Source organism: Malania oleifera, chromosome 12 (assembly GCF_029873635.1).
Source record: "Malania oleifera isolate guangnan ecotype guangnan chromosome 12, ASM2987363v1, whole genome shotgun sequence".
NCBI lineage: Eukaryota > Viridiplantae > Streptophyta > Magnoliopsida > Santalales > Ximeniaceae > Malania > Malania oleifera.
In genome coordinates, this window is record NC_080428.1 from 86,190,594 (window position 1) to 86,262,682 (window position 72,089).

Below are 72,089 nucleotides of genomic sequence, written 5' to 3' on the forward strand. Positions count from 1 at the left end.
TTTTTATGGAATGAATTTGGCATGCTCATTCTCTTGTGTTACAGCTCATCTTCTTCAAGGCGTTTCCATTTTCTTCATTTCCATATTTTCTCCGTTTTCATTTCAGCTTAACAAGTACTCCAAACAAGATAAAACCTCTGCATCAAACCCTATAGCAACCGATATCTTCAAGATTCCAAGAACAGTGGAAACATCTTCCCTCACAAGCTTCCTCCTCAGATATTTACAGTACATCAGTCTCAGAGCATCGATATACACTACAACGTCCTCACAATCCGCGATCTCCACAACGTAAGGTGAAGATCGCTGCTACTTCGAACACTTGTTGGAGGGCTTGGCTGCAAAGAATCTGCTCTAGGCAACGAGCATCTGACGGCGAATGTTGATGGACACAATAACACCGTTCTTTGAGCTCGGTGTAAGCTTCGTATCGCTCGAGGACGCGTCGTTGAACTAGTTCCCTGGACTTTGATTCGCCAACGTTTCAGAAATTCGTTAGAGGATGAATTGTTGCTTGTCTTGAGGAGACAATAACAAAGATTTGTTGGTGGAGGAAACGACGCCATTGTTTGGGGGGATCTAGGTTCTAAGGTGGTAATTGGGCTCATTATTCATCATCTTGAACAGGGTCGGGCTCGACCAAGTATTTTCCCCGACCGCCGGCGGCGGAGGCAACATGGGGTTCAGAAGCCCAGCGGAGAGGGCAAAATTGAATTTACTAAAGCCAAAAGGACAGGATTTTGCTCTATCTATGTTGTGTTGCTCCCCACTGGAGCTCTCATAGTGTTGATGTTTGAATTCATGGCCAGATGTTCCTCCCGGACCCTCCTGGTTGAGTTTCTGCTTGCCGAGGAGTTTTACAATCTCGACAAGAGCTCCCAACTGTCGAGTAATAGTGATAAGTAACTTCTGTTGATCTGCTTGAGTGATTTGCATCTCCTGCTGAAATTTCTGATGTTCTTCTTGTGATTTTTCAGGGCGACAATGGATTCCAACATCTAGTTCATGCGAGTTCCCTCACCAATGGTCGCAGGAGTTGTCTCTGATACCAATTGTAAGGAACCCGATAGTGTGATGTATAATTGAGGAATTATAGACAAGAAAATTGACTGAATGGAATGAATGAATGGAGATTTATTGGTTACAATTCAAAGAAAAAATGGAAATAGTGAAGGTACAAGTTGGTTGGTTCAGAGAGCCACTCTCCAGAGACAACAAAAAGATTCCCAATTTTCTATCCCTCCCCTCATTCCTGCTGGCCACTATACACCCTTAACAACTTCTAACAAACTGCTTCTAGAATACCCATATGGGCTTTTTTAAGTATCCCTAATGGACTTCTACTTGGGCCACCAGCCGACCCACTTCTACACACCCTAATAGCAAAAGATAAAATTGGTAATAAAAGATAAAATGGGCTTCTGCCCACAGCAAGATGAATCGGAGAATATAGGTTTTTACAGAAAAAGTATCATAGGAGTTCCAAGACAAGGAAACCTCTTTCTCTCAAAATATGGAATGGAACTTTGGAAGCCATTTATATGGGGGACTATGGCTGACCTAAAGGGGAAAGGAAGAGGATCCCTAGGTTGCTCGCTGCTTTGCAAATAACAAAGCAAGCAAAACTAGTTGTTGGATGTTTTCTCACTATTTGTTGTGCGTCAATACGTCATGTACAGTCTCAAATCCTTTGTTGTAGGTACCTGATTACTTCACACATATATCAATACTTTGCTTAAGCACATATATATATCAATCATGTATATGTCAAAGAACAAGAAGACCCCTAAATCCATATTTTTCGATCAATCTACAACCAGCACCATTAATCCATTATTTCTAATGAACCGTTAGATATCAATCCTGTTAATGACAATATCGAGATCAACATTTGCACCTTGTCTTCACCTCCGGAAATTTCCAACTATACAGTTTTCCTCTTTGATGACGCATTCCCTGGCATCATATTTTGCAAATGGGGTGACCAGCAGTGGACCGTGCAGGATTACAAAAAGCAGATTCGAGATATCATAGAGAGTTTATTAGATAAAATGTTCTTTGAGGTTGTTGTTGGGTTTGATTCTAAGTTATATGCCTCGACTTCTACCATGGGTATGATGGTAGTTATTGAGGTTGATTAGACAAACCACCTCAAGATGTCATCCTTGGGAGTGAAGTGTCCAAATCTCCCGTCAAATGTAACAATTGCAATGAACGATGAGATCCTTATGGTTTATAAGTGCTTTGGAGGGTGGCTCTTTCAAGAAGTCAGCATTATAACAACTCACATACTGGATTTTCCTCAAACGATGTGGGTAAGGGTGAAACGCTTAGAGGGCAGAATGCTACTTTTGGGCGATAAAGGTTCTGTTGAATTTGTTTCCTTTCGAGCAAAAGTCAACAATAATCCAAGGGAATACATATTTTTTACTTTGCATGAAGATAAAAGTTTTTATTCATACAACATGGGAGAAGCATGTGTTTCAGCTTACTTATCTCGCCCAGGTTTACCCACACCAGCCCTACTATTTGCCCATATGGATCATGCCTGATCAGAGGTAGAATTTAGTTTACCTTAGACATACATATGCACGTACTATTTATGGATTAAGTGAATGTTTTCTTTATATGGATGTTATCGTTGCAGAAAGGTAGAGGAAAAATATTGAAGGCTGAGTTCATGTCTTTCTTTAAATGTGGCTCAATGATTTTGACATTATTTCTTGCCATTTGGGCTGTGCACAGTCTTGCTATCCTCCCCCCCCCCCCCCCTTTTAATTTATATTTATATGGATATCCACTATTTGTCTGCTCATAGGAGTGCAGAAGACAAGTGTATGTATAACGTCGTGAAGGAAGAACACACCTCCAAGAAGTATAAGGGAGGCAACCATTGTGCAAAAATTTTGGGGCAAAGGAGAGACGCAAATATGGTAGATTGGAGTGCTCTTTGTGCTAATATTCTTTTGTGGTTGCATCGCATCTTAATCTATTTGATCACATGAACTTTTGAGCCACCTGCCAAGATTTTCGATTAGCTGTACCCCCAACAAATTGGATGACTGCCACTCCCATGTTAAGGGATCACATTCTATCACCATGGTTTATGTACTTCAAGAATGATGGCAAAATTTGCAATTTTATTGATCCAAGCCATGGTAATTATTAGCACTGCCTCTACTACACCGGAACAACTCTCAGTGGACACCTCTCCTGGCCATGTGCCAAGTCAGAATGATAAAGAATAATTTTAGTTATACACGTGGAAAGATTTCATTTGCTGTGGCTGAAATCTGTTGCAACAAATATTCTTTTTCTCCATTATATATTGTCGGTTGCTGTATTTGCACTGTGCAGAGAAATTGAATAATAATTTTCTTCATTTCATTTTGTTTTTGTTTTCATTTTCTGTTGTTTCATCATGGTATTAGAGCCTCTCCAGACTCACGTCTAACCGCTTCTCTTGCTGGTCTAATCTACTAGCATATGCTTCCATGGATGAATCTCCTGCCGCAGCAAAATCTTCCACCCAAAATGTCTCTCTTCCCTTCCCTACTAATTTGATTTCTATCAAATTAACCAATGACAATTATCTGTTGTGGAAGGCACAAATTGTTCCTTATCTCCGAGGCCAAAATCTATTCGGCTATGTTGATGGCACTATTCTTGCTCCACAACTGTTCGACGAAAGTTCTGAACCATCTTCCACCTTCTTGGCCTGGCAACAATAGGACCAAACCATCATGAGTGTACTCATTACTTCTCTCTTTGAACCCCTAATTGCTCATGTTCTGGAGGCCTCCTCTTCTTGAGAAGTATGAGCTATTCTTGAAGATTTATTTGTTTCAACATCTTAAGCCCGTGTTATGCAAGTTATGTTACTACTCACCACACTCAAAAAGGGTTCGGACTCCATTGCTGATTACTACCGACGTGCCAAAGTTCTGCACGATGCCCTTGCTCTGACTGGTAAAACATTATCATCCGTTGAGTTTATCACCTTTCTCTTGGCTGGCTTGGGCTCAAACTATGATTCAGTGGTCACGTCCATTACTACACGTGTGGATCCTCTTACTCCAGCTCAGGTCTACAGTCATCTTCTCACTCACAAGTCCAGATTAACTCATCAACTCACTAGTCTTACCGCAGCTCCTGAATTCTCGGCTAATGCCACTCTAAAACAATCTGGTGACGCAGCTCCTCGAGGACGTGGTTTTTCTCATGGCAAAGGCCGGTTCAGAGGGCGTGGTGGTCGTGGCAGAAATGGTGGTCATGGTTTTTTCCCCTCCTCATCCTTCTTTTCATCCAATTGGCCTACTTGTCAAGTCTGTCATAAGGACGGTCATACTGCCTCCACTTGCTATCACTGATTTGATTTCAGCTTTCAATCTCCCCCTCCACCCACCTGGTACCCAAATTCAGCTGTGACCCATTACTTCACCCATGATCTTTCTAATCTCTCCCTTACTTCTTCTCAGTACAAAGGCGATGAACAAGTACGTGTAGGCGATGGTACTCCTCTACCTATACAACATGTTGGCAGCTCATTCATCTCCTCCACTCACGACAATCTTCTTCTCTCCAAACTCTATCATGTTCCTTTAATCTCTAGGAATTTAATTTCTGTTCGCCAGTTGTGTGAAGATAATTCTGTTTATTTTGAATTTCACTCCTTTTTTTTCTGTGTAAGGATTCCCGAACTCAGCAAGTTCCTCTCCGCGGCCCTATTAAAGATGGCATGTATGCTCTTCCACAATCCTCTCCTTCTCCACAAGCTTTTGTTGGTGAACGTGTCTCTTCAGCTCAGTGGCATCTTCGACTTGGTCATCCTTCCATGCAACTTGTTCACAAAATAATCTCTCAAGTTTCTCTGCCTGTCGGGTCTTCCATCTCCTCGGGTTTATGTTCCTCGTGTTGCAAGGCCAAACTCCATCAACTCCCATATGGCCGGTCCTCCTATTGCTCTCTTGCGCCTCTACATCTTTTGTTTTCTAATGTCTAGGGTCTTGCTCTCGTGCTCTCGTGTGGTGGTTTTAAATATTATCTTTCTTTTGTTGATGACTTCAGTAGGTTTACCTGGATTTTTCCATTACGATGTAAATCTTATGTAGTTTCGATTTTTATTTCATTCAAGCGTCATGTAAAAACACTTTTTAATGCAAAAATGTGTTCCTTACAATCAGACTGGGGTGGGGAATTTCTATCTCTTAATAAAGTGTTGCAGTCTTTTGGTATTTGTCATCGCATTTCCTGCCCGCATGCTCACTCACAAAATGGTTCAGTTAAAAGGAAACACAGACACATTGTAGAAACAGGTCTTGCTCTCCTTGCTCATTCTTCGTTACCTCCTTCTTACTGGTCTGATGCCTCTGTCACTGCGGTTTTCTTAATTAACCGCCTTCCCACTCCCACCTTACATCACAAATCACCTTTTGAGGTTCTTTTTAATCAAAAACCAAATTATTTGTTTCTTAAAACTTTTGGTTGCTTATGCTGGCCTAATCTTAGGCCATTTAATAATCGTAAATTGAATTTTAGGTCTCTCTTGTGTGTTTTTCTTGGCTATAGTTCTTCTCACCATAGCTATATGTGTTTCCATGTCTCTACTACCAGAATGTATATTTCCAGGGATGTTCTCTTGGATGAAACCAACTTCCCCTTCTCTGCTTCCCTGTCCAGTTCACCTTTCGCCTCTCCCTCTCGGCCCAGCCCATCCCAAGTTCAATTAACCGCTTTATATCCTTCTCCATCTCATGGGCCTTTTCCTTCTTTTAATCAACTCTCTCCTCGACCCAGCCCATCTTCCCGCTCCGATACTTCCTTGTCTCCGTCTCACGCTTCACCTCACGGCCCATGACCTCATCCTCCCATCGTCTTATCCGCCTCCCCTCCTTCTTCCAGCTCATCTCCTCATTCTACTAGGGCACCCTTCTCTTCATCTTCTCACGCATCCCCTTCTTCCTCAGCAATCCCTTCCAACTTTATCCATCCCATGCAAACCAAAGGCAAAGGAAACATATCTTGCCCTAAAATACAGACTGATGGCACCGTTTCTTGGCCTCGGCCTCGCGCTCATGCCACTTCCACCGCTGCTCCCGACGAACCCTCCTCCATTGCTCAAGCCTCCAAATTTCCAAAATGGAGACATGTGATGCAGCTAGAATTTGATGCACTAATGTCCACTAACACTTGGTCGCTGGTTCCTCCCGATCCTAATCAAAACATTGTTGGCTGTCGCTGGATTTTTAAAACCAAACACCTGTCCAATGGTTCCATCGATCGGCGAAAGGCGAGACTGGTTGTTAAGGGCTATAGTCAACTTGAAGGTTTCTATTACAATGAAACATTTAGTCCTGTGATCAAACCAACTTCCATGAGGTTAGTTTTGTCCATTGTCGTATCTTCTGGTTGGTCGATTCATCAGTTGGATGTTCAGAATGCCTTTTTGCATGGGACTCTTGATGAAGATGTTTTTATGACTCAACCACCTGAGTTTGTCCACCCCCAATTTCCCAACTACGTCTGCAAACTCAATAGAGCTTTATATGGCCTTAAACAAGCTCCATGGACCTAGTATGCTCGTCTCAGCACTCAATTACTAGAGTTGGATTTTACTATTTCAAAATCAGACACCTCCTTATTCATTTATCGACATCAATCTGAGGTGGTCTATTTTCTGGTCTATGTGGATGATATATTGCTTACTGGTTCTAGTTCGAGTCTTATAGCTCATCTTATCTCTGTTTTACGTGCTGATTTTCCTCTCAAGATCTGAGTGATTTACATTATTTCTTGGGTCTTGAATGTCGCCAGGATTCTACCAGACTAATGATTTCTCAAAGGAAATACATTTTGGATTTGCTCAAGAAGATGAAAATGTTAAACTGGAAACCTCTTGGCAGCCCTATGTCCCCTTCCACTAAGTTGTCTCATTTTGACTCCACCTCTGTGGAAGATCCTACCTTATATCAGTGTAGTGGGCAGTTTGCAGTACTTGCTCTTTACGAGGCCAGACCTCGCATTCTCTGTCAACCATGTTTGTTAGTTCATGCATGCTCCGTGTTTATCTCATTGGCAGAATGTTAAGCGTATTTTACGCTGCTTAAAACACACACTTCATTATGGTTTATTTTTGCAATCATCTTCTACTTCTTCCTTGGCAGCTTACTCCGATGCCGACTAAGCAGGGTGTCCTGATGACAGGAAATCAACTGGTGGCTTTTGAATATTTTTTGCAAAAACTTGGTCTCATGGAGCTCCAAGAAACAATCTACTATAGCCAGACCGAGCACGGAGGCGGAATATAAAGCCCTTGCTCATGCCACGTGTGAACAATTGTAGCTTCAATCTCTCCTTTCTGAGTTAGGAATCTTCTTATCAAAACCTCCTATTCTTTACTGTGATAATCTGGGGGCAACTTACCTATCCATGAATCCTGTGCTACATTCTCGTACCAAACATGTGGATATTGACTATCATTTTGTACGAGATCGGATTCAGGCCAAAGCTCTACAAGTTTCTTTTCTCTCAAGCAAGGATCAGCTAGCTGATATTTTTACCAAGCCCTTGTCTATATCCATATTTTCCACTCTTTGTTCGAGCCTCACTATTATTCCAGACATGCTTGGCTCGCAGGGGCGTATTAGCATTGCCTCTACTACACCGGAACAGCTCTCAATGGACACCTCACCCAGCCATGTGTCAAGTCATAATGATAAAGAATAATTTTAGTTATACACGTGGAAAGCTTTCATTTGATGTGGCTGAAATCTGTTGCAACAAATATTCTGTTTCTCCATTGTATGTTGCTGGTTGTTGTATTTGCACTGTGTAGAGAAATTGAATAATATTTTTCTTCATTTTATTTTGTTTATGTTTTCATTTTCTACTGTTTCATCAGTAATACTTAAAAAGAACATGCCCGAATTGTTACCAGACGCTGGAATTTTTTGTTCCAATGATGGTTGGATACTAATGTCTAAAAATAAAAACACGGTGTCCGTATTCTCTTTCAATCCATTTACCGGGGAGCAAGGCAAGCATGCAGAGATTCCCAATGACAGTGTAAGGAATCTGCTTTACAACTTTGCCAACTTCTTCTGATTGTATAACTCTTGCTATTTCTGGTATAAACCGAAGCCTAGATTTTAACTTCTTTCTCTCAAGGGACACGTAAGGGCATCATGCTCACCCAATTCATAGGCCTAATTTTACTTCAATCTGCAACCCCTTTTCCTGGATAGGACTCTCTTTTTCGAATTTGGATGGGGATGTAAGAGTTGGACTTAAATGCAGAGAATGTGGGGCATTGGGTTCTTGCAAAACTTGAGAAGTACCTTTGTTCCTTTTCCTATGCATATTTGGTGGAATGTGATAGAGAACTCTTGTCTATCTTTGTAGGTCACATGGGACAAAGGGTGAAGGTCATCAAGTTAAATCAGCCTGCAAGAGTTTGGGTGAAGGTTCGAAGCTTGGGCAACAATATGGTATTTCTTAGCTGGTCATCTATTTCTGCTGAGGCTAGAACCCCAAGAATGAAGAATAAGATCTACTTCCTTCGATTTTACGATCAGCCTCAAAACATTAATTTTTATTCTCTAGAAACAAAAAGGTATCACTCTCACGATTGTCAGTTTTCTCTGGAGAATTTATGTGGCACCACAGAACAAAAGAATTGTTGTTGGACCGAACCAAAGGGGTTTTAGGTTTTATTAATGGAAAGTACTAAAGTTTCATCAGCTTGTTGACCAACATCTCTTTATTGTTTGCTTCTATTGGTTTTCATTTTTTCCCAATGTAATCCATTGAATCGGCCAATCACCAATGACGAATGTAATTCCTTTATCATGTTTCTAATATCGAGCTAGACATGAAATATGTATTTGTCGTCAGGTATGAAATTCTTTGGTGATTCTGCTGAATTCATGCAAGGACTATTTAACGATATTAGAGAAATACTTGTGAAGAAGGATTCGTCTATGTAGGATTGAAATCACTAGTCGTACCATGTGATATTAACCATTAGATCAAATAAGGTAGTGCAAGACCCACATTAAAGCATGACCTCATTTGATTGGGTTCTAAATCCTAGGTGCAAAAAAAGGAAGGAAAAAAAATAAGAGTGCATGGACATGTCTCTTCCTATCTAAGTGGCATGTCTATACAAAATTAACTTGTTTCTAAATTGAATATTTCAAAAAAAATTCTAGCAATGTTCAAGGTTGATCTTCTCCTAATAGCTGTAGATATGCAGGAATTTTATACATCAATAAATATTTTGATAGGCCTGCTAGACTGAACTCCGCCTGTGATGTACTTAATGTCCTAACTTTTTCATACACAACTAGTCCCAAGCCCAAGTAAAGGATGAGGGTTGCGTTAGGTAGTTGACGCCTAGCGTAAAATTTGTCAAATTACTATACCTAAGATCTATTATGCAAGCTGAAGGAGAAATTGAAGATGATGTAATACATAAAGTTAAAACAGGTTGAATAAAATGGAGAAGTATTTCAAGTGTGCTATGTAATCGTAGAATACCCTTAAAATTGAAAGGGAAGTTTTATAGGACAGTTATAAGACCAGTTATATTATATGGATTGGAATATTGGGTGACTAAGAAACATAATATCCAAAAAGTAAAAGTTGTCGTGATGAAAATGCTTAGATGGATGAGTGGTAATACATTGAAAGATAAATTAAGAAATGAACATATTTGTGGTAAGTTAGGTGTAATTCCTATAAAAAATAAGGGAGGGACGACTTAGATGATATGGACACTAACAACATAGGCCACATAGTGCACCTGTGAAAAAGAGTGACCTAGTTACTGTGAAGGGCACTAAAAGGGGTAGTAATAGATCTAAAATAACTTGAAAGGAAATAATAAGTAAAGATTTAATATCCTTAAATCTATCAAAAGAAATGGTCCATGATCACATAAATTGGCGGAAAAAGATTCATATAACCGACCCCACTTAGTGGGACTAAGACTCGGTTTTGTTATTATTGTTGTTGTTGCCTGCTAGACTGAGCTAGTCTGAAGACTTCGTACCAAGGTGACATGCCTTGGGCCTAAAGGATGTGCGCTAGTTGGTCCGAAGCTTATTCGGCCTGCAATGGCCTAAGTTGAACTAGGCCTTCTAGGCTTCTTAATTAAGTCAGAGCCCAAGTGTACTGGGTTTCTAAATATTAAGATAAAATTAATATAGAATTTGTCATGTTTAAATAACACAATTTTTGTTTATTACCAAAATAATCCACTTACTTTGACTCAATATTGAAAGAGCTACTAATTTCTAACATGTTGCAATTCAAAAATTTGCTAAACTTTTACTTGGCATTTAAAAATGTAATAAATATCTTTAAATTGCTAAGTTAATCCCAATTATAATCTTATTAAACTAATATACGGTTTTAAAATTATGTTAATAATATAATTAAATAAATTAATATTTTAAATACAATTCTAATTTAATTAATATTTATGTTAATTAATGTTTTTAATATTTTATATTTATGAAATTTAAAAATAATATTTTTTCAATTTTATGACTTATTTTTATAATGTTTTTATAATTCTTCATTAATTTATAATCAATAAATTAATATTGATTGGTGAGTGGGGGAAGGGAGACAGAGAAAGAGAAGTTGAGAATAGAGGTGAGGTACAGGGGGAAAGGTCTGCTATGAATTGCTGACAAGTGCTTCACAGTATTGTTGGAGAAAGGCGTGACCACCGCGCAAGACCATCAAAGGAGCCATGATCCGTCTCAGATCCTCCAAATGCAAGTTAGAGAAGAAGAGGCCCATGACCGCGCGCCACAGCATGAGGAAGAGGAGAGCCCGCAGCAGTGGCTTGTGGCTCGAGGAGGAGGAGGAGAGAGCTCCAGAAGGGAAGGAGAGATTTTCTAAATTTATAAATATCCAACTACATCAAGCAAATTTATATTTTAAAGTGACAAGTGCTTGTGCAATAAGCGTTGCCAAATGGTTATGTCCACTCTTTACATGCCAAACAAGCGAATTTTTCTCCCCATTCCCAGCCTTCCAAACAATCCCTCGAGTACTTCAGTCAATTAGTCAATTGGACTATTTCCCTTGTTGATGCCTGTCTGCAACTTGTGAGAATAACATTCCAAACTAGATTGATATGGGGTGCACAGACGTGCATGTGCTTGTTTAATGCAACACTAAACACTCTAAGAACATATGACAATTCAACTTTCAGGAGTAATCGGATTCAAATCAAAGGTGGAGAAAATGGTTACAAAACAAATCAATCCAGAGATAAATAACAACAAATTGTCGCAGAAATCAGGGAACTGAGATTTTTGTCTGTGTACCTCTTAACATATTTTCTTTACTTGCTAAAAATATTATAGATGAATATATAGGTGTGTGTGTGTGTGTGTGTATGTACATAGGTACGTGCATATATGTGTACGTAAAACCTATGGCTACACCCAAAAAAAACTCCATCTTGTCTAAGAATCACAAAAATATTAGCTTTCCTACAGTGTAATTCCTCAATATGTGCCCATAGCATAAGAAATTTTAGCATTTTTGCCTCAGGCTTCATTCTCTTCATAGTTTAATCCATTCGAGAGGAAATTTGAAGCCCTGACAAGATAGGTGAAACTGCCAATGTACCAAATAAATGGCATAGTACCAAATACAGAGACTTGAACTGACTCCTATCGTCTTGGCTACTGAAGTGTCAATTATTCAATTGATGCTGGGAACAAGTAAGAATTCCTCTGAACCTGCAGGCTGCTGCAAGTTTCACAACAATTTCAGACTTTAAACATAAGAGGCCAAAAAATACAGGCGGCAAAGATAGTCTACTTTTCCAGTGCACAATGCAGCTGCTTGTAGCAGGGACTGCGAAAGTACAGAGAACTAGAGAATGAAATACAATGAAGCATTTAAAGCATATACATGTGATCTATTATTATCTCTTGGCCATAATTTGAAATGCTGGGCACTGCTACACGTGGAGGGGCAGGCTCCTCTTACAATTTCCCTAAAATGCGAGGCTGAGTTGTTACCCTAAGAACATAATTCAAGTTTATTTGAAATAAGACCTAGACATATAATTATCTTTGGCCAACCCACTTATCTGGACAATGAGCATTGTTGGTTTGGGCTTGAATCTTAAGAATTTATTAGATGGAGTTCTCCCATCCTGTCATTTAAGTAGACGGCATAATGGAAGTTGCCACAGCTTGTGAAGGGCTTACATACACGTTCTTAATCCCATGACCAAATAAAATTAAGATAAACAACATGTGTGGTTTCCTGCAATATTGTCTAAATCATCCATGAGACAACAAATTAATAAATACTATAACAACACAACAACAACACACCAAGCCTTAAGTCCCACTAGGTGAGATCGGCTATATGAATCCTTTTTCGCCAATTTATACAATCATAGACCATTTCTTTTGACAGATTCAGGGATACTAAATCCTTACTCACTATCTCCTTCCAAATTATTTTAAGTCTACCCCTACCCTTTCTACTGCCTCCCACAGTAACTAACTCACTCTTCCTCACTAGTGCACTATGTGGCCTACGTTGCAAGTGTCTATACCATCTGAGTCATCCCTCCCCTATCTTATCCTCTATAGGAGCAACACCTAACTTACTGCGAATATGTTATCTTTCAATGTTATACCACTCATCTATCTAGCATTCTCATCTCAGCAACTTTTACTTTTTGAATAATTACTATCTTAATTGAAAATTGCGTAATGGTAAAATTATTCAAGAATAAAGAGAGCAAATAAGAGGGGAATTTGGGAATAGAGAACAGTGTTACCTGCACCCATGAGTGTCACACCACAATCACAAGGTTTGGGAGTCCTCCAAAACTTCATAGGCATAGTTTTGCCTCTCTGGGTGAGGACAACCTTGGTAAGAATTATTGATAGAGCAAATTTTAAACTAAAATCTTATTTCGTCCTCACAAACACAAACAGCCATGATAAATAACTATAATCACCATCCTAAAATGTCTCCTTCGTTGGGCTATAAATTCTAAAAGAAATAATGGTACAAATAGCTAATCATCCAAGCCTTCTAATTCACTTCTGCCTAAATCACTACTCGCCACCCCACTCTTAGAACCGTCATTCTTAACACCCAAAATTTTCTAAAAAAATTTCAATAAGGTAAGAACATTTTGAACTAAGAAGCACTTATACCAAAACGAGACACAAACACAACATGATATTGACAACAATTCGGCAAATTTCAACGGCAAGGATATGCTAATTAAGAAATGTCAAAATATAATTTACGCATGAATTTTTCTTTTAAATGAAAAATATTAAGGTAATCGAAACATATGCATCATTCATGCACATTCTACAAATAAATTTTCATGTACACACAACAATTGTACATTCAGTAGTTACATTCACATTAAAAGCATTGGTCCAAAAACAAAAATCAACATAGAAACAATTTACTTCTTAACTAAAATGCAAAAATCATTAAAAAGAAAAAAAAAAGAGCAAAACCCCCATTTGCTGCATGCTTTTAATAGAAAAGCTCGCTGCTCCAGCAAGTTCTATTGTCTTCACCAGTCTGGCAGTGCAGCAGAAGCTTGGGAGATCCAGTGGTGAAAGGTACCAAGGGGCTAGGGGTCAAACTCTAGCCTTTGCATCACTCAATTCTCTTATTTTTTTGGTTCTGTTATATACAGGGATGGTATTAAAGGGAGAACAAAACGCATGATTTTAAGCCCCAACCATGTCCCAAACTGGCCAGTCATGTCTCAAACGTCAATTCGATTAATTTCCGGCATGTGTTGGGCGCATGTCCATGTCGGAGTATCTCGAGCCTTCTACAATTATTGTCGTTTCCTAGTTTTTGAAATTTCCAAGAAAAAAATGAGTGTCATCGGCAAACTGAAGAAGGGACACAACAACTTCCTGCCTCTACCTTAAGGCCCCAGATCATCCTACTGAACAAATCTACAACTAATGTAAATAAAATAGGGAAAATTTATTTCTTAGAATTTGTTTAAAACTCTTTTGTTAATAGTTAGTACTTCAAGAATGATCTTATTGTAATTATTGAAAATATTTTTTAATTTAAATAAAATTTAAGGGTATTTAATTTTATAAAAAAAATAGTGTACAAAATGATTTATGTCAGAAAAATGAATTCTAAACATTAAAATACCATATCAACAATTTGACATAACTGGAAAATGAGAAAATTTACCAACAAAATTAGAAGCTAGTAATATAGATGAACATGTTATCCTTTCTTCAATACGTCAATTTTGAATTTTGTAATTTTACTCATGAGCCTAATATATTTGTATTATATATATTTATACATACATACATACATACATACATACATATATATATATATATATATATATAAAGGAGAGCATTGGCACAACAGTAGAGTTGTTGCCATGTGACCTGGTGATCACGGTTCGAGGCATGGAAACAGCCTCCTACGAAAAAAAAAAGGTAAGACTGTGTACTATAGAACTGTCATGGTCCATCCCTTTCCCAGACATCACAGGTGGGAGTTTCATGCATCAGGCTGCTCTTTCTGTCCTACTAGGTTAGAGAAAATAATTCTAAAACAATGAAAGAGTAATAAATTGTTGGAGAAATAAGTTAATAAGATTTATTGAACCCCACAAATATACACCAAAGCCAACATTGGCATGATCAAAGTTCCTCCTATGCCATTCTACAAATGGATAGTTTATTGCAACTACAAGAATCGCCCTGATGTAGAATAGCAGGGGAATACATGGAAAAGAGAGACAAATACGAGAGAGAGAGAGAGAGAGAGAAGAAGAGGAAAAGTGAAGAGGAAGAAGGAAAGTAGAAAATGATTCAGATGGATAACTGTCTAAGAATTATGCATATACAAAGTACAAAGTACTCACACAACCAATAATAAAATAAAACAAAATCTACAGAAGTATCTAAAATATTCAAAAAAAAAAAAAAAACCCAAATCCTGAAGTGAAAACTAATAAAAGAAAAATCCTTATTTTTCAAATTTTCAAAAAAATATATGATTACCTAAGCTAATTTGCAAATAATCCTCTATCACAGACTTAAAGAGTTCACCCCACCTCCCCATAAAAACCTTCAAGAGGTGATCCTTCAAACCTTTTCAATTTTTCCTAACATCAAACTAACTGTTAAGACCCTTGAGTAGTTTGACATTGCCAAGGCACACTGATGTGGTTGGGAATATCCTTGCTGGAAAATAATTAGCAGCATTTTGCAAATATTCCTGCGTAGCTTCCTAACAACATGTGCCAAAGACGAGACACTGACATATATTACTCAACAACAGTTGAGGTGTGGTTTAACAAACTTATACAAGGAAGCTACCTTCAGATAAAATGTCCCAAAGAACCAACAACCAGCCACAACACAACCCTAACCCATAAATTGGAGACACCACCACCACCATGCCTGCCACCAAAAGAATTGGAGTTTATATGCTAACACACTGTTTGGCACCAGGGTAAACAGTATAGTAGTTAAAACAACGAAAAGTTTTGAGGGAGGGGACAAGGAATGGAAAGGTTTCTCTTCTTCATTCACTTGCCATTGGGAAGGAAATTAAATAAGATGGAATTCAATATTGACAATTATTCTTTTCATACTGACCTAAGATGACGGGCAGTAAAATATAGAAAATTATTCCTGTGTTAAACCTTCTTTTCTGCTCAACACTACCCAAATTAAGACAGACTGTAAAAATATATGTATTTATTCCAAATCCATCCTAACCCTTCCTTTAGGAATTGTTTGGACTCACTCATTAAAAGTGATGGACTAGAAAAGTATTGAAAGTCATAACTAGTGTTTGATTGTGTATAAAATTATAAACTAAATCACAAGTACTCAAAAAAAATTAGTGTTAGGATCTTCCCGTTTATTACAATGGTTGAATGAATTTATATTATTATGATAGGAATAACATTAGTATATTTCAACATTTAGTTGACATATTATGATGCATAACGAAATAATATACGATTTTTAATCTATGCTAATAATACAATTAAATAAATTAATATTTTAAATATAATTTTAATTTAATTAATATTTATGTTAATTAATCTTTTTAATATTTTATATTTATGAAATTTTAAAATAATATTTTTCAATTTTATGACTTAGTTTTATAATGTTTTTATAATTCTTCATTAATTTCTCATCAATAAATTAATATTCATTGGTGAGTGGGGGAAGGGAGACAAAGAAAGAGAAGTTGAATAGACGTGAGGTACAGGGGGAAAGGTCTGCTATGCATTGCTGACAAGTGCTTCACAGGACTGTTGGAGAAGGCATGAGCACTGCGCAAGACCATCAAAGGAGTCACGATCCGTCTCAGATCCAAATACAAGTTCACATCCCAAAAGAAAGGGTAAAGAAGAAGAGGCCCATGACCGTGCGCCACAGCATGAGGAAGAGGAGAGAGCCCGCAGCAGTGGCTTGTGGCTCTTCGAGGAGGAGGAGAGAGCTCCAGAAGGGAAGGGAGAGATTTTCTAAATTTACAATCATCCAACTACATCAAGCAAATTTATATTTTTAAGTGATAAGTGCTTGTGCAATGAGTGTTGCCAAATGGTATCTTATGTCCACTCTTTACATGCCAAACAAGCGAATTTTTCTCCACATTCCCATCCTTCCAAACAATCCATTGAGTACTTCAAAAGTTTTTATTGTTCTACAGTCTAAATCTCTACCAATCATCAGTCAATTAGTCAATTGGACTATTCCCTTGTTGATGCCTGCCTACATCTTGAGAGAATAACATTCTAAACTAGATTGATATGGGGTGCACAGACATACATGTGCTTGTTTAATGCAACACTAAACGCACAGAACATATAACAATTTAATTTTGAGGAGTGAAAGGATTCAAATCAAAGGTTGAGCTATTTTGATGACCAGTCCTCCTACGGTGGAGAAAATAGTTACAAAACAAATCAATCCAGAGATAAATAACAACAATTTGTTGCAGAAATCAGGGAACTGAGATTTTTGTCTGTGTCCCTCTTAATATATTTTCTTTACTTGCTAAAAAAATATAGATGAATATATAGGTATATATAGGTATATGTGTATGTATATGTACATAGGTAAATACATATATGCATATGTAAAAACCTATGGCTACACCCAATAAAAATCTCCCATGTTGTCAAAGAATCACAAAAATGTTTGCTTTCCTACAGTGTATTTCCTCAATGTGTGCCCATAGCATAAGAAATTTTAGCATTTTTGGCTTCATTCTCTTCATAGTTTAATCCATTAGAAAGGAAATTTGAAGCAAAAGGGAGGATAGGTGAAACTGCCAATGTACCAAATAAATGGCATAGTAAACAAAATCTAACCATCGATAATGAGGCTTGAATTGACTCCAATCTTCTTGGCTACTGAAGTGTCAATTATTCAATGGAACAGGTAAGAATTCCTCTGATCCTGCACAACAATTTCTGACTTTAAATATAAGAGGCCAAAAATACAGGCGGCAAAGATAATCTACTTTTCCAGCGCACAATGCAACTGTTTGTAGCAGGGACTGAGAAAGTACACAGTACGTAGAACTAAAGAGTGAAAATAAAGCATTTAAAGCATATACATGTGATCTATCATTATCTCTTGGCCATAAAATGAGAGGCTTGAGTTTTTACCCTAAGAATATAATTCAAGTTTATTTGAAATAAGACCTAGACATATAATTATCTTGGGCCAACCCACTTATCTGGACAATGAGCATTGTTGGTTTGGGCTTAAATCTTAAGAAATTATTAGATGGGAGTTCTCCCATCCTGTCATTTAAGTAGGGCATAATGGAAGTTTCCACAGCTTGTGACGGGGCTTACATACACATTCCTAATCCCATGACCAAATAAAATTAAGATAAACAACATGTGTGGTTGCCTGCAATATTGTCTAAATAATCCATGAGACAACAAATTTATAAATACTATCTTAATTGAAAATCATATAATGGTAAATTATTCAAGAATAACGAGAGCAATTAAGAGGGGAGTTTGGGAATAGAAAACAGTGTTACCTGCACCCATGAGTTTCACGCCACAATCACAAGGTTTGGGAGTCCTCCAAAACTTCATATGCATAGTTTTGCCTTTCTGGGAGAGGACAACCTTGGTAAGAATTATTGATAGAGCAAATTTTAAACTTAAAATCTTATTTGGTCCTCCCAAACACAAACAGCCCTCATAAATAACTATAGTCACCATCCTAAAATGTCTCCTTGGTTGGGCTATAAATTCTAAAAGAAATAATGGTACAAATAGCTAATCATCCAAGCCTTCTAATTCACTTCTGCCTAAATTACTACTCACCACCCCACTCTTAGAACCGTCGTTCTTCACTCCCAAAATTTTCTCAAAAATTTTCAATAAGGTAAGAACATTTCGAACTAAGAAGCACTTATACCAAAACATAACACAAACACAACATGATATTGATGCAAATATTCGGCAATTTTGAACAGCAAGGATACGCTAATTAAGTAGTGTAAAAATATAATTCAGGCATGGATTTTTCTTTTAAATGAAAAATATTAAGGTAATTTTAATTTAAAACGAAACATATGCATCATTCACACATTCTACAAATAAATTTTCATGTACACACAACAATTGTACATTCAGTAGCTACATTCACATTAAAAGCATTGGTCCAAAAACAAAAAACATCATAGAAACAATTTACTTTTTAACTAAAATGCAAAACTCATTAAAAAAAAAAAAAGAGAGAGAGAGGAAAGCCCGCATTTGGTGCATGCTTTCGATAGAAAGCCTCGCCGCTCCAGCAAGTTCTATTGTCTTTGCTAATCTGGCAGTGCAGCAGAAGCTTGGGAGATCCAGTGGAGAGAGGCTGCAACGGACTAGAGGTCAAAACTCTAGCCTTTGCGTCTCTCAATTCTCTTATTTTTTTGGTTCTGTTATACACAGGGATGGTATTAAAGGGAGAAAAAAACGCATGATTTAAGGCCCCAACCATGTCCTGAAGTGTCCAGCCATGTCTCAAACGTCAATTTGATCAATTTCCGACAGGTGTTGGGCGCATATCCGTGTCCGAGTAACTCCAACCTTCTAGAATTATTGTTGCTTCCTAGTTTTTGAAATTTTCAAGAAAAAGGAAGAATGAATTGGCAAACTGAAGACGGGACACAACTTCTTCCTGCCTACCTTAAGGCCCCAAATCATCCTACTCAACAAATCTACAACTAAAGTAAACAAAAAAAGGGAAATTTATTTCTTAGAATTTGTTTAAAATTCATTTGTTAATAGTCAATACTTCAAGGGTATTTAATTTTATCAAAAATAGTGTACATAATGATTTATGTCAGAAAAATGAATTCTAAACATTAAAATACCATATCAACAATTTAACATAACTGGGAAATGAGAAAATTTACCAACAAAATTAAAAACTAGTAATATCGATGAACATGTTGCTATCCTTTCTTTAATACGTCAATTTTGAATTTTGTAATTTTACTTGCAAGCCTAATATATTTGTATTATATAAATTTATACATACATACATACATATGTGTATATATATGAAGGAGAGCATTGACTCAACGGTAGATTTGTTGCCATGTGACCTAGTGGTCACGGTTCAAGGCATGGAAACAGCCTCCTACAAAAAGCAAGGTAAGGCTGCGTACTATAAAACCGTCATGGTCCATCCCTTTCCCAGACATATCAAGTGGGAGTTTCATGCATCCGGCTGCTATTTCTGTCCTACTATGTTAGAGAAAACAGTTTTAAAACAATGAAAGAATAAAAAATTGTTGGAGAAATAAGTTAAATAAGATTTCTTCAACCCCACAAATATACAACAAAGCCAACATTGGCACGATCAAAGTTCATCCTATGCCATTCTACAAATGGATAGTTTATTGCAGCCACAAGAATGACCCTGATGTAGAATAGCAGGGGAATACATGGAAAAGAGAGAGAAATACGAGAGAGAGAGAAAGAGAAGAAGAGGAAAAGTGAAGAGGAAGAAGGAAAGTTAAAAAAGATTCAGATAGATAACTGTCTAAGAATTATGCAATTTCAAAGTACAAAGTACTCATACAATCAATAATAAAATAAAACAAATTACTACAGAAGTATCTCAAAATATTAAAAAAAAAACCCAAATCCTGAAGTGAAAACTAATAAAAGAAAAATCCTTTTTTTCAAATTTTCAAAAAAAAAAATATGATTGCCTAAGCTAATTTGCAAATAATCCTCCATCACAGACTTAAAGAGTTCAACCCCCCCCCCCCCCCTCCCTCCTCCTCCCCATAAAAACCTTCAAGAGGTGATCCTTTAACCTTTTCAATTTTTCCTAATATCAAACTAACTGTTAGACCCTTGAGTAGCTTGACATTGCCAAGGCACACTGATGTAGTTGGGAATATCCTTGCTGGAAAATAACTAAGAAGAGTTGGGTCAAGGAATTGTGGGGTTAAGTTACTGTATTTGGGGGTTGTTGGTAATATTTGTGTACAGTAGAGGAATATTTGTAGTGTGATGTAGTTTTAGGGGGTTAAGTGTAATTTCATGTAAAGAGGCTTTCTTATAAATATTGTATGAAAGCCATGGTGTAGTTAGTTGTTGATGAATTTGAATTGTTAATTGAACATGAGTTCCCCCCTAGTATCTCCTCTCTGCTCCCTTCCCCTTCCCTTTCCCCTTCCTTCTTCTCTTCTAATTTCTCCATGGCTGCAGAACCTTGATGCTGCCCCTGCATCATTTGGTATCAGATCCCAACCACGATCTCCATTCTTCCATTTCATTCCACTCATTCTCCCTAACTCTTCTCCTCTTCTCTTCCTCTTCTTCCTCCTCTTCTTCTTCTTTGTTTCTGATCTCCTGTTCTGTCCATAATTCCCTCCTGCTCCGCAACAGTCTGCCCTCTTCTTCTTGTCTGTTTCTCTTTTCCTTCTCTTCTTCTTCTTCTCCTCCTCCTCTTAATTCTAACCCATAATCCTCTCACCTCTCTTATTTCTGAATTCTGTGGCTGTCTCTTGGCAGTTTTTGGCAGTTTCTGTCCACCAACTCCTCCAACCGCCCATTTTCTTCTTTTCTCTCCCATGACTCAACTCTCATTCTCATTTCTGAATTCTGTGGCTGTCTCTTGGCAGTTTCTATCCAGCAACTCCTCCAACCTCCCATCTTGTTTTCTCTGCAGTTTTTTAACTCTCTCTCTCTCTCTCTCTCTCTCTCTCTATATATATATATATATATATATAATTATATTTTTGAATTTCAGTTATAAAAAAAAAATTGAAAAGCAGTTCTGCAGTTTCTGAACCTTTCATAAATTCCAATCGTGTCCCAAAATCTCGAACACCACTTTCTAGCGACCATCCTGCAACACCACCCAGACCACCAAAAACAGAACCACCCGAAACCCTTCCCCTCAAAATGTTACCGCTGTCCGACGAGGACCACCACACGCTGGCCAAAACTTCTGCAGCCATTGGCACTTCGAAAACTCTCAATCTCCTGTGCTTTTCTCATAACACCACCACCACCAAAGACTCCTCATCACCTGATCTCCCCTTGACCCAAGTTTCATTGCCAGAGGTACCTCACTGGTGGTGCATGCGCCAACAACTTACAACAAACAACAAAACCAAGCCTTAATTCCACTAGGTGGGGTCGGCTATATGAATCATTTTCCGCCGATTTATGCGATCATGGACCATTTTTTTTTATAGATACAAGGATATTAAATCCTTACTCACTATCTCCTGCCAAGTTATTTTAGGTCTACCCCTACCCCTTCTACTGCCCCCCACAGTAACTAAGTCACTTTTCCTCACAGGTGCACTATGTGGCCTACGTTGCAGGTGTCCATACCATTTGAGTCGTCCATCCCTTATCTTATCTTTTATAGGAACTACACCTAACTTATCACGAATATGTTCATTTTTTAATTTATCTTTCAATGTTATACCACTCATCCATCTAAGGATTCCTATCTCGGCAACTTTTATTTTTTGAATATTATGTTTCTTCGTCGCCCAACATTCCGTTCCATATAGCATAACTGGTCTTATGACTGTCCTATAAAACTTCCATTTCAATTTTAAGGGTATTCTACGATCACAAAGCACACTTGAAGCATTTCTCCATTTTACCCAACCTGCTTTAACTCTATGCATTACATCATCTTCAATTTCTCCTTCAGCTTGCATAATAGATCCAAAGTATCGAAATCTACAAGTGCTATTTATTTCTTCATCATTAATTTTAACTTTGTCTCCAATATTCCTCCTATCATTACTAAAATTACATTTCATATATTCTGTTTTATTTCTACTTATCCTAAAACCTCTAGATTCTAAAACTTCTCTCCATAATTCTAACTCAACCTCTATTACGTCCCTAATTTCGTCAATTAATATAATATCATCTGCAAACAACATACACCATGGAACCTCCATTTGAATACTCTTAGTCAATTGGTCCATCACTAAAGCAAAAAGATAAGGACTCAAAGAAGATCCTTGATGTACACCTATGATAATTACAAATTCTCTATTTTCTCCATTTATAATCCTTATACTAGTCATTACTTCATCGTACATATCCTTAATGACATCGGTATACCTACAACATACACCATTTTTTTTCTAAAACCCATCATAGAACTTCCCTAAGTATCCTATTATATGCTTTCTCAAGGTCAATAAATATCATATTCAAGTCTCTCTTCTTTTCCCTAAACTTTTTAATTAATCTTCTTAAAAGATAAATAGCTTCTATGGTAGATCTCCCAAACATAAAATCAAATTGATTTTCTAAGATCTTCGTTTCTAATCTTAATCTTTGTTCAACTACTTTTTCCCATAGTTTTATCGTATGACTCATAAGCATTTATTATTTTAAGGATAATTATTTTTGTATATCTCCTTTACAAGTTTAACTCCGCCTGTGATGCACTTAATGTCCTAATTTTTTCACATACAACCGATCTCATGCCCAGGTTAAGGAGGAGAGTTGCGTTAGGTAGCTGACAACCAGCGTAAAATTTGTCAGATAACTATAATATGAATCCTTGGAATGAAAAATTAACTATTTTTTTTATTATAAAAATCCCTAATGCTTAATTATTTAATTTTATATTATTATTTTTATTTTATAATAGTGAACTTTATTAGTGTTAATATTATTTTTATTGTTGTTATTAGAATTTTTTTTTTTTTTATACTAACTATTATCCTAAAATAATAATAATTAATTTTTTCTTTTATTATTATTGTTCTTTTTGTTATTATTACTTTTATAGTAATAAATATTATTGCCATTGTAATTATTATTGGTTATTATTTTTATTATTATCTTAATAATAATTATTATCCTTAAAATAATAATTATTTTTTTCTTTATTGTTATGATTATTGTTCTTTTTGTTATAGTTTTTTTATAGTAATAAATATGATTGTCATTGTAATTATAAGTTGTTACTATTTTTTTTACCATTTTTAGAATAATAATTGTCCTTAAAATAATAATAATTCTGTTTTTTGTATTTTTTTTATTGTTTTTGTTGTTATTATTATTATTTAATAGTAATAAATGTTATTATTTTTAGTTGTTATCGTTATTGTAATTATTATTAGTTGTTATTGTTTTTATAATAGTAATAACAATTAATATTATTATTTTTTGTTGTTTTTGTTTGATTATTATTTTTATTACTTCATAATGGTGATTATTATAAGTGTAAAAATAAAATTATTATTATTTTAAATTTTTTATTATTATTGTTCTTGTTATTATTTTATTTTTTTATTATTGTTATTGTAATTATAGTTAGTTATTGAAATCTACAAGTGCTATTTATTTCTTCATCATCAAGTTTAACTTTGTGTCCAATATTCCTCCTATCAGTACTAAAATTACATTTCATATATTCCATCTTATTTCTACTTATCCTAAAGCCTCTAGATTCCAAAGTTTCTCTCCATAATTCTAACTCGGCCTCTACTCCATCCCTAGTTTCGTCAATTAATACAATATCATCTGCAAACAATATACACCATGGAACCTCCTTTTGAATACTCTTAGTCAATGGGTCCATCACTAAAGCAAAAAGATGAGGACTCAAAGCAGATCCTTGATGTACACCTATGGTAATTGGAAATTCTCTAATTTCTCCATCTATAGTCCTTGCACTAATCATTACTCCATCGTACATATCCTTATTGACATCGGTATACCTACTACATACACCTTTTTTTCCTAAAACCCACCATAGAACTTCCTTAGATATCCTGTCGTATGCTTTCTCAAGGTCAATAAATATCATATGCAAGTCCCTCGTCTTTTCCCTAAACTTTTTCATTAATCTTCTTAAAAGATAAATAGCTTTTATGGTATATTTCCCAGGCATAAAACCAAATTGATTTTCTGAGACCTTCATTTCTAGCTTTAATCTTTGTCCAACAACTTGAGACCAGGAAACTTCCACAATTTTCTGCAATTTCCAGTCTCATGAAGAACTGCCCAGCCCCGATATTTTGGGTTTTATCCACCAAATTTTGATCTGCAAGGAGATAATTTTGCTGGTGGACGCAACATATTGCAAACAAGGGTGATAATTTGGCATGAAACCCTACAAATTGTCACTGGCAGCATTAAAAATCAGGTTTTGTTGCTGTAATTTGTGAGTTTTCTTCCTGAATTTGTTTCATTTCAGCGGGACGATCAATATCAAGGTGAATTAAAGACAGTTTTTTTTTTTTTTTTTTGAGAAATTGGGAGTAAGGCTTGTGGGAAATTGTGTTAAAGGGTTGTAATATATAGCTGCAGCATATGTATATGCATAATTCAGCAACATCGTGACAAATTATAGGAAAAAAGAATGTCATTTGCCAAACTTTGGGCGCAATTTCAAGCTTTTCAACACCTTTCTCAAATGCGGAAAAAAGGTTTGCAAAATCATCATTGATGGAAGATGTCCAATGAATGTGGTTTCCATAAATGGAGTCTTTCATATGCAGCTTCATCTGGAACCTCACCCAAAGCCTTACGTGATATCTTGGGTTGATAACTCTAATGTACATGTTTATGAAAGATGTTTGGTTCCCATCCAAATGGGTCAATATTTGGTTAATGTTTGGTGTGATATCCTACCTATGAAGATTGGCCATTAACTTCTTGGTTGAATGATTTAGGTGTGACTCAAGGACATGAGAACACATGTCTTTCATTATAATGGGAAGAAAATGATTTCAAAGTCCGCTCTACCAATGAACCAAGACAAAGAATCAGTCATAAATACTCAGCTTGAAGACAATACAAGGAAGGAAATTAATGTGATTGAAGACATCCAAAGTCCTTCAAACAGTCCTATTGTAGAGTTTGTCATCCCCAATGAATTCATTGATGCTGATTCTCAAGTCAAGTTTATGGTGCTGCCAATGGAATGTGGTTTCTTGCCTCACTCAAGTGTTGGCTTTCGAAAAGTCCACGTTTGCTTCTCCCCTTTGATCCTCCAAAATTTCAAAATTTGTGGCTGAATTTTTTCTAACTGGGGGAGAGTTGATGTAGGGCAAGAAGTAAGACCTTAGGAATATCCTTGCTGGAAAATAATTAAGAAGAGTTGGGGCAAGAAATTGTGGGGTTAAGTTACTAGTTTATAATGTGTCTTCAGTATTAATTAGTAAAGGATTGTGTGTATTTGGGGGTATATTTGTATTGTGATGTAGTTTTAGGGGTTTAGTGTAATTTCATGTAAAGAGGCTTTCTTATAAATAGTGTATGAAAGTCATGCTGTAGTTAGTTTTTGATGAATTTGAATTGTTAACTCAACGTGAGTTCCCCCCTAGTATCTACTCTCTCCTCCCTTCCCCTTCCTTCCTCTCTTCTAATTTCTCCATGGCTGCAAAACCTTGGTGCTGCCCCTACATCACACACGACATGGACAAATAATGTGCCAAGCCAGTAGATTTAGCTAGTCATGGGTTGTCTTGACACTTGGTGGTTGGTTAATCTCTGTTGCTAATAAAAAGGTTGGGGGGGGGGGGGGGCGGCATAGATGTTAAGTTGCCTGGTTTACATGGTCAAGTATGGGCATGCCATGATCCTTCACAAGATTGTTTATGGTGGCTGGTTTCAGCTGTCATGGTTTGATGGTTAACTTGGTTATGTTTTCAAGTGCCTCATTGACATATGTTATTGATGGGATGTAGAACAAGTCATGTTTAAAAGGGAAACCATGCTTGACAAGTATTGACTTGTGGGAGTGTACAGTGTCAATGTCAATGTTTTCAGTGTTGACATGTTGACCTGACGAGGCAATTACTTTGCAGCTTATAATTGGATTACTAGCAGATAGGCTTGGTTAGTGGGTAAATTCATGGGTTGACATCTGGGCATGTTTTTAGTCATTTGCTTCTAAGCATAACTTGTTTTAGCCTTGTCGAAAAATGCTGGTTACGTGTAGCACAATTTAAGTAATTTGTCAACCACAGACCCTAGGCAGTTGGGAGTCTCAGTTGTGTATCTAACATGTGGGTGGCATGGGGCATAGAGGATGGACGTTTTGTGTGTTCCTACAAACGTTAGAGTGTATGTTTCTTGTATTTGAATAAGAGAAAAGGCTGGGAGGTGTTGCTCCTGTAAATATTGTAGTCTCGTGAATGTTGTTTCAATTGCTATAAACTTGCAGGACTTGACCAACGAATCTATGTATGTGTGTGACATTGGCTTAACCAAGTGTCACTTGGTGCCATCGCAGTGTCACGTTGCGTGGTGTGAACTTAGGCCCTATGAGTCAATGACACTAACTATTGGCCTTACAAGACTTAAAATCTTGTTTTGATGATAACAAATCAGAGGAACTTAACATATTTGGTTAAGTGATGATATTTCAAGATGCAAGTATGTGAATATAAGGTCAAGTATGCACAAGGATTATTGAAAGCTTATACTCCAAAGAAAAAAGATCTCATAAAGCTATACTTCATCAACAAGGTGATCAAAAGAAAGCTCAAGAGGTCCAAGATGTTCAAAACATGTGGAAGCTTAAAGAATATTGAAACTTAAGTCTAAGAGGATTTAAAACAAAGATATACCTGAAGACTTCAAGCTTTTAAGTCTTTAGGAAGTCTTATGTAAGTACTTCATTATAAATATCATTTTGAATGCTTTGAAGCTCATTAGGGGTTGATATGGACTTAGAGACCTTACTTTGGAAACCCCGGAAAATGTTTTTTAAATGTATCAAAGCAAGATTGCTAAGGATTTTGGAAACAAACCTCAAAAGCAGATTTTATAACTGTTCAGGCGACTAACCTGTGTTTGTTTAGACGACTGAAGATTTTCCTGAATTGATTTTGAACAGACAGTGAAGGATCAAGCGACTGACCCCTGAATCCTCAGACGCCTGACCCTGTTTTAAACTGAAAATTTGCATTGTGTTCAAAAGGATCAGGCGACTGACCCCGAAAGGCTGAGGCGACTAACCCTCGAACGGCTAGTTTTTAAAGCAGCTTACTTGTGCGCCAAACTTCGTATAAACTTGAGAAACACTCCAAGTAACTTGTGCAACACAAATTTGATACTTTTTGAGCCTATAAATATATGGTTTCTCAAATCAAATCAATACCAAGAATTGAAAATCAGTTTTCAAAGCTATATTGCTCACTCTCTCTCAAAGCCCTCTTGCACACATACTCTTGCTAAGAATTTTCTGAGATAAACTGAGTCTCTAATCACTGATCTGAAAGTTAATCTTCTGAGGTTTAATACAAATCAAAAGAAGAATCCCAGTGACATACTTCTTTGAACTTCAATTCTCTTTGATATTTACTTTGAAGTATTAGTTGTGCTATATTTGTACTAAACAACTTTATCTGAGAGCATCTCTTGTACACAAGAATTGTTTCTTGTTTCTCTTGTAGTTTTTGACGCTTCAAGGTTGGTTAGATCGTTGTACCGAGCGTGGCGTATCATTTGGAGAGGGGGCTCCACCCTAATTGAAGAAGAGATTGTAACGGTTTGTTCTGCCTGTAAAGGAACGTTATAGTGAATCCTTAGGTGGTATTGCCTAAGGCGAGGACGTAGGCTGGGTATAAGCCGAACCTCGTAAAAAACTCGGTCTCACTCTCTACCATTACTCTTTAATTTTTCTGCATATATAAATTGTATGGTTGTGTATCTAAGTGCAAAAAGCTGAAATATTGAGATTGAGAAAAACTTTTAATCTAAGGAAGTACGTTGATTGATCTTTTGCAGAAACATTAAAGGGAGTACGTTGATCAATCGTTTTTGGAAACCTTGGTTAAAAAGAAGTGCATATGATCCATAAATATAGGACTATAATCAAACTCTACGCTGGGTTTTGCAAACACTGAATCAAGGAAGTGCTGCTGCAACTTTTGTATTGGTTAAGTATCTTGTGTTTGATTGATTGGTTGATTGGTTGACTGATTGTCATTGTTGAAAGTATTTGGTTCGTGTTGATATTAAGTATGAATTGTGGTTGGTTTAATTAAGCATTAAAAATCAAATCATTCTTGTGTGTTCGCTAAGTTTACAAAAGGTTGGGAATTTGTAAAAAGATTTAAAAGAAACTTTTAAAAAACTCAATTCAACCCCCCTTCTTGGGACTACACCTTAGTTTTCACTAACCCACATGGAAAAAGATTTAAGATTCTTGACACGATTAAAACTAGTGATTGTGCAAGTGAGAAAGCCCTAATAAGATCTTAACTCTTCACCTTTTTTTGAATAAAATAAATAAATAAATATATATTCTTAAGATAAAAGGAGCAATTACAAGGGATGGAAGACAAGAAGTCTACCAAAAGAATTGAAAATCAAAAACCTAGAGAGAGAGAGAGAGAGAGAGAGAAAGAAACAAGATACTATTAAAATAGCAAAGTCCACCAATCTTGCTGCACATCAATCAACTTAATCCTAAACTTTGTGTTATATGCAAGCAAACTCAAAATGTTTGGCATTGCCTCATTGCTTTTGGGGTAGAGAGCCTTTTTCTTTTTTTTGAAACGCTGAGAGTTGGGCAAGTCCAGCTTGGGATATTGATGCAGCACAGCAACACAGAGAAAGAAAAGAAATAAGGGACAGAAAAGAGAGGAAGGAGGAAGAAGAAAGAAGAAGACCGAATAGGAGGGGAGGAGGAAGGAACAGAGGCAGAGGGGTGCTTGAAAGAAGGGAAGACCAATCTAAATTCAAAGCTGGTATTTGTCACATACACTACAAGTACCGAGTATCTATACCCCACAATGACCTAAAACACACAATTACAAATTAATCCCAACATAACAAAAAATTGCACAACTGAAACAAAAGATCTACTTGATGCATGTTGTCTTAAAGCCGCACTGAATAAGCATGCCGAAAAGGTGACCTAAATGATGAAGGCGGTCCTACAAATATGACTCTTTTGAACCATTTGGGTTTACAGTGAAAGAAATGCAAAATATTATGAGAGTTGTGTTGCATTTGGTAATCTTCAAAAATGATTTTTTTACTTCTAATCTATTGCAGGAGAGAGAGAGAGAGAGAGGAATTCTTTGCTTATTCCTGGACCCAGCTAATGCTTGGAAACAGGATCATGCTGCAGCACAAGCTCTAAAATGTGGAATGTATAAGGGAATTAATGTCATATACTTATACCAATATATAGGGAATTAATGTAATGCACTTGTAAATTTAGTAGAGAATATTCCGATGCTTATAAATCTAGAAGAGATTTTCTTTTGTGAAATAGATTTATAATGACTGCAAATAAAATTATAATGCAATAATTCTCCACTTTAACTAATAAACAAATATGTCATGTGAAAAATGTCGAGTTAAATCTTTAGATTGTTAGATTTAGAGTTAATATGCCACGTTTCAGAATGTTGTAGCGATTCATGGTTTGTTAGGGTACTGGTGTTCTCTGATAACAATGGGTTCGGGGATGGAGAACTCTATTCCTTCACTTTTGTCTGTGCTCTACTTTCTTAATAATTTATTTTTTCACTAACTAAAAAAATTAATGCAGACGAATGTGTGTGTTGCCAAAGTGACGCACCAAAGGGTGAGATTACTCTGAAACCACCATCCTCTTAGAGCATCAATTTGCTATAAATTTATCATATACCATATTATCGGTTTTGAACTCGCAAGAATAATCTGATCATCCAATAATTGGCAAGACTAAAGTTTGTTTTTCCAAACAGGAATAAATGATCGTTTTCTAGGTAATTATGAGTTGTGAGGTCTCCAGTTACAGCAGCATGTTGAATTAAATAATGAATGAACCAAAAATTCTTCGATAAGTTCGACTTGTAGTGGTTAGCCATTCCAATGAGTTTTTACATAGATTACGCCAAAAAAATTTACAGACAAAGCATCAACATTCATCAGAGCGCGAAAAACAATAAAATATATAAACGAATCATCGGTATTTACTATTTAGTACCTGGGATCCAGAATTACCACGTACACACAGTTGAAGGAACAGCGGTATCTCTGAAGATCGTCAGCTGTTGGGGAGTCCCTCTGGGATCGCCGACGGTGTTTCATGGTACGGCTCCGACTTGGTAGGGATCCTCTCCAACGTAGTACTGAGCGGGCGGAGGAGGGGAGTAAGTGCCGGGTAGGCCGCGGCATAGGGAATTTCCACCGCTAGTTCCTGATCAGTCTTCGACACCTCTCAGATAATATGTGCCAACAATGATCGACGATTTGACCGATAAAGAATTAGGGTTTTCTGCAACTCTGACGATCGATTACCAGAAATCATTATGAGCAGATCGAGATGGACGGGGCGAGGGGAATGAACAAACCTCAAATGAAATCCTGACTTCGACCCTGCTCGTACCAGAGAAAGGAAAGCCCGACAGGAGAGCACAGCCAAATAAAAACCATTCTCTGAGTCTCTCTTGCATTTGAGTCAGGTCCGGAGGCGCGCGACTGTCCGGTGAAATTTTCTCGCGATATTGGTCGTGGGGAAGGGAGATGACCAGAGTAGAATGTGTGTCGGGTCCGTTCTGGCCCAAAATTGCATCCGTTTGCGAGCTTAGTTTGCGCCACCTAAAAAATAAAAAGTAATAGATTTTAAATTTTAATTTTTATATTGGAATGAATTTGAATAAATTTTAATATAATTTTATATTATATTTTATTTAAATCTAATAATAGAATTAAATAATTCTTTGGAAACATTAAAAAAAGAAAAGGCGATTTGAACACGCGTAACATTACACCATATAAGCTCATTACAAAAGTACAATCCAAAATCGGACGTGGTTGACGGTAGTGGATACCCGGACGTATCCAAAAAAAAAAAAAAAAAGTACAATCCAAAATTCCCCAATTCTACACCCGCGAAACTTTTAAAATAAAAATCAAAAGCTGAATCTATCAAAACACAGTTACACAGATGGTTTTTAACATTACTAATGCACGCATATACAGCTAGCCAACCACGGGGGTCACACAACTCCCACATGCTGCTCTGATTTCAGACAGATTTTGAGACGCTTTCTCAAAATTAACGAAACCCATGAACCAGAAGTCATGCCCATCAACGGTCACGATCTGCATGTACTTCTCTGATGATGGACTCTCTTTCATGATCACAGGGTTGATCGCGGCTATCTCTGGCCACTGTATACTCACCTGCACCACACCCAACCACTATTCAATTCAATATCCCACACTTTTAACAGTTAAAATTTTAATTATTTAATTTTGATAAAATACCTTGTAATAGCTCCAGGCCTCCTGCCCCGACGGAGCGGTGAAGCATAAGGGTCGATCGCTGCAGAAAGCGACGCGATGGGTGGAGAGATACAGAGTTCCGGCCACCGGCCCGGTCGTGGTGGAGAGATAACAGGCGAACGTCTTCTTCAGCTTCTCCTCCGGGTAGATCTCGAAGGTCTGCTTGAACAGCGACTCGAACCCTCCCTCCGATATAGCTTTCGCCGTCAAGTTCACCTTCCCCCACGCCGCTTCCGATACCGAAGGTCCCGTTCTCACTGAAATTTCACGCATCACACATCGCAAATACAAATCGATCAATCCCCAGGAAGAAAAATTTTGAAAAATTGACAATGAAAGTGAGTTGTGATAAAAAGTAAATTTGGGAAATGTTTTGAGTTGTGAAATGAAAGAGATTTAAATTGGGGATTTACGGTTGTGCCAGACGTTGCGGGCAATGGTCTCCGCCTTTCTGCTCCAGGAATTGAAGACGTCGATGACGGGTTTAAGGGGGTTTTTGGGCTTCTCAACGGGAGAGTACAGGAGGTAGGGGTGCTGGTGCTGGAACTGCTGCTGGTGATCGCCGGCGTTCCACGTGGCGGCCTTCTGGTTGTCCGGGTGGGTGGCGGGCACAGCCGGCGCCCCCATCACGTGGGTGCCCCATTTCTTCATCTCCTCCTCCGTCGGCGGGTAGGGGTAGAACCCGGCAAGCGGTGCCTCCGTGGGTTTCGGAGATGGCGACGTGGAAGATGGTTGGTGGGGCTGTGATTCCTCCGACGTGCCGGCCATGACTGATTTATATATATATACTGGAAAATCGAAGGAAGCTGAGATCGAAGAAAGAGAAGGCGCTGAAGATGTAGTATGAAGGAAGAGATTTGGATTGATCTATATATATATATAAAAGATGATTTAGTTTAGAGATGTACGGATCAAATTAAGGAATGTACACAAGGAGACGCGTCTTGCTTACTTAGTGAAGAAGCATCTCTGGGAAGGAGACACGCAGCGCAGATGGGGAGATTGACCCGCGAGCTTATCTGGAAAGAGCCAGAGATTTTCATTTTAAATTATTTATTATTTATTATAGTGTGATATTTTTTGTTAAAGGGAATGGGAAATTAATATTCAATCCTTTACTGTTGCTTTATTAACAAATTGTTGTTTGGCTGCCTGCAGCAAGTCTTTTTTTCTATAATTGTTTTTGTAATGTAAATGCATCTTTAAGACTTTTTATTTTTTTTCTTAAAATATATTAAACTTGAAAATTACGTAATGGGTGCTGTCAGTATTGTGTATTAATTTGAAATATTTTTAAATAGAAAGAACTTAGGTTATCAATCAAAATATCTATAATTTTTTTTCTTTCATTTTAACAAAAAAATTATAAAAACCCATTTTACTTTTTAAAAATTTTAGTATTTGTATAACAATAGTTGAAAAATGACAATCTTTTAACAGATCTTACATTGAATTCATTTCAATTTGGAGAATGAAATATTTTTAAATCCAAAGAAGTTACCTTGTTCATTTTTTAAAATATTTTAATTTATTATTTTTAACTTTCACCTAATTATCTAATTTTTAAATATTTTTTAAAAAAAGTTGAAAGTGATTTAATGTTAAAAATTTTTATTTTTTTAAAAATTAAAAATAATTATTCTTCATAAGTAAATAGGTTCCAAGTTTAATTATATAAAAATTAAACTCAACTTCCACCTATTCATTTATCCCACTCGACAATTATACAATTTTTTTAGAGAGAGAGATGATACGAATCTTTTACAATTATTAGGAAATTAGTTATGTTGAAAATTTTTATATTTGTGTGTGATTTTCATGATCACATAGTATGCGTGTGCCTACATATATATAATTTATTAGATATTTAAGCTTTTGTTTTACTTATTAGTGTGTGTATATAAAGGTGTATTGACCAAAGTCATGTACCTTATTTATTAGTGTAAGATATAATGATCAAAGTCATGTATAGATACATGACTTTTGTAGTGCCCCAAACCCGATTGGATTTAGGATGTTATTTTCTATAATTATTTTACAACAGAAGTAAATAAAACCTCAAATACATTTATACCAGTGTACTAAATAACCTCATTACAATAGTATCTCCAAAATTGACATCCTTAAAAATTTCAAAATATAAAAACATAACCAACTGGTGCTACATTAATATTTATTTTAAATAACTCTTTTTAATCCCACACATGCGTTTGTTATGTCTGATTTCTGGTATACTATTCAGAATTATTTGTAAAATAATATTGGAGTGAGACGACGTTCAGTAAGTAAGAAATATTATATCAGTGTGTAGCTAAGTTTAACTTTACTGTATCATAATTTCGTAACAAATATCATTTAAAACTATAACTTCAAAACTGCATTTGAAAAATCTATAAATCATTTATAAACTTCCGCATAACATTATTTTCATCAAATTATAGCTGTAAAATTCATAATCGTATACTTTAACTATCAACTGTAAACTGTACTGTTGACCCAATGGGTCATACCCTGTTTTGATTATGACAAATACTCTAGTATTTAACGTTTGCCAAGTTTATGTGCAGGACCATATTAGGAATATTGTATTGATGGCACATGGAGGAAAATGAAAGCCCATAATTTTTTAATTGTTGTAATCTATATTTCATTTCACTGGGTCTGTAATAGTAATTAGGTATATCAGTCTGTAATAATCTCTGCATATCATGCATATAGGATTTGTAAGTTCAAAATGACCATAGGGACCAAATGACCTTATGGCACCCTTCGGTCGACCTCCGATCTACCGACGTCGGATTTTTGGGACTATCTCAAAACAGCCTCAGTAAGACCCTAGTATAATTTTAGGTCCCAACACTTATGCATATATATCATGCAAAATTGAGGAGTATTAAAAATGCATTAAAATTGAATTTTATAAGGAAATTGAGAGAGCTCGGGTGACCGAACCCTTGGAGTTCAAAACTCCTTGAGCACCCGAACTATTGAAAAGTCAACAGTTGACTTGGGCTCTTGGGCGACCAAACCATTTTGTGTGTACCGTCCACGGGCGCTTGAACCCTTTGAAAGGGACATTCCACCTACTCGGGCAACCGATCCATTCAGTTCAAAAAGAGCCCCAGGCGACCAAACACACTAGTTTAGGTGACTAACCCTATGCCCAAGCACCCGAAGTTACGAACCAATACTACTGACTTTGATTCGGGCTGTCAAACCATGACACGGGCGATCGAACTCATTTAAATTACTTTGATTACTGTGTCTGTTTAGGTGACCGAACCTCAGCTCAGCCACCCGAACCTCGACGGGTTAAAAATATTTTAACTCAGGTTAAATTTATTAAATGGGGTTAATATTTTCTAAGTATTTTTAAAATTTTCTAATAATACCCAATAGGTCCCAAACGGTTATATTTTTTACCTTATCTATAAATATGAGTTCATTTTTGAGGATTAATATGAGATTAGCCAAAATAATTAGTAAAAATCTTCTCTATCTCAAAATCTCATTTTGCCCAAAATACTCTAAAATATTTATTCCCTTGGTATATCTTGATCTTGTGTTTATTATATAGTGCTAATACTCCCATTTGATTGGTTGATTGTAATATTATTTTTGGGAAGTTTGGCTTAGTTTTATCACACAGATTTCAATATTATAAATCTTGTGTTAGCATAAACTAGTAAACTTATGATATTTGCATTATTATTACAAGTGTCCAATAGTTTGGTTTTCTGTTGTGCAAAGAATTTTTAAACAAGTAAAATATTTTCAAACTAGTATTGTGCTTATTTCATTGAGGAAAATCTTCTTGAACTAGTTTGATTATCATATTCATATATTTGAAATATTGATTTGCTAGTGAACTGTGCTTTGCTTAGATTCCAAGATACTGTTTGTTTTGAACACTCTTGAGCATATCATTGATTATATCATATTGAGTGTTGTTAGCACAACTATTTGCATCACTGAGCTTACATTACCTATATTATTGATGTGCATGTGATTGCGTATATTGGGTACATATCTGTTTTACATGAAAGCATAATCACTGTACCATTTTAGTGAACATATTGTTGTATTTCCAGGCGTGGCCTGAGAGGGCGGTAATCCAGTTCGATAAGGATTGTGTAAAGGTTGGGGTCAACCCTGTGAATTTGACCTAGGGCCTTCTCCGCCCCGCAAGGAGAGTTTGTAAAGGTTGAGATCAGTTCTGTGCTAATTGACCTGACTGTATTAGGTGCCACTCCACTCATTAAGTGAGCATTAGTGGAATCATTGGGTTTGCGAGTTAGAGGTGGGGACGTAGGCACAGTTGGTCGAACCCCAATAACATATCGTGTGTCTATTTATATTTCCGCACTTTATTTTTCCGCACGTGTATGTTATTGTGTAAATGATGCGCATGATTTAAATTCCACATATTATACTTATCGGCGCATTTGAGTAGACTAGCCCTAGGTTGTGAATATACTGTTGCTGAACTAGTTGAACCTAGAGGAGAAATTTTTAAACACCCAATTCACACCCTTCCCCTCTTGGGAATACACCAAATCTAACATGTACCCATAATACTTGTATAAATACGTACTTTCTTTTTTACTTACTTTGTAAAAATATCTCTTAGGCCTTCTAACTGTGGACCATATTCTCATATATAAATATATATAAATACTTTCTTTTTATACTTGTTTTGAAAAAATCTTTCTTTACTTTGATACCACAATTGAAACTTTCCATTTGGGGTCTCATGCCTGTGGCAACAACGAGCACTTATCAGAACACTCACTATGAGTGGAGGGTGACTGCCCCAAACCAGGAAGCCCCGGGGCGGAGAGTCTTATTTCGCCACAATCATTCATAAGTGAGAGTTCCCAGGGATAAAGAGACATTAGTTGTCCCTTTGCTCTAATACCAACATATTTTAATTTAAAACATCCCTTAAGTCTGCTAACTGTAAGTTATATTTGCCCCCCATGACTGAGTTGTGCCATTTGAAAACTAAACTTAGCTGGCTTGTCGACCAAACTAAATCAAATTTTAACTTTGGGTGATATTTCCCTATTAAGTCATGGTTTGACCCAAGTGTGCACTCCGAAAAAATCCACCACCATATATAACAACTCTGTAAATAGTGTGAATGCACTCTGACCACTGTAAACTTTAAACTATAATATCGAGCATCTGTAATTATATGATCTCTGAGCTATAAGAGTTTTTGAAAACATTTTATTATAATTTATACAATAAAATAATATCATGAAAATCTCATTATAAAACATGCAACGTAATAAAAATAAGCTCATGCCACATGATTTTCATGGTAAAAGTATTTATTTTTAATACAATATCATAATTCTGAAAATTACCCAAGAGAAATTAAATTATTTCTTTAAAAAAAATTTGAGAATATTTAACATAATCAAACGTACTTATAAATAAACTCGGGTATGAATTTTATAAAAAAATTGACATAATCAAGCTTACTTACCTTAATCTCCTTGGGAATTGAAGACTTTTTAGTAATTCCTTAACCTATCACAAGATAACCACAAATCCTTGATTTAGAAAATAAATTATAATTTCACTTTGAATTCCCTCAAAGGTCTAATTATAAATTCGATTGTATTTAATAAACTCTTATCCAGCAAATTATGAGGCTTTTCTCGAAATGATATTATTTTTATGCTTAGAATTTAGAGACAAATTTTGTATCCATACCACATCGTTGGTAACTAACTTCAATTTTATTGAAATTGACATTTAGTTTTGCTAATTGAATGGGGCATCCCAAAATTTAGAACTTACTTTGAAAAATCAAAAAGTCATCTTATCAATCTTCAAAAATCACCAAATTAAATCCATAAATTCCTATCTATGTTATGTACATTCCTAAAAAATTTCGTGATGAGATTCAAAGTATAAGTTATAAAATAAATTCGGAACCTATGTGTAGCACCCCGAACCCAGTGGGGCCCGGAGTGCTAATATTCCATAAATAACCTTATAATGCTCTGATACAACAATTGTAACGCCCCTGAAATTAATCCACAAATAATCATAATAATGACATCATCAATGCTATTTATGATACCACACACACCAAATCCTCAGACCCAATGGGGTCCAAAGTAATATCATCACATAATTAATTTAAACAAACAAACAACGGAAACAAAATATACTTTTACAACCATGCATCTAAGAGTACTACCTCTCAACCTTAATATCAACATCTCCCCAAAAACATATTATAGTCTCGAATAACCAAAACAACTAGATATAAACAAAATATAGTCCCAACACTACTCACTCTCAGCTAGCTTGTCACACCCCGAACTCGCTAGGTGGGGCTCGGGGTGTGATGAGACCATTCATCGTCTTTGATACCATTCACGCAACGAAATAATTAAACAATCTCAAATAAAATACCATAGTTCTAATTTATACAACCTCAAAAAGAAGTATAACAAATTCTCCATATTACATCACCAGAAAAATGTCAAAATATAAACTGAACATATATTTGTTCTTACAACCACCCAAACTTTCCAAAAAGAAACTAACCATGCCCTCTCTCTGAGCTTTCTAAGCTCGATCACCTGAAGGACCTGAAAAGATAATAATTCGCTGGGGTGAGACACCTCTCAATAAGGAAGAAATAAACTATAGCAGTGTGTGGTAGAAGAGTTTTAATATATATATATATACAAAATAAACTCATCAATTATTCAACAACAACTGACAAGGCGCATATAGACTGTAGTCACTCAAACAATCCAATATTTATAGCAAAAGTTCCCTAGAATTAGGAAGATTACACGTCCATACATGTACCTTCCCTCTGCTCTGATACAGTTTGTAACCGTACCCTTTGATTCGGGTATGGCTACAATTGATACCGATCAGGGCACTCACCTTTCACAATAAGCCCTCGAGCAGAGAGATTTACTTTTAGAAATGCACGTGTTCACATACACCACCACACAACCACACAGAATTACAATACATTCCATTGATCTTAGTACGTGGCCCACTCAGGGCAACTTCATACCTCGTAGTATGTGGCCCACATAGGACTTCTGTGTACAGCCCTGTACATGGCCCACATAGGACTACTGCGTACTACCCAGTATGTGGCTCACATAGGACGACTACATACTATCATAGTATGTGACCCACATGAGACTACTGTGTACTATCTTAGTAGGTGGCCCACATAGGATAGTTGCGTACTTCACTATACGTGGCCCACGTAGGACAGTTAAGTATTTCACTGCACGTATACACTCACGACAAACAGTATTCACACAAACAGGTAGCATTCACAACCGAACAATATTCACCACCAAACAGTGTTCACAACCAAGCAGTATTCACAACCAGACAGTATCCACAACCAAACAGTATCCACAACCAAATAGCACTAACAAGCAGACAGTATTCACAACCAAACAATATTTAAAACCAGTTAATTATAAAAGAATATTTTAATGTTATACGATTTTTCCCAAATATAACTTATATTCAAAATCATCATTTTTTTTCAAATGCCTAAACCATTCATAAAATCATACTATAATTATACGTCTTATATACTTGAAATTAACCAGTTCAAATTTAATAAAAATCCTGGTATAATTTTATTCCCCTTACCCGTTCCTCAAAATTCTGCCTAAATCAAACGGAAAACGGAACCTTGTGTTCCAAAAATCTTAACTTAATCAGTTCAACCCTAGAATATTTATCATTTAACATCTTTTAAGTCCACACACTCCCAATAATTAATTTAATATTAAAAATATCCTACTTACCCTAATTTTGAAGTGGTGCCCAAGAACTCCAAATCAAGTTTCTGCTCCGGTTAGCTTGGAGAGAATCACCCTAGGTGTAACGCCCCAACCCGGGTCTGCCAGGGAGCATTGCGACTCTCCTCCTTCACCTGGACCAGACAACAGGGGGGCGGGCCTTATCAGACTAATGACTGGCCCCACAAACCAACACGTGTTCTTTTCAATATGTTTTGTCCTCACTCACACACTTCCTGAGAAAACTTCTCAGGTGGTCACCCATCCCAAGATTGCTCCAAGCCAAGCACGCTTAACTATGGAGCTCTTATGGGAAAGCTCATGAAAAGAAAGGTGCACCTTGTTGATATGGATAGTAACATCTAATCTTTTTAAGTCTTTTCATCCATGGGGTATCACATTCTCCCCAACTTATAGAACGCAACGTGCTCGTTGCGAACCCACATTTCCAAACTCAAGCGATGTGAATCTCATCACACTTCCGGCTGGGTGTTGGCTCTAATACCATTTGTAACGCCCCAACCCGGCTCTGCCAGGGAGCACTACGACTCTCCTCTTTCACTTGGACCAAACAACAGGGGGGCGGGCCTTATCGGACTAATGACTGGCCCCACAAACCAACACGTGTCCTTTTCAGTGTGTTTTGTCCTCACTCACACACTTCTTGAGAAAACTTCCTAGGTGGTCACCCATCCCAAGATTGCTCCAAGCCAAGCACGCTTAACTATGGAGCTCTTATGGGAAAGCTCCCGAAAAGAAAGGTGCGTCTTGTTGATATGGGTAGTAACATCTTATCTTTTTAAGTCTTTTCATCCATGGGGTATCACACTAGGAACTTTGTGGTGGTTCCGATCGTTGAATCGGGCTAAATCTGGGGCAGAATCGAAGAGAGAAGGGCAAGGAACCGTAGCCCTAGAAAGAGAGTTAGAGAGAAGAGAGAATTCTACGTTGAAATGGATCTAGGGCCTCTTTATAGGTTGGCGTTCATCGACGAGTCTAAAAGGTTCATCGACGAACCCAAGAAGAACATTTGTCCTCCCTTACAAAATTTTATCCTCGAAATTCGTTAATCAACATATATTCTATCACGCATTTCACACATTTCAATCTATTCTAGCATATGAACAATTGCATTACCCAAAATCAAATGAAACTTATTATTTATTCTAAACATAAACACATTACCTGCGCCTCTAGCAGTGTCTGTCTTAGCTAGGGCAAGTATGTAGACACGTGCTGATCCGCCGCGTGGCACCAAATTATTCCTTCGATTCTGATCTGGAGCGAGTGCGTTGCTTAGTGGTCCCTGATTTTGACCCAGCGGCTCATGACAATCTCGAGCTATGTGGTTGTACTTGCCACACCGGTAACACATAGGACCCCTACCCATGCATTCTCCCCAATGCCTCCGATTATACCTCGCACAGTAAGAGGTTGTTGAGTTACCCCAATGGCCTTGATCACTCCTAACTAGCTTCTAACCCCCAGTATCTCTCTCTCCCCTCCATGGACCTTGTCTGACTTTAGCATGGGAGCTGAGAGACATTGGTCTCTTCCTCTACTCTAACATCCCTTCAATTCCCTGCAGGCTCGAATCTGCAACGGTGGCTTTATCCACCAGTTCTAAAAATTTTTGTATTTGTAAGCATGTCACACGCATACTGCTGCATAGTGAGATGCCTTTGTTTCAAGTTGAAGAATTTCTCTGCCTTCGCATTCTTGGTGGTGGCGGGGAAATACCGGTCGTAAAAGACCTCCTTGAAATGCTTCCATGTCATAATAATAGGTACATCCCGCTGCTTTTCCAACAACTTCACTGCAAGCCACCACCGCTCAGCCTCTCATGTCAGTTTAAAAGTGACGTAGAGAACCTTCTCTTAGTGCAATCCAGTACTGTCAATATATTTTCCATCTCCTACACCCAATTCTAAGCTATGATTGGGCCAATATCTCCCTCAAAATAACAGGGTTTCAAGCAAGTGAATTGATCGATCGAACAACCCTGGTTCACAGGTGGGCAGCTCGATCCCTCAGGGTCCCGCCTCATCTCTTCCCTAACCTGCTAAGCTATACCTCGCAGCAGTATGGAGGTTTCAATCTCATCTCCACTGGAAGCCCCAAACTCATTCTCCTTTCCAGCATCCACGCCTTTACCTCTGGGATCCATCCTGAAGATATGACAAAGGTAAGTTTGAAATCTCTACATCTTAACATAACTGGCACAGTTATAAAACAAGAAACCCGATTAATATTCAAATCCTTAATTAAACAACCAACGCCCAATTAACCTTAATCATCTTAACCTTCAAGTTCCAATTCCAAGTTTTAGTCTCCTTGCTTGGAAACATCACTGTCGATGGATTTACCATGGTTTTCTAAAATCATTGACTGATTCAAAAAATCACAAAAGTCTGTCAAGGGAGTTCTGTATCCAGGCTACGAAACAAAACTCAAATTTCTATCAATACCTTAATCTACCCGTGTTTACCCTTATCCTAACTAGAACCTTTACTATGGTATTAATCCTCCTAAAGTCTACAGAATCTATAATCTAAAGCTCTGATACCACTTGTCACCACCCGAACCCGCCAAGTGGGGCCCGGGGTGTGATGAGACCATTCACCATCTCTGATACCATTCACGCAGTAAAATAATTAAATAACCTCGATAAAATACTAGAGTTCTAATTTATACAATCCCAAAAAGGAGTATAGCAAATTATCCATATTACATCACTAGAAAAATATCAAAATATAAACTGAACATATATTTGTTCTTACAACTACCCAAATTTTCCAAAAAGAAACTAACCATGCCCTCTGAGCTTTCTAAGCTCGATCATCTGAAAAGATAATAATTCGCTGGGGCGAGACACCTCTCAGTAAGGAAGAAATAAACTATAGCAGTGTGTGGTAGAAGAGTTTTAATATATATGCAAAATAAACTCATCAATTATTCAACAACAACTGGCAGGACACAACAACTGGCAAGGTGCGTACAGACTGTAGTCACACAAACAACCCAATATTTATAGCGAAAGTTCCCGAGGATTGGGAAGATTATACACCCATACATGTACCTTCCCTCTACCCTGATACCGTTTGTGTCACGCCCCGAACCCGTAAGTGGGTCCCAAGTGTGATTTTAATAACCTAACATGTCTCTGTATCATTTAAAACATACATGATACCATACTGAATGAGAGTTCGACCCCATGGGGTTCACGTACACCCTATACACATTCTGTAACGACCCAAATTTAAAATGGTATTTAAATAATAAAAGAAAAGGGAATGGAAACCAAAACATAAGGAGGTAGTCGACGACATTGCATTTTGGAAGGAAAAACCCAAGGGAAAGTTATCAGGGCCTCATCGACGAACACAGGGGATTCGTCGACGAAGGCATGAGACGATTCGTCGATGAACACAGGGAATTCGTCGACAAGGACTGAATTTCGTCAACGAAATCATTAAAGGATTCGTCAACGAATGACGTGTTTCGTCGACGAAGCTTGTTCTATATATATATACAAAAATTTGATTTTTACTTCTCTATTAAGACATCTCTTTTCTTTCTCCCTCTCTCCCCTTCGGTTCTCTCTCTCTCTCTCTCTCTCTCTCTCTCTCTCTCTCTCTCTCTCTCTCTCTTTCATCGACTTCGGGCCAGATCTTTGTCGGATCGACAATCTGAAGTCACCATGACACTCCTGGGGAAGTTCTCTCCAAATCTGTCAGAGCAGATTGTTGGTGAAAGTAAGGTGGAAACCATCCCAAATTCAGGGTAAGGCTTTCTACTCAATATTTGGATTTTTGACAGTTGAGAAAAGTGTTATACGCTTAGAAATATTGAACTTTAGTTCTGGAAAATATTGTTTCCAAAGTGTTGAGTTAAGAACCCTGCGAGAGCAGGGTAGATTTTCTTAGGGGCTTTTCAGGAATCAGGTAAGGGGATAAGCTAGTTCTTTTTCAAAAAATGTATGTATATATAACATTTGATTTCAGGAAAAGTATATATGTTCATATATATGGTTTATATTTGGAAAAATACTGTTGAAATAATGATACGTTGAATATGTGAAAAACCTGTTAGTGTGGCATGAGTATAAAATGTTGTGAAATACTGTTTTTTGGAATGAGATTATGATAGGGATTTTTATATGTTTTCCGGCATATGGGCTATGCTATGATGTGATTTGCCAGCGTACGGGTTGTGCTATGATGTGATTTTCCAGCGTACGGGCTGTGTTATGATGTGATTTGCCAGCGTACGGGTTGTATTATGATGTGATTTTTCAGTGTACGGGCTGTGCTATGATTTTTCGGCCGCATGAGCCGAGCTATGATAAAATGTGTAATATCGGTGTACGTGCCGATGATTTTCATGATATACGTATATATGCAAAACGATATGATTAATCTGTTAATTAATGATATGAGATATCCATGTATCACAGTTTCAGTATATATATTATATGATATTAGAACTTGGTTGGTTTGGTCTAGGCTAGCACTTGCATGGTACCGTTGCTATGTGTCCATGGTCTTTGTGATCATGATATTTGTGTTAACGCCGCTGTACGGAGTGGTGTGAGATTGGATGGTCGATATGATTTTTAAGAAGTGTGTGTGATCGCCCCTGGTGTACGGACCAGGTCAGGCAGACCCATCGGACTTACAGACTGTACGTTTGACTTGGCAGTGGTCGGCCAACCATTGTCAGGTCTCGCCTTCGGGCCACACAACCCAATCATGTGGGGGTAATACATGACAACAGCTAGCTACCAACCAAGGATGCTTTTGTATTATCATTATATGAGATGAAATATGTTTATGAAAATGTAGTATGTTCTACCATGATTTGATGATATATATGTTTTCCCATATTTGACAAACAGTTACTGAGTATGTTATGTATGATATATGTAGAACACAGAATACTCATGTTGCCACACACTGGTATTAGTTTATTTCCTTTACTGAGAGGTGTCTCACTCCTAAATTTTATAAACTTTTTAGGAGCCTCAGATAGGAGAGCGGGAAAAGCCCTGCTGATCTAGAGCTGTTGTTTACTCTTTTGAAGGGTAAGTTTTGTAGGGACAGTTAAATTTTTGTGGGAAATGTCCCTAGATATGATTTTTGGGATGTATATATTGAAATACAGTGATTGTAGTGACTCTGGTATATTGTGATATATGGTATTGAGATGTATATGATTGTATGTTTCCTACTGCCTAGGCTTCCGTTAGTTGTTATGATGTATCCCTGGTACCCACGGGTACAGGTGGATTATGATCTGCTGAGCTGGAATATGAGATATGTGATATTGATGTTATTAAAAAAAAAAAGGGGAAAATAAGCAGGTCGTCACACTTTCATATACATATCCATACTCATCAAATACGCAGCAAAAATTTTATTTCTATACATACATCATACCATACTAGAGTCTATACATAACTGGAAATACACATCCCAAAATACAATACATGCTCTGGGTGTCCACAAAACCCAACACTGACAACCCGGTTACAAAACTCGTACCCTCTGGGTGTCCACAAAACCCAACACTAACAACCCGGTTACAAAAATCGTACCTACACAGGTACTAAACATAGCTAACCGACACCCCTGCTTCCGAACGCTAGGGTGCTAGTTTTTGCTATTCGAAGGACCTAAAAAATATTTGTATATTCAAGGTGAGACACCTTTCAGTAAGGAAGAAAGCAGGTTATATCGGTGTGTGGCATACAAGTGTTATTTCAGTGTAAAACATAACACAATACAATACGATACGATACAGTTCAATACAGTTCCAATATTTTCCAAAAATTCAGTTCCAATGCATACGATACCCAAACATACGGTCAGTGTCGTCACACTAAGCATCCAATTATCCTAGGATAACCAAAGCCTCACAGCAATAACATTGCCAATACGAGCACCCAATAACCTGTGATAATCGAAGCCTCACAACGATATCGTTGCCACTACGGTGTAGCTCACACCCACCGGTGACCAGCCAAAAAGAACAGGCGATATTTCACACCCTCGGATATAGAGTTGGACACTCTCGCTCATGGTAATTAGCCGAGACATGGCATCAGCATACAGTAATTAGTCGCCCCTAACTGATTCAACGTGTGGTAATTAGCTACCCCTAGCTGATTTACAAAACTTGGAACAATTTTGGAACTTATGTCCCTATACTCATCAGCATACGGTAATTAGCTGCCCCTAGCTATTTTTACGAAACCTGGAACATTTTACATACAACAGTTCATTCCACACTTATTTGGTATACAACAAATCCTATCATTTTCAGTTCAAGAATATAGTTTAATACAAATATGGGTACGGTCATCTCAATACTATAGTTTTAATACAACATACGATTTCTCTAACAAAATAGAGATGATACCTGAAACCCCCAAATTTTCTCGAAAACTGTAACCCGAAAATCTCGCATTTTTGACCTGATAGATTTTCCTAAATAAGTAACCAAAACATACATACGATCGTAAACTATAGGTTTATTGATCCCGATTTTAAAAATAAATTAATATAAACAGAATCTCCTTACCTTTTCTCGAATACCAAACTACGAACTCTATGGCTCCAAAAATACGAACCGAGACACCAAAACCTAAACAACCAAGAACAATACTTCCTTACAATTCTTACTACTACATATATTCCGAAACAAAAATGAAATCGGACCCTTACCTCGATTTTGGGTTAAAACCCGAAAATCACAAGAAATCGTCGACGTATTTTCGCCTCTAAACTACAAAATAAAATGTTATACTTCTCAACATCTAACTTATACATCTAGTATCCTTATCCTAACTAATTCCTATACTCTAGTATAAATCATCCTTAAGTCTACAGAATCCCAAAACCTATGCTCTAATACCAAAATGTAACACCCCGAACCCAGAAATCCGGTCTGATGTGTTATACCTGATTAACCAAGCTTTGTGGCGCCCTGAACCTGTCTTATGGGACCTGGGTGCCATGTCATTCATTTTCTTGTACCTATTATTCCATTAATATTTACGCAGCGGAAAACATAACTACAATCCTCAATTAGTATAATACCAGAGTTTTCTACATCTATCTACATCCCAACATAAATCATACATCCCCCTGTATCCACATATATATATACATACATAACTCCAAAAAACATAAACCACCACTTTCAGTATTCACAATCATCCATTTCTTAGAAGACTTAAAACATAAAAACATAAAACATAAATTTTATATATCCCAAAATATCATCAACATTATACCATTTTTTTCTATAACTCAAAAATGTTGTAATAACCTCGAGCTCTCTAAGTTTGATCTCGTGGAGGTCTTGAAAAAGATAAATTTGTATTCGGGTGAGACACATCTTGCTAAGGGAAGAAACAATATATTAAATCAGCGTGTGGCCAACGTGAGATTGTAATCAACATACTGTTCAACATTTGCAAATCTTTAACATAATTTCTGAAATCATTTTCTGAATCTAATCAACCACATGCAAGATATTTTACCCACGATAAAAACCTAAGGATAGGGGTGATTACCCGCCCATATAAGTAACATCCCTTTACTCTGATACTTTAAGCGACCCGAAGGTCACAACTGAAGCATACCAGGGTACTCACCTTACTCAGTAAGCCCTCAGGTGAAGAAATAATCTCGTACTCACACAGTTCATCCAAAGGTTTACCAACGAAGGCTTCCTGGAAATCTACCCGCCCATACAAATAGTTTCCCTCTGCCTTAGTACGTTATGCAGCCTACTGCAACACTTGATACTAATCAGGGCACTCGCCTTTCTCAGCAAGCCCTCGGGCGAAGAGTTTGCCCCGCCCAAACGTAACATGTTCTACAAGCATAAATAATGATACTACCATAATACATTATTTTTTCTATCATTATTTTGTAATTCTTATCTGTTCATGTTCTCAGCTTTGACATTTCATGACATTTCAATTTACGTGGCTCTTTCCCATTTCACATCGTTCAAATTTCACATTTCATTTCCATTTCATCATTTCCAGTTCATTCTCATTTTCGTTTCATTTCATAATATATCCAACATCTTTCAACTGTTTTTGTGTTAGTCCTAGCATATTTTAGCTGTTTTTGTGTTAGTCCCAGCATCTTTTAGCTGTTTTTGTGTTAGTCTCAGTATCTTTCACTTATTTTTGTATTGGTCCACATAAAAATGCGCTAATCTGCTACCAGCATCTTTCAATTATTTTTGTTTCCATGATTGCATTAACACTTACATGCAGCATATTTCATATATCGTTTTCAAACTCAGTTCATTTCCTGTATATCCTATATTTTATACATATAACATAATTCTACACAGAATTCTATTTTACTTATTTCACACTATTTAATAGTAAAATTCATATATATATATATATATATATATATATATATATTGTAAAATAAGTCAACCTACATTTAACCTTTATATACTAAAAATATACCTTTCCTTTTTACGTTGTTATCCTGAAAATATCATTCACTTACATCAGTTCATTTTCACATATACGTATCTAAATAAATAGCCCTAGGCTCAGAAAACGTAATTTAAACGGTTTGCATTTTAAACCCATACAAAAATATATACACGTATAATCATACATATTTCATTTTCCAATTAATTCATAAAAATATGATTTAATATATATTCCCCCTTACCTGATTTCTTGAACTTCACTAACATGGACCCTGAAAAGATGCCTGCAGCGCTCACTCGAACCCTGATTCAATAATCCTAGTTCAATTAAATCAACCCTAAATAAAATACTATTTTAACATTTTTCTAGACCCATAAATTCCAAATAAATATTTATACTCTCAAATATAACCAATTTACTTAATTCTCCAAATCTCACTCTCGCTTTAGAGTGGTGCTTAGAAAACCCAAATTAAAATTTTACTCTGATCAAAATGATGATAATAGAGATTAGGATCCCGAGGTGGTGCCTACATCGCTCCCACGACAAATCCACTTTGGTAGAAATATCAGTGGCGGAGATAGGAACCCAACGGTACCTTCCGTTTTCCAATCGGCTGAATATCTGCCAAGAAATTGAGGAGAGACAAAAGAGAGACGGAGGAGAGGACAGAGACTTGGAGAGGGAGTTGAGAGGCGATGGGCACTCGTCTAGAGAGATCAAGTTTTCCAAATTAAAAATCTTCAGATTGCACTAAATGCAATCTTACCTAACTATTTTAATATTATTATATTAATATTATATATATAAATATAAATATATCTATCATATTATTTATTTAATAAATTCAATTTAACAATATTTTATTTATTTATTTATTTAAATTTATTTTTTAATTTTAATTATTTATTTTTTTGAATCACTACATCTCATTTCCACAATTCCACAATAATTCTCAATATCAAAAATATAATGTTTGTATAAATCACATTTTTCAATATAAAAAATATCATGTTTGTATCTCGGTATATAAACGACATTCCACATATTTCACAAATTCACAATATTTCCAGCATTTTCATAAAATCAGTACCATTTCACAAAAATATTCTGATTTAATTATACATATTATTCTTATGCCACACGATTTAAATTATAATTTCAGAATACCATAAAGTGCTCGGGAAAAATACATTTTTAACCGAAAATCAATTTTGATCGTCTTCACAATTTTATTTAACCACAAATATATTTTTTAGGAACAATGACGATCAACCTACACATTTTAGGTTTTTCCCAAATACATATAATAATCAAAGGCACTCATTTCATATGCTTGAATCGTATAGAAAATTATATATAACATATACGAGATCATATACTCAAATTTAATCGGTTAAATTTTTTAAAACTAAAAGTCTCACATAATTTAATCTCCTTATCTTAGTCTTGGAGTGGTGCCTAGGAAGTCCAAACCTAAAATCTGCTTTGATTAACTTGCTAATAATCGAAGTCGGGACCTCGTGGTAGTGTTTGATCATCGATTTGGCTAAAGATTGGGAAGAAATCAAAGAGAGAGAAAGTGAGGGTGTGAGGAGAGAGAGATGAGAGATGAAGAGAGTGAGAGAGTTGAGAGCACGCTGCTGGGGGGGGGGGGTCTCTCTGCAATTGGAATTGAATTCCAATTTCCAATTTTGTTTGGATGCTTACAGGATAAGCATCCTTAATGCTTTAAGAAATATATATATCTATTATAATATTACATTAACATTATACATACACACACACACACACACACATATATATATATATATATATTGTTGGGTTATTTCCTTCCATGTGGAGGAAAGCCCAAGTGGGCTTTGTTAAAAACCCAAAGTCCAGCCCTTTTAGTGTGAAAACCTAAAGGAAGTTATAAAAAGAGAGGGGAGAAGGGAGGAGCCGTCACTTCTCAAAAGAAAGAGAGAAAAACGTGATTTTTCTAATGTTGCCCAGATTTCATCAAGACTCCAATCCCACTTCATCTGTGGTCTGATCGAGTTAAACTTTGGAAGAGAGGTTCACGACTCAAGGAGTTACAATCTGAACAGTGGAGATCGGATTTTGAGCTCGGGAGTTGAGATTTTTGCCCGTGAACAGTAACCACAAATTTGGTATATTCTCTTCAATCCTCTTTGTCTTTGCCAAGATTGATGATATCTTGATGAGATATATTTGTAACCTCTAATTGTGATTAGAGAGGACTTTGTGTACCTATTATTTGATTGATAGTGGAGATTTCAACTGGACTAGGTCCCATGGTTTTTCTTCCTCACACTGGAGAAGTTTTCCACGTAAAAAATTGATTGTGTTCTTGTGGCTTGGTGTGATTGATTATTTTTCTTATTATTTTCAGCACATATAAAAGTAGAGATACACTATATTTGCTTGCATATAGGGAGAAAAATTATTCCACCGTGATTGTTTGTTAATATCTCTCCCAACAAAGTGGTATCAGAGCCAGGTTGATAGATTGTCAGGTCGGTAGTTTGAGTTATGAAAGCAAATACTAGTAGAATGATTAATCTCAATGGTTCAAATTATCACATATGGAAAGAAAAAATGGAGGATTTTTTTTATGTGAAAGATTATTTGTTGGAATTGGTGTGATCCCAAATGGGGGGTGAATTGGACATTTAAAACTTTTCGGCTAATTTAAAACATTTCGCTGATTCACCACAGTTCATATCTCATTCAACATATATACGTGTATGTAAAATGAGTTTAACCATGAGAGCAAACATACACATGTGCAGTATCTTATTTAGATCAAATGTGTGTATGCAAATAATTTTGACATTTAAATAAACATTCATACACATGCTGAAATTAAATTGTCGGAATTTAAATAAGATAGAGAGAGTGACACCCGATTTGTTATCGAGGTTCGGCCAAACTAGCCTACGTTCCCACCTTGGGCATACCCCCCAAGGATTCCTCTATACTTGCTTACTTAACTGGGCGGAGCAGAAACCTTTTACATCCTCTCCTTACGAGGCGAGGAAAACCCCAATTCAATTTTTGGGTTGAACCGAACCGGTCTCACTCATAGTGGTGAGACTCCCCAGTTCAATTTCGGGCTGAATCGAACAGATCTCATTTATAGGGCTGAGACTCCCCAGTTCAATTGACGGGTTGAACCCAACCAGTACATAAAAAAACATATTTGTACATGAAAATGCTTCTGAAAATACAAGCTGAGATGTACACGTTTAAGCTCAAATAAATGCACTTTAATATGATACGTAATAATGCTCAGTAGAGTAAGGGTGCTTAACTATATTTAAACTTTAATAAAAAGTTTTCTTCAAAAAGATATTTCAATAATAATATAGGAGAACCTAGGGTTTTGCTCTTTTAATAATTTTTGCACAAATAATATATATGAGTATATATAAATGAGAAATATGTTCTCCAACAAAGATTTTTGCAAATAAGAGTGTTTGGAGAATCTGGAGTTTATGTTCAAGGAAGTATTTGTACAATAAATAATTTTCTCCCAAAAGATATTTATCAAAGAAATAATCCGAGACAAAACCAAACTATATTCTCAAAAATGATTTTCAAAAATAACTAGTATGTGAGAGTATAGCATGTGAATATGAAAATAAATACCCAAAATAAATATATTCTCTTTACAAATTTATTTTGAAATGGATGGATGGAAAGAGAGTTGGAGAGTTTAGTTTGAAAAATTTTGCCCCAAAGAAAAAAATTTTGTAATAAAAATGGGTTGGGGGAACTTTGATTAATAAAAGAATTATAGAAAAATTTAGAGTTAATCAAAGTTGCTAATCTAGAGTTATGAGGGGGTATTTATAGATTTTATGAAAATTTTGACTATCGGGGACACGCTTTGTATTTTGGAAAAGATTAATTAAATTTTAATGAAGTTTAACGCTTAGAAAAAATTCCAACCCGAGAGCTCTGGTCAACCACTTTTGTGGTTCGGTCAACTATGATGCCAAGTTTGTTCGACTAGAAAATTTTTGAACTATAGGTTCGGTCGACCAGACTTGAGGCGATTTCCAAACCCACGTGGTTTGATCGACTGGGTCAATTTGAACTATGTGGTTCAGTCAACTGGGCAGTTGGCAATTCCCACGTGTGGGTTCGATCGACTAGGGAGTTGCCCGTATAAATCTGATCGGTTGACCGGGAGGTCAACTTGTTGTCCTGAGGAGGTTTGGTCGACCAGGTCTGCCTATAAATATCTGGTCGGTCGACCGAGAGGTCAACCTGTTGACCTGGTGGGAGTTCGATTGACCGTGGAACTCAATATAACTGAGTTCGATCGACCAAACATGCCAATTTGGGCATTTTCGATCCTTTTTCTTTTATAAAATTTACCCTATTCATATGATGATTAATGTTAAGCCTATAGGGCATATTTTTATGAAATATTTAGGGACCTAAGGTCACTCTAAGGCCTTTGAGAAATAATCCTCGAAATTCGGCGTCGGTCGACTAGGGAGCCCTAACGTCATTCGGTTCCCTATGGTCAAACTACGACCTTCTGAGCATATAATCCATATCATGCAAATGCATACATTATTACATACCAGAGATATAAAAATAAGTGCAATACAAATAAAACACAAATATCTTCTTCTTTCTTCTTTGGTCTTTAACTCTATTAAATACGCCAGATATGAGTTTTGAGTCGTGTCATGGCTTCCATGTCCTCTCGATCTTATGTGTGACCTGAATTATCCTTGTTCACGCACTTAAAAACACACATAAGAACCGCTTGTGTTTGTTAGCATCAAAACGGAGATCGGACTCAAAAAGCCAACATTATTACCTACCAGTGTTTAGTGCTGAAAAACCAAAAAAATGTCTGATGTGGAATGGACTTTGTTACATCAAGTGGTGTGTGGGTATATCAGGCAGTGGGTAGATGATAATGTTTTGAACCATATTAGTGGAGAGACAAATGCACGTTCTCTATGAAGTAAGCTTTAAGAGTTACATGCTAGAAAGACTGGAAATAATAAGTTGTTTCTGATTAAACAAATGATGGCTTTGAGGTACTAGGATGGGACTCCTTTATCTGATCACCTAAATACATTCCAAGGAATTATTAATTAGTTATCTGGAATGGGTATTAAGTGTTATGATGAAATACAAGGGTTATGGTTGCTGGATTCATTACTGGACTCGTGGGAGACGCTTAGAACTTCATTATCTAACTCCGCTCCAGAAGGTGTAATCACAATGGATATGGCCAAGAGCTCTTTGCTAAATGAAGAGATGAGAAGAAAAACAAAGGGATCCTCTTCACAGTTAGAGATCTTGGTTACAAAAAAGAGGGGGAGAAGTAAGAGCAGAGGTCCGAAGAATAGAGATAACAGCAGAAGCAAGTCCAACAAAGTTTGCAAATGTTGAGTGTCATCATTGTGGGAAAAAGGGACACATCAAGAAATATTGCAGACTATTAAATAAAGAAAACAAGAATGAGAAAGGGAAGGGAACGAAGAATGGAGATGACAAATATGGTGATGATAGAGTTGCTACCACCACTCCTGCAGAATTCCTCATTGTTTATGATGATGAGATGATAAATGTTGTATACCATGAGACCAGTTGGGTGATTGACAGTGGTGCCTCCATTCATGCTACATCTCGGAAGGATTTCTTTACATCCTATATATCTGGTGACTTTGGAACAGTAAAGATGGGAAATGATGGCTTGGTTAAAGTCATTGGAATTGGGGATGTGTATTTGAAGACAAATAATGGCCCGAGTTTAGTTCTTAAAGATGTGAAGCATATTCTTGACATTCATTTGAATTTGATTTCTGTAGGTAAACTTGATGACGAAGGGTACTGTATCACTTTCAGTGATGACCAGTGGAAGCTCACCAAGGGTTCTATGGTTGTGGCTCAAGGCATGAAACACTCTACATTGTACGTTCTGTAAGCAAAGATCTCTAACGACATAGTTAATGCGATGGAGGATAATGGTACAACAGGGTCGTGGCACAAGAGACTGGCTTACATGAGTGAGAAAAGATTAGCTCTACTAGGGAAGAAAAGTCTACTATGTGGACTAAAAAGTACACTTCTTAAAAGGTGTACTCATTGTTTGTCACGGAAGCAGAGCATAGTTTCCTTCAAGAATTCCCCTCATTCAAGAAAGTTAGAGATACTGGATTTGGTACATTTAGATATGTGTGGCCCTATGAAGACAAGAACACTTGGTGGCTCCAAATACTTTGTGACCTTCATAGATGATCATTCAACGAAGTTGTGGGTATATACCTTGAAGTCAAAAGACCAAGTGTTGGCTGAGTTCAAGAAATTTTAAGCAATAATTGAGAGACAGACTGGGAAGAAACTGAGATGCATCCGAACTGATAACGGTGGAGAGTATTCTGGTCCATTTGATGAGTATTGCAGATAGCAGGGTATTCGGCATCAAAAGACTCCTCCGAAAACTCCTCAATTGTATGACATAGTAGAAATGACGAACAGAACATTAGTTGAGATAGTGAGATTTTTGCTTTCTCAAACCCGGTTGCCAAAATCCTTTTGGGGGGAGGCATTGAGCACTGTTGTTCATGTGTTGAATCTTACACCCTGTGTTCCTCTACAATTTGTTGTGCCAGACTGAGTTTGGACAGGTAAGGATGTTTCCTATAATCATCTGCGTGTTTTTGGGTGCAAAGCATTTGTGTATATTCCAAAAGATGAAAGGTCCAAACTTGTTGAGAAAACGCGACAGTGTATACTCCTTGACTACAGTCAAGATGAGTTTGGATACAAGTTTTATGATCCAGTTGAGAAGAAAATTGTGAGAAACAGAGATGTCGTGTTTGTAGAAAATTAGACGATTCAGGATATTGAGAAGGCAGAGAAATATATGTCTCACCAGGGTGACAGTTTAACTAATGTGGATCCAGTTCCTTTGAAGAATTTTTCATCTCAGGTTGAGAATGATGTTCAGGATGACCACCAGGGTAGAGGTGATGTGGATGTTCCCCTACAGGTTCAAGGAGATGTTGAGACTGATGAGCAGTTGACAGTGCCATAGATTCCACCAAAGATTCCTTCCACTCAGTATGCAGTAGAATAGTATGTGTTATTGACTAACGGGGGAGAGCCCTAGTGTTTTTCAAAAGACATGGAAGATGAACACAAGACAGCGTGGGTTGAGGCCATGCAAGATGAGATGCAATCATTGCATGATAACCACACCTTTGAGTTAGTGAAGCTACCTAAAGGAAAAAAGAGCTTTGGAGAACAAGTGGATTTACAAGAAGGAGCCAAATGAGTTCTCTTCACGGCCACGGTACAAAGCTAGATTGGTTATAAAAGGGTTCGGTCAGAGAAAAGGTATTGGCTTTGATGAGATCTTCTCTCCAATTGTAAAGATGTCATCGATCCGTACAGTACTCGACTTAGCAGCTAGTCTTAACTTGGAAGTTGAGCAGATGGATGTGAAAATTGCCTTCCTTTGTGGTGATTTGGAGGAAGAGATTTATATGAAGCAGCTAGAGGGTTTCAGAGTAAAAAGGAAAGAGGATTATGTGTGAAAACTGAAGAAAAGCCTATATGGTTTGAAACAAGCACCGAGACAGTGGTATAAGAAGTTTGAGTCTATTATGGGGGAGCAAGGTTACAAGAAAACAACTTCAGATCACTATGTATTTGTTCAAAAATTCTCTGATGATGATTTTATTTTCTAATTGCTTTATGTGAATGACATGCTGATTATAGGTAGGAATACTTCAAGGATTGACTAGTTGAAGAAGCAATTGAGTAAGTCATTTGCTATGAAGGATTTGGGGCTAGCAAAGAAAATTCTTGGCATAAGAATTAGAAGTGACAAGAGTGCCAAGAAGTTATATTTGTCACAAGAGGAGTACATTGAGAAAGTGCTTCAGAGGTTCAATATGGACAAAGCTAAAGTGGTTAGCTCTCCTCTTACTACCCACTTCAGACTAATTACAAAGCAATGCCCTTCTACAAATAAGGAAAAAGAAGACATGGAAAAAGTTCCTTATGCCTCAGCAGTAGGAAGTTTGATGTATGCAATGGTTTGCACAAGACCAAATATAGCCTATACAGTTGGTGTAGTTAGCCGATTCTTGTCAATCCGGGAAAAGAGCACTGGAATGCAGTGATGTAAGAACCCGAACGGTGATATGTGGGTTTAAATAATAAAGAGAAGGGTAAAATTGGAATTTGAGCAGACTTCGACTTCGTCGACGAAGCCAGATTTTGTTGACGAAGGCTTTGTTTAGCTCGTCGACGAAGTTTAGAAGCTCTTCGACGAGGAGAAGTTGAGAGATTTTGAGAAATTGAGAATCTCAGGCTTGTCAATGAGGTCACCGTCTCATCAACGAGGCGTCTTCAGTAGCTCGTCAACGAGGGCGCCATTTCGTTGATGAGGGTGGCCGAGTCAAGGGCTATAAATATCACTTTCCTTTACTTAATCACTAAGTTATCTTAAGAATATCCTCTGCCTCTCTCTCTAAAACTTGAATAACTCTCTCTCTCTCTAGGTTTCTTCGCCGTTCATCGCTTGATTCGTAAATCCGACGTTACCGTGTAGATCAGGGGAGGATTTTCTGCATTTTTAGCATATCAGAATCTTGTTTCGAGTAGTTTTAGGCTTCGGACTAAAATCGAGGTAAGGCTCGATTTTCTTTTAGGATTCAAAATATGTATAGTAGTATGAGTTGTAAGCTGGTATTGTACTATGGTTTATAGGTTTTGGAGTCTCGAAATGTAGTTTTGGGGACCATAGAGTTCGTAGTTGGAATTCGGGTTAACGTAAGGGGATTTTGTTTATATCAGTTTATTTTCAAAATCGAGATCGGTAAACTTGTGGGCTACAATCGTATGTATGTTTTAACTGCTTATTTGGAAAAATCTATCGGGTAACATATGGGATTTTTGGGTTACAATTTTTGGAAAAATTTGGGGATTTCGGGTATCATCTCTTCTTTGTTTGGAAAACCGTTTGTTTTGTTTAAACTGTATTATTGAGATGATTGTTATCCATATTTGTATAAAACTGTATGCTTGAATTGGAAAGTGATATGATTTTCCGTAGACCAAATAAGTGTGGAATGTATGGTTGTATGTAATTGTTCCAGGTATTTTGTAAAATAGCTAGTGGCGGCTAACAACTGTACGCTGATATGTATAGGAGTGTGCGCTCCAAAAAAATGATTCTAGGTTTTGTGAAATCAACTAGTGGCGGCTAAATATCGTACGCTGAAACAGTTATATGGCGGCTAATTACCATACGCTGCACCATGTACCAGTGTCAAAACTGTGGGCGAGAGTGTTCGACTCTATATCCAAGGGTGTGAAATATGGCCTGTGTGTTCCGGCTGGTCACCGAAGGGTGTGTGCTACACCATAGTGGCAACGGTATCACTGTGGGGCTTCAGTTTCCATAGGGTATTGGGTGCTCGTATTGGCAACGTAATCACTGTGAAGTTTCAAGTTTCATAGAGTAGTTGCATATTAGTGTGATGACATTGACCGTATGTTTGGGTATCGTATGTACTAGAATGGATTTTTGAAAACACTGGAACTCTATGGAACTGTATGGAAATGTTTTTGAACTGTATCGTATAGCATGGTATTATGTTTTACGTAAAATAACACTGGTATGTCACACACTGATATAACCTGCTTTCTTCTTTACTGAGAGGTGTCTCACCCCGAATGTATATACTAATGTTTTTAGGTCCTTCAAGTAGCTGAAACTAGCATCCTAGCATCCGAAAGTAGGGGTATCGTTTAGCTACATTTAGTGCTTGATTAGGTACGAGTTTTGTAACCGGATTGTCATAATAGTTTTTGTAGACACTCGGAGTATGTATTGTAAATATGGGATTGTATATCTTAGTGTTGTATGGGTTTGTATATCCTAGTGTTGTATAGACTCTGGTATGGTATGTTATATGGATAGATGAAACATTTTCTACTGTGTATTTGATGAGTATGAATGTATATGTGTATGTGCATAGGGCATCTGTATATCCCATGGGGTCAGACTCTCTTACTGTATTGTATCATGTATGTTTTAATTGATACAGAGACATCTTAGGTTACTATTTTCACACCTGGACCCATCTGTGGGTTCGAGGCGTAACAATTTGGTATCAAAGCTAACCAGGTTGTTAGGCCTTGTAGACATGGTTAGGTGTATTGATGTGTACATACCAGAGTATAAGATGTAGGAAATGGGTAGTGTAGGTCGAGGATTGTGTTGTTGCTAGATGGGGACTCATTGGCGGTGTTCTGTGTCCTTCCTGGAATGATGATTTCAAAAAGTTCATGGCAAACCATTAATGGATTCGTGTTAGTGTGACAGGACAGACCTATACCCGTGGGATTGGTAGTTAACATGATTAGGTGATTGATTGTGTTAACTATGTACGATATAGGAATTCTAACTAATTCCTATTCTATTTTCAGAAGGAGCCCAAGGATAATAACTTAGAAAGAGGTTCCGAGGGAACTGCGAGTCATGAGACTCCTTCTGTGCCTCTTGGGTTGACAAGGCAGGTGATGCGAGAGATCAGACGAAGTGTTAGGAGACACGATAGCTCTCCTACAGATGCGGGGTGTACCATCAAGAGGTTCACACGCATGCACCCTCCGACATTTGCAAGAGGAATCGATCCGACCTAGAGGATTCTAAAAGTCCTTCACTGCACAGATAGGCAGAAGGCTCGGAGGTTTGTGAGGGGTTTGAGGAAGGACATCCGCCGGGTTGTGGGGATGCTGTAGATCCGAGAGTTATCCATTTTGGTGGATAAAGCCACCATAGTTGAGACCGACCTTCAGGGAGATGAAGGGGTGCAGGATCAGAGGAAGAGGCCGGTATCTTCTGGTTCTCAGAGTGGTCCTCGGTAGGGGTAGTGGAAGAAGAAGAAGATTTATAGTTCGAGTTATCGGCAGAACACCAAGTAGCAGAATTTTCACAGGGATCCATCCTTCGCACAGTGCGCCAAGTGCCGTAAATGGCACGATGGCGAATGTCAGCCATTCTGGGGTAACAGCTGCAATTATGGCAAATCGGGCCACCTGTCTCGGAGCTGTTAGGCACCGAGGAGAGATACGCTTGCACAAAGCCAAAATCATGGGAGTAATCAGATGCCTTGGGGGAACTACTAGGCAACCACGGCTTCGGCGAGAGTATTTTCACTTACTCCAGCAGATGCGAAACACGCTGGGAACATGGTGACAGGTACCATGTTATTGCTTTCGAATGGAGCTATTGTTTTATTTGATTCAGGAGCAACCCATTCATTTATATCTGCTAGTTTTGTGAAGTTGTGTGGGGTTGAAACCCGAGCAATGGATGAGAGGTTGGTTGTGGCTACACCAATCGGGAGTGTAACAATCTGTAGTAAGATGCTAGGAAATTGCCCAGTTATAATTCAGGGGAGACTCCTACCAGCGAATCTTGCAGTATATGACATGTCTGGTTTTGATGTCATGTTGGGAATGGATTGGCTATCCTCTAGTTTTGCGGTGATTGATTGTCGTAGGAAGCTAGTAGTGTTCATACCTCCTGGGGAGCAGGAGTATGAGTTCGTAGGATCGTGTGTGCATTCAACGCCACAAGTTCTATCAGCATTACAAGTGAGAAGGCTACTCTTAGACGGATGTCAAGGGTACCTCGCTTGCGTGAAAGAACCTCTGCGGGAGGAGTTAAGGCTCGAGGATATTCGAGTGGTCAATGAGTTTCCGAATTTGTTTTCTAAAGATTTACTCGGTTTACCTTCAGAACGTGAGGTGGAGTTTGTGATAGATTTGCTGTCTGGCAAGGCACCGATCTCTAAAGCTTCGTACTGGATGGTTCTAGTAGAACTTCGAAAGTTGAAGAAGCAGTTGCAGGAACTACTGGACCGGGGTTTTATTCGACTGAGTGTTTCACCCTAGGGAGCTCCAATTTTGTTTGTGAAGAAAAAGGACGGGTCGATGCGCATGTGCATTGATTATTGTGATATTAACAAGGTGACTGTGAAGAATCGTTATTCGTTGCCTCGTATTGATGATCTATTTGACCAGCTGCTGGGAACATAGGTCTTTTTGAAGATCGACCTACGGTCAGGGTATCATCAGGTGAGGGTTAGATCTGAGGATGTAGTGAAGACTGCTTTCCGAACCAGATATGGCCATTATGAGTTCTTGGTTATACCGTTTGGTTTGACCAATGCTCTGGCAGTGTTCATGGATCTGATGAACAGGGTTTTCCATGAGTACTTGGACCAGTTCGTAGTGGTGTTTATCGATGACATTCTAGTATAATCGAGGAGTTCGGAAGAGCATGAAAATCATTTGAGGTTGGTACTACAGATTTTGCAAGAGAGGAAGTTGTATGCTAAGCTGAAGAAATGTGAGTTCTGGTTGAATCAGGTCGCATTCTTAGGCCATGTGGTGTCTAAGGGCGGTATCTCAGTTGATCCTAGAAAACTTGAAGCTATGGTTGACTGGACAAGACCGAAGAGTGTGCAGGAGGTTCAGAGTTTTCTAGGACTGGCGGGTTACTATCGTCGGTTCGTAGAGGGTTTCTCTAAATTGTTTGAACCTCTAACACGATTGACCAAAAAGGAGGTGAAGTTTGACTGGACTAGTGATTGCGAACAGTGCTTTCTTAAGTTGACGCACCGGCTGGTTGCTGCTCTAGTACTGATCATTCCTTCGGGGGATGACAGTTTTGTGATCTATAGCAACGCATCCCTGAAGGGTTTGGGATGTGTGCTTATGCAACAGGGTAAGGTAGTAGCTTATGCTTCTCAGCAACTTAAGCAGTATGAGAAAAATTGCCTTACGCATGACCTAGAGTTAGCTGCTGTTGTTTATACCCTGAAGATCTGGCGACACTACCTGTACGGTGTTCATTGTAAGATTTTCACTGACCACAAAAGTCTCAGGTACTTTTTCACGTAGAAGGAGCTAAATATGAGGCAGAAGCGGTGGCTAGAGTTGATCAAGGACTATGATTGCATAATCAGTAATCACCCGGGGAAGGTTAATGTGGTAGCAGATGCGTTGAGTCGGAAGTCAGAGCATGCAGTAGTATCTGCAGTTGTAGCTTAGCATCATGTTAGACAAGATCTGGAAAGCCTTGGCATAGAGTTGGTGTCTGGTGATCATCAGGCTTTCATTGCAAGCTTGGTGATCTAGCCGACTTTGTTTGAGCGTATTAAAGTCGCGTAGGCTAATGATGCGGAGTCAGCTGAGATTGTGGAGAAAGTGCAGTGGGGGTTGGTTGCGGATTTTAACATCTATGACGGAGGTGTGTTGAGATTTGGGACTAGGTTGTGTGTTCCAAACAATGACAAGATTAGAAGGATGATTCTGGAGGAAGCGCATCGTTCTTTGTATATGGTAAATCCGAGTAGTACGACGATGTATCAAAATTTGCACGAGTTCTTCTGGTGGAGTGGTATGAAAAGGGAGATTGTCTGGTTCGTGGAGCAGTGTCTGACGTGTCAGCAGGTGAAAGCTGAGCATCAGAGGCCGGCGGGGCCATTGCAACCTTTACCTATTCCGGTGTGGAAATGGGAGCACATTTCCATGGACTTTGTTATCGGATTACCGCTAGCGCTTCACGGGCAGAATGCTATCTGGGTAATCGTGGACGGGTTGATGAAATCTGCTCAATTTGTACCGATGAAGGTTAGCTACTCTTTGAGTAGGCTGGCGAACTTGTACGTGCATGAAATAATAAGAATGCACGGGGTACCGGTGTCCATTGTTTCAGATCGAAACCTGAGGTTTACTTCTCGATTCTGGAAGAGCTTGCAGGAAGCACTAGGGATGAACCTTACTTTCAGTACAGCGTTCCACCCCCAGACTGATGGACAGTCGGAGAGGACGATACAGATCTTGGAGGATATGTTACGGGCTTGTGTATTAGACTTCGGTGGTAGTTGGATCCAGTTTCTTCCACTAGTGGAGTTTGTCTATAACAACAACTTCCAGGCTAGTATCGGGATTGCACCGTTCGAGGCTTTGTATGGTCGGAGGTGTTAATCTCCTCTTTTTTGTGATGAGGTTGGTGAACATCAGGTGTTAGGACCTGAACTTGTACAGCAGGCGTCTGAGAAGGTGGGTTTGATCCGGGATAGGATTAAATTGGCTCAGAATCGGCAGAAGAGTTGTGACAACCTGCTTATTTTCCCATTTTTTTTATATAATAATAAAATCAATATCACCAATCTCAGCTTAGCAGATCATAATCCACTTGGACATGTGGGTACTAGGGATACATCAGAACAACCAACGAAAGCCTAGGCAGCAGGAAACATACAATTATATACATCTCAATACCATATATCACAATATAAGCCAGAGTCACTACAATCACTGTATTTCAATATATATACATCCCAAAAATCATATCTAGGGACATTTCCCACAAAATCTAACTGTCCCTACAAAACTTACCCTTCAAAAAGAGCAACTAACAGCTCTAGATCAGCGGGCTTTTCCCGCTCTCCTATTTGGGGCTCCTGAAAAGTTTATAAAATTTAGGGGTGAGACACTTCTCAGTAAGGGAAATAAACTAATACCAGTGTGTGGCAATATGAGTATTCTGTGTTCTACATATATCATACATAACATACTCAGTAATTGTTTGTTAAATATGGGAAAACATATATATCATCAAATCATGGTAGAACATACTACATTTTCATAAACATTTCATCTCATATAATGATAATACAAAAGCATCCCTGGTAGGTTAGCTTGTTGTTGTCATGTATTACCCCCACATGACTAAGTTGTGTGGCCAGAAGGCGGGACCTGACAATGGTTGGCCGACCACTGCCAAGTCAAATGTACAGTCTGTAAGTCCGATGGGTCTGCCTGACCTGGTCCGTACACTAGGGGCGATCACACACATTTCTTAAAAACCACATCGATTATCCAATCTCACACTACTCCGTATAGCGGCGTTAACATAAATATCATGATCACGAAAACCATGGACACATAGCAATGGTACCGTGCAAGTGCTAGCCTAGACCAAGCTAACCAGGTTCTGATATCATATAGTATATACTGGAACTGTGATACATGGATATCTCATATCATAAATTTTCACATCAATCATATCATTTTGCATATATACATGTGTGTCAGAAAAATCATCTGCTCGTACGCCGGTATTTCACATTTTACCATAGCTCGCCCCGTACGCCGGCAATTATAGCACAGCCCGTATACTGACAATCACATTCATAGCTCGGCCCGTACGCCAAAAAATCACACCCATATCACAGCCCGTACGCCGGCAAATCATATCATAGCACAGCCCATACGCTGGCAAATCACACACATAGCACAGACCGTACGTCGGCAAAATACATAAAAATCTCAGCCCGTACGCCGGTTTTCCATTATGAAAATCCATTCATTCACACATTCCCAGAAAACAGTATTTCATAACAATTTATACTCATGCCACACTAACAGATTTTCACATATTCAACATATCATTATTTCAAAAGTATTTTCCCAAATATAAACCATATATATGAACATATATACTTTTCCTGAAATCACATGTTATATATATACATACATTTTCCGAAAAAGAACTAGCTTAGTTTATCCCCTTACCTGATTCCTGAAAAACCCCTAAGAAAATCTAACCCGCTCCCGCAGGGTTCTTAACTCAACACCCTGGAAAAAATATTTTTCAGAACTAAAGTTCAGTATTTCTAAGCATATAACACTTTTCTCAACTATCAAAAATCCAAATATTGAGTAGAAAGCCTTACTCTGGATTTGGGATGGTTTTCACCTAACTTTCACCAACAATCCGCTCCAGCAGATTTGGAGAGAACTTCTCCAAGAGCATCGTGGTGACTTCGGATAATCGATCCGTCGAAGATCTGACCCGAAATCAACGAAAGAGAGAGAGAGAGAGAGAGAGAGAGAGAGAGAGAGAGAGAGAGAGAGAACCGAAGGGGAAAGAGAGAGATTTCTTACTTATGAAGTAAATTTTTGGATTTTTCTATTTATAGGACAGGGGATTTCGTCGATGAACCACGTCATTCATCGATGAATCCTTCAATAATTTCGTCGACGAAATTCAGTCGGCTCAGAATGCCTCTCGATATTTCTTTGTCGACGAATCCCCTGTGTTCATCGACGAGGCCCTGATAACTTTCCCTCGATTTTTCCTTCCAAAATGCAATGTCGTCGACAAACGCTTCGAAGTCGACTGCCTCCTTCTGTTTCGATTTCCTTTCCCCTTTCTTTTATTGTTTAAATACCATTTTAAATTTGGGTTGTTACAAGAGTTATGCGGATGTTCGCCGCCGCGAGTTAGAGTTCGAAGTGGGGGGTAAAATATTTTTGAGAGTCGCTCCAATGAAAGGAGTGATGAGATTCGGGAAGAAGGGCAAGTTGAGTCCGAGGTATATTGGACCATTCAAGATTCTAAAACGAGTGGGTCCGGTGGCTTACAGGATTGCACTACCCCCTGCGCTCTTGAGGATCCATGATATATTTCACGTATCCATGTTGAGGAGGTACGTGTCGGATCCGTCGCAGGTTATTAATTACGAGTCCTTGGTGATTGAGGATACTTTGGCATATGAGGAAGTACCTGTTTAGATTATAGACTGGAAGGTTCAAAAGTTGTGTACTAAGGAAATACCATTAGTAAAGGTATTGTGGCGGAATCACACGGTTAAGGAAGCTTCTTAGGAGTTAGAAATGGAAATACGCCAAAAGTATTCGCAGTTGTTCTGAGTAGTAGTTAGATAGCAGGGTCGGTACGGGTATGTATGTATTTATGTACTACTCTGTTATCGTCTTTGTGTTGTGTGGTTAGTCTCTGGGAGAGTCCTGTTTTTATTGTGAGCCCCCGAGACCGTGTATGTATGTAACCACGGTATTCCTCTGCCATAAGTGAGGGAATGTATATAGGTATGTATGTATTGTAACAAGGCTGCGTATAAATGGCCGCCTGTTCTTCTTAGAGTATGTATGAATTTGTAAGTATAATTGAGTTTGTAATGAGAGATTGCAAATTTCGAGGACGAAATTTTTGTAAGGAGGGGAGGTTGTAAGAACCCGAATTGTGATATGTGGGTTTAAATAATATAGAGAAGGGTAAAATTAGAATTTGCGTAGGTTTCGTCGACGAAGCCAGATTTTGTCGACAAAGGTTTTGTTCTGCTCATTGACAAAGTTCAGAGGCTCGTCGACGAGGAGAAGCTGAGAGTTTTCGGGAAATTGGGAATCTTAGGCTTGTCGACGAGGTCATCGTCTCATCGACGAGGCTTCTTCAATAGCTCTTCGACGAGGGCGCCATTTCGTCAGCGAGGGCGGCCGAGTCAAGAGCTATAAATATCACTTTCCTTTGATTAATCACTAAGTTATCTCAAGAATATCCTCTCCCTTTCTCTCTAAAACTTGAAGAACTCTCTTTCTCTAGGTTTCTTCACCGTTCGTCGCCTGATTCGTAAATCCAACTTTACCACATAGATCAAGGGAGGATTCTCTAAGTTTTTAGCGGATCAGAATCTCATTTTGAGTAGATTCGGGTTTCAGGCTAAAATCGAGGTAAGGCTCGGTTTTCTTTTTTGATTCGAAATATGTATAGTAGTATGAGCTGTAAGCTGGTATTGTAATGTGGTTTATAGGTTTTGAAGTCTTGGTACATAGTTTTGGGGACCATAGAGTTCGTCGTTGGAATTCAAGTTAAGGTAAGAGGATTCTGTTTATATTAGTTTATTTTCAAAATCGAGATCGGTAAGCTTGTAGGCTACAATCGTATGTATGCTTTAACTGCTTATTTAGGAAAATTTATTGGGTAAAATATGGGATTTTTGGGTTATAGTTTTTGAAAAAAATTGGGGATTTCGGGTATCATCTCTTCTTTGTTTGGAAAATCGTTTGTTTTGTTTAAATTGTATTATTGAGATAAATGTTATCCATATTTGTATAAAACTGTATGCTTGAATTGGAAAACGATATGATTTGCCGTAAACCAAATAAGTGTGGAATGTATGGTTGTATGTAATTGTTTCAGGTATTTTGTAAAACAGCTAGTGACGACTAATTACCGTACACTGATATGTATAGGAGTGTGAGCTCCAAAAAAATGATTCCAGGTTTTGTGAAATCAGCTAGTGGAGGCTAAATAGTGTACGCTGAAACAGCTATGTGGCGGCTAATTACGATATGTTGCACCATGTACCGATGTCAAAATCATGGGCAAAAGTGTCCGGCTCTATATCCGAGAGTGTGAAATATCGCCCGTGTGTTCCAACTTGTCACCGAAGGGTGTGCGCTACACCGTAATGGCAACGGTATCATTGTGGGGCTTCGATTTCCATAGGGTATTGGGTGCTCGTATTGGCAACGTTATCGCTGTGAAGTTTCGGGTTTTATAGAGTAGTTTTGTATTAGTGTGACGACACTGACCGTATGTTTGGGTATCGTATATACTGGAATTGATTTGTGAAAATACTAAAACTGTATGGAAATGTTTTTGAACTATATCGTATAGTATGATGTTATGTTTTACGTAAAATAACACTGGTATGCCACACACTGATATAGCCTGTTTTCTTCCTTACTGAGAGGTGTCTCACCCCGAATGTATATACAAATGTTTTCAAGTCCTTTAGGTAGCCGAAACTAGCATCCTAGCATTCAGAAGCGGGGGTATTGTTTAGCTACATTTAGTGCCTCATTAGGTACAAGTTTTGTAACCGGGTTGTCGTGATAGTTTTTGTAGACACCCGGAGTATGTATTGTAATTATGGGATTGTATATCTTAGTGTTATATGGGTTTGTATATCCTAGTATTGTATAGACTTTGGTATGGTATATTATATGGATAAATGAAACATTTTTCGCTACGTATTTGATGAGTATGAATATATATGTGTATGTGCATAGGGCATCTGTATACACCACGGGGTCGGACCCTCTTATTATATTGTATCATGTATGTTTTAATTGATACAAAGACAAGTTAGGTTACTATTTTCACACCTGGGATCCATTTATGGGTTCAGCGCATAACAAGTGAAGTGGATCATGAGCTATCTTCGAGGCACTTCTAGTTTGAGACTTGGTTTGGGAAACAGACAACCATTGTTAGTTGGCTACACAGATGCAGATATGGCTGGGGATGTGGATACTTGTAAGTCTACTTCGGGTTATTTGATAACTTTTACAGGTGGGGCTATAGCTTGGCAATCAAGACTTCTGAAGTGTATTGCTTTTTATACGACAGAGGCAGAGTTCATTGCAGTAACGGAAGTGACTAAAGAGTTGTTGTGGGCAAAGAAGTTCTTGAGAGAACTTGGTTTCAAGCAGCAGAGGTTTGTGTTGTTTTGCGATATTCAGAGTGCTATTCATCTTACTAAGAATTCCAGTTTCCATGCAAGATCAAAGCACATTGATATACGATACCATTGGATCAGAGATGCGTTAAACAATAAGTTACTAGAACTTAAGAAAGTTCGCACTAATGATAATGGTTCTGATATGTTGACAAAGACACTACCAAGGGAGAAACTTGAAGTTTGCTGTTTGATCACCGGGATGGCGATTCCCTCCACATAATCGGAAAGGGGGAGATTTGTTGGGTTATTTCCTTCCATGTGGAGGAAAGCCCTAGTGGGCTTTACTAAAAGCCCAAAGCCCAGCCCTTTTAGTGTGAAAACCTAAAAGAAGTTATAAAAAGAGAAGCAAGAAGGGAGGAGCCGTCACTTCTCAAAAGAAAAAGAGAAAAACATGATTTTTCTCATACTGCCTAGATTTCATCAAGACTCCGATCCTGTTTCTTCTGTGGTCCGATCAAGCTGAAATTTGGAAGAGAGGTTCATGACTCAAGGAGCTACAATATGAACGGTGGAGATCGGATTTTGAGCTCGGGAGTTGGAATTTTTTTCCCATGAACAGTAACCGCAAATTTGTTATATTCTCTCTAATCCTCTTTGTGTTTGCTAAGATTGAAGATATCTTGATGAAATATATTTGCAGCCTCTAATTGCGATTAGTTAAGACTTTGTGTACCAATTATTTGATTGATAGTGAAGATTTCAACTAGATTAGGTCCCCTGGTTTTTCTTCCTCACACTGGGAAAGTTTTTCACATAAAAAATTGATTGTGTTCTTAAGGCTCGGTGTGATTGATTATTTTTCTTATTATTTTTAGCACGTATAAAAATAGAGATACACTATATTTGCTTGCATATAAGGAGAAGAATTATTCTGTTGTGGTTATTTATTGATATCTCTCCCAACATATATATATATATATATATCATATTATTTGTTTAATTAATTTAATTTAATAATAACAATAAATAAATAAATTATTATTATTTTATGATCACACTTACTCACATATTATTTTTGAGGTTGTTGCAAGAAGCCTCCACCAAGTTGTCCTCCTTGAATGACATCTTGGTTATAACAGAAACCTCCTTACTTTTATCTGCTATAGAAGCCTTTATTCCTTATTTCTGAACACTACCTAATCCCTTATCTGTTTCAGTGTTAACAGGAGAGGAGCATCAAGGATAATCATGTTTCTTTCAGCAACATTAGCTTTTGACACTCCTTCAGTCTAAACATCAACATTCTGAGGGAGACCCTCGCATATTTGGATTGCTGTATAAGGGGTTTTTGATCCCTTTCACCACTCAATAAAATTTTTAAAGAATTTTCATCATTAATCCAAATATAAGAGTGAGTAAGGGGAGAGAATGTCAAGTGATTCCACATTATTATGACTTTATTAATAAGAATAAAAGAGTTGAAGAGATACTGACATCCAAACTCGACCATTGCAACAGAAATGACACAAGGTGTCTCCTACTTCACCTTATATATATTCTTGCTTGTTTATGATTCGCAAAATAAGGTGAAGATCATTTCTTATATAAATTTTATAACAAGTTATTGTTATTATGGGTGGGTAAAACAAATCAAAATATCAAACTAAATTGTGTAGTCATACCATATTAAATTGAAAAATCGTTTTACCATTTTTCTTGTTTGCATTATGTTAAGAGTTTTAACATGGTTCAATTTTGCTTTGATTCATTCAATAACCGTGATAAACCAAATCGAATCAAATTGATTTGTGTATGTGTGTATATATATATATATGTGTGTGTGTGTGTGTGTTGTTTAAGTAATACTTTGGGTTTATTACTTTTATGATATTTTTCTAAAATTAGGATTTTAATTATCGTTTTTGTGAATGTTTTTAAACTTACGTTAGGTGTTAGTTTACAGTTTATAAAAATTTATTATTTCTTGTTGATGGTTGAGTTTCATACGTATCAATTACAAAAGGAAGAACAAATATTAAGTTATAGCGACTTTAAACTTTTAATTTGAATGCAATGGTTTACTTTGGTTAATGTTGTCTTGAATCTTGTCATAAAAATTAGTTGATATAATTTGATTAATAGTTCGAAACAATTCTATTTTCATTCATATTTTTGACAAATCAAAAGTTCGATTTGGGTTGGTAATTTGAGGAGTATGATTTGATTATGTTCTAACTGTTATCATCTTAACTTAAAATATACTTAGGTTGCATTTGACGCACAAAACATCTATTTTTTTTTTAATAATAGACAAAAACAATATAAAAATTTGACACATAGCAAAAGAATATATATTATAATCATAAAAATATTAAAAGAAATAAATAAAAATAACCATTCATAAATTATATAACAAAATGCCAATTCCTATTTTATTATATATTTGGTGAAATAATATATACTTTTATACAAATAATTTATTTTAAATAAATACTTGATACAGCAAATGTAATCTTATAAATGTTTTATTAGTGTTCATACCTAACATTGAAATCAAAATTGTAGATGGGCCGGTGGAGGACAGGCCGGTAGAGACTAGCCAGTGGAGAGCCGGGGTTGTCCGAGCCCGCATTCATGCGGCGACACGACGGGCCCAAGTCTCGTCCAAATCCAAAACAAGACGCACTCGAAGTTAGGAAAGTTCCTAGCAGCGTCCTGCTTCGACCATAGCACCGTGGCACGTGGCACGTGATGCATACGCACGTGATAGCGACATTATTAATTAGCTTAATCACCCAAGCTTACGCATCACGAGCTGAATTTTTTTTTTTTTTACCAATTTTATAATTTAGGATAGCTTATCCTAAATATTTTTATGCTAAGTCATTAATCAATTTAAATTTTCTCTAAAATAAATAAATGAATAAATACATATTTTTTACATGTATACATATAAATTATTTTAAAGAACAAAATTTATAATATTTAAAATTATTTTAAAATATATATAACATGAATATATAATTTTTATAATTATTTTTTGAAAGGTTTTATTTTGGAGTATGAGTTTAGGATTTTATATTTAAAGTTGGATGAATTTAAATAAATTTTAATATAAATTTTTTTATCATATTTTATTTAAATACAACATATTACTTAATTAAATTCAATAAATAAACATTTTATTCTCACACCATATTGATTTAAAAAAAAAATTTATAGAAAAATTAGGCATTAATTGCCGTTGCAAATGCGGGTCCCGCCCGAATGCAAAACCTAAATTCTTTATAAAAGAAAGTTTCATCGTCCTAACTTTTTCTCGCACCTCTCTTGCTTCAACGCGAAGGATCAACCGGAGCCATTGTCAATGAAGTACCACAACGTTCCTCCTCAAGAGCCGTACCCTCCCCCGCCACCGCCACCGGGATATCCTTCGGCGGTTCCCCCGCCGTCGCCGTACGAAGGGTGGCCGCCGCCTCCTCCTCCGCCGCCTGGGTACCCTCCGCCGCAGCCGGGGTACCCTCCTCCGCCGGGCTATCAGGGCTACTTTCAGGAAGGTTATCCTCCGCCACCGCCGCCGCCCCATCACCACCATCAGCAGCCGGAGTACTCATCCCATGATGACCATTGCTGTTCTTCCATCCTCAAAGGCTGGTATGTCTTCTCTGCTCTTTAATTAATTAATCAAGGTATATTTCTCCCTCCATCTACAGTTTGTTGATGAATTGATGATGATGATCATCCGATTCATCCCCTGCTACTCTTCCCTCCTTTTTCCTCTCTATAAGACTTCGTTTGGATTGGGTAATTTGAAGCCAGAAGAAAATTTCTTTTGGATAGTAGATGTTTGGCTCTTAAACCTAATATAATATATTTGATATTAGATCCGTAGATGACCCTCTTTAATTTTTTTTTGGGGAGTATGTATTTCATGATTTGGATTTCGATGTGTTCAATATAAACAAATAGTATAAAATTATATTAAATATATTATAAATTAACACAAATCTAAAATTCAAATCTCCAAATTCTTACTTCCAACCACTGTGAAAACTTTTCTTTACAACACTTCCCCTTTTCTTGTCAATGAGCTATTCATGGTTGTAGATGAAAAGTGTCTTTCACTTTACTTTTTTCTTTATGTTGTATTCTAGTGATTCAAAGGGATTTGAAATCTGTAGTTGTGGAAAAATTGTGCAAAACCTAATACAAATTCTAAATTCAAAGTCTGAATTCCATTTTCTCAAGAGAATATATTCGGTTGCTTTTGGTAATTCCAATTTTGAACTTTTAATTCATTTTGATAAAAATATAATTTCGTTTTAAATTTATGGTCTGATGGACATTTATGAGCTCGCAATCGACTGTGATTAATGGATTCTTGCTCTGAAGGAAGAATTTACTTTCCTCTTTTTTTTTTTGGGTTTTGATTTCATTTGCAGTTTGGCTGCACTTTGCTGCTGCTGTGTGCTGGAGCAGTGCTGTTTCTAGGCATGCTTTATATGTGTGATTTCTGGTAATTCTTGGGCTATTAACTTATGAAAGCCCATCGTCATTCAGAAATTGCAATGTTTATATATGGTTTGATGAAATTTGTATCCCAAATCTATTGACATAATCATCTACAATACTATTGTGTTAATGGCAAAGTGCATCTGCTTATTTCTTTA

General features: G+C 37.3%; 2 protein-coding genes and 1 long non-coding RNA gene across 4 annotated transcripts; 1 reads left to right on the forward strand and 2 right to left on the reverse strand.

Moving 5' to 3' along the window:
- Nucleotides 1-11,212: 11,212 nt before the first annotated feature.
- LOC131144832 (uncharacterized) lies at nt 11,213-31,105 on the reverse strand. 2 transcript variants are annotated; one of them, XR_009133919.1, is made up of 5 exons: nt 30,894-31,105; nt 30,492-30,790; nt 18,088-18,163; nt 17,402-17,489; nt 11,213-11,772 (listed from the first exon to the last, which is right to left on the reverse strand). It is a non-coding gene; the product is annotated as an uncharacterized LOC131144832 (long non-coding RNA). The 2 variants fall into 2 exon arrangements; XR_009133918.1 differs by having other exon boundaries at nt 30,859-31,096.
- A 134-nt stretch (nt 31,106-31,239) lies between these two features.
- On the reverse strand, nt 31,240-32,904 carry LOC131144820 (GEM-like protein 5). The gene is made up of 3 exons (XM_058093706.1): nt 32,209-32,904; nt 31,778-32,052; nt 31,240-31,693 (listed from the first exon to the last, which is right to left on the reverse strand). The coding sequence occupies exons 1-3, from the start codon at nt 32,561-32,563 to the stop codon at nt 31,490-31,492; spliced, it is 834 nt and encodes a 277-aa protein (XP_057949689.1). The 5' UTR covers nt 32,564-32,904; the 3' UTR covers nt 31,240-31,489.
- Nucleotides 32,905-70,675: 37,771 nt separating this feature from the next.
- LOC131144829 (protein CYSTEINE-RICH TRANSMEMBRANE MODULE 10-like) lies at nt 70,676-72,089 on the forward strand. Its single transcript, XM_058093716.1, has 2 exons — nt 70,676-71,073; nt 71,862-72,089. The coding sequence occupies exons 1-2, from the start codon at nt 70,787-70,789 to the stop codon at nt 71,908-71,910; spliced, it is 336 nt and encodes a 111-aa protein (XP_057949699.1). The 5' UTR covers nt 70,676-70,786; the 3' UTR covers nt 71,911-72,089.

What these genes read in the sequence shown, in the direction of transcription:
- LOC131144829 (XM_058093716.1), top strand. Translation starts at nt 70,787, where the DNA reads ATGAAGTACCACAACGTTCCTCCTCAAGAGCCGTACCCTCCCCCGCCA. An exon ending in TCTTCCATCCTCAAAGGCTG is followed by an intron (nt 71,074 to 71,861) that starts GTATGTCTTCTC and finishes TTTCATTTGCAG; the next exon opens with TTTGGCTGCACTTTGCTGCT.
- LOC131144820 (XM_058093706.1), bottom strand. Translation starts at nt 32,563, where the DNA reads ATGGCCGGCACGTCGGAGGAATCACAGCCCCACCAACCATCTTCCACG. An exon ending in CCGCAACGTCTGGCACAACC is followed by an intron (nt 32,053 to 32,208) that starts GTAAATCCCCAA and finishes GTGAAATTTCAG; the next exon opens with TGAGAACGGGACCTTCGGTA. An exon ending in AGGCCTGGAGCTATTACAAG is followed by an intron (nt 31,694 to 31,777) that starts GTATTTTATCAA and finishes GGTGTGGTGCAG; the next exon opens with GTGAGTATACAGTGGCCAGA.